This window comes from Marmota marmota, unplaced genomic scaffold (genome assembly GCF_001458135.2).
Source record: "Marmota marmota marmota unplaced genomic scaffold, marMar, whole genome shotgun sequence".
In the NCBI taxonomy this organism is placed as follows: Eukaryota; Metazoa; Chordata; class Mammalia; order Rodentia; family Sciuridae; genus Marmota; species Marmota marmota.
Window position 1 is genome coordinate 14,830,468 of NW_026000205.1, and position 54,252 is coordinate 14,884,719.

The window sequence follows — 54,252 nt, forward strand, 5'->3', positions numbered from 1 at the left end:
ACACACACACACACACACACACACACACACACACACATACATAGAGAGAGAGAGAGAGAACCAGGCAAACAGCACTTCTGTTCAGGTTGCCCTGTGCTCAGAAGGAGGTGGTGTATCCCGGGAAGCCTGCCCAGGCCTCTGTCCCTGGAAGGATTTTTTTCCCCAGATTTATACCCCTGTAGCTAGGTGGACTTCACCCATCCCCAAGCCCTGACTACAGTTCCACAACATGGTGACAGAATACATACAGGGTATAAAAAGCTCCATCTTGAGAGTAGAATTCTGAAGATAGAAGCTGAGAGATGGTTAGAGGGACAGGAGTGAAACTAACATCTCCAGAAATTTCCAAGTCACCTAATACAAAATAAAATAAAAAATAAATAAATAAAATGATTTTGCTTTTTCAAATTCATCTGCGCAGTTCTTCTGAAACTGGAAAATTGTGATAGCATTTCATTCTGTTGACTATTTAGCACAAAAAATAATACACTTTGTATTATAGGAAGCAATCATAAAAATGAAAACAGCAAACCCCAACTCCATTCTTTAATAATAAATACTTTAACTTTAAAATAATAGCTATTATCCTTTTAGCTAATGGAGAAATTACCATTTTTACTCCGCCAGATAGTTATTCTTTTGGTAATAGAAACGCTAACCTTCTTTCTCTCTGGGGATTTATTAGTAAGCACGTGTAATCTTTGGCAAAGGAAACCTGAAAATACATTTCCCTCGGGGCCCCATGCCAGTCGATGCCTTTCAGCCTTCAGCTGACCTCAGAAAACACGGAAAAGGTACTCAGGCTTCCAGGCAATTCCAGGGTGTGTTGGCCTTTGCAAAATATGCTATAGTTAGCTCCAGAAACAATCTCATTCATTTGGGTTAGGCTTTAGCTCTGTCTCTTAGCAGGAAGCTACTGAGAAAAAAAAAGCTCTTCTCTGACAGAACCCCACCTTCCCACGTGCTGTGTGGCAGTCCTGTGGCAGCCCAGGGCTGGATTTCCAGTGTCAGTGCAGAGCAGCGATCAAACACGGGTTTTTGTTTCCAGGGAGGTTGCTTATTTTTTTCTTGCACTCCATCGAGTTTCCACAAGCCACAGGGAGATGTTGTATGACTCACAGATGCCATTTTTCTATCCCCAAGGGTTTGACGTGAATCACCCCCCCCATGAGGATTTTAAGGCATCTGAACTCTGGCTTTTGGGGGTTCCTCAGAAGAAGTCGTCTATCCCAAAATGCCTTAGGATTTGAGAACACATTTTCTGCCCTGCCAAGACAATAGATGTGCCAGATTGTTGGTTTGCGGCCTGACAGTCCACGATGGCTGGGGCAATCCCAGACTGCCTAACGGTGATTCAGTCCAGTTACAACCCTGGACATCAGGGGTGGCTCGGATCAAAGTTAGCTGCTTCCAAAGGCTCCACATTTGGTGTCAGGCCCCGCCTCTGGTCCAAGAAGCCAGGTGTTTTCAAAATTAAATTCTAATGATAGAAGATCAGAGGAACTGCTTTTCTACCACCTTTGTATAATGTCATGAACTAATATATCCTTAATAAATCATTCCTGATGATAATGATGATAAGCAAGGTGACCCCTTTCTGGAGATTAACATCCACAATTAGCTAACTCAGGAATTAGGATACACGGTGTTATTTACCATCTGAACTGTGCTGTCCAGGATAGCAGACACCAGCCATGTGTGGCCATTCAAATGTAAATGAAATACAATTAAATAAAATTAAAAGGTTAGTTCTTCAGTTGTGCATGTGTCAAGTGCTAAGCAGTCACATGTGGCTAGCAGCTCCTTCCTTTGGTCAGTGCAAGGTAGAGAACATCGGATCCTGGTAAGTTTGATCAGACGGTACTGTCTATACCTTTAATTTACAAAGCCATTTCCCAAGTAAGAGCTCATGTCTCCATGATGGAAGGGTGTTTCCCAAGTCCATGGGTATTTCCGGGAATCTTTTTTTTTTTTTGCCAATACGGGCACAGGCAATATTCTCACATGCTAATATCTCTGATCAAAGCCAAGGACACACATAATTAACCTTGAGCATAAAATTATAAACAGAAGTGCAGGCATCAGTGTATGAGGTTGCTGATCATTCCCCCTGCTGTGGATATTATCTAGGCCGCAAACTCCAAAGCCCAAAGATCTGATGGATGTGGCCGTGACCTTGTTCTGCCCTTAGCTGATAATGAATCAGGCAGTCCCTGGGCTGCTTTCTTTGCCCAAGGACTTGGAGATTTGGCTCTGTGGCTGGCGAGGCTCTCAGCCCCCACACATGGTCCTGTGAGTCCCCCACATGGCATCCCTGAAGACCCCATCAGCCTTCATCCTCACCTCTCTAGCCCCAGGCAGCTGTGGGATGGCCAAACTTCCTCTTTTTTTAAAAAAAAAAAAAATTAAAATATATAAATGGGACTTTTTGAATTTGGGGGTTGTGTTTTAAAAATTATTGCATTTCAACATTTCACTACCATTTTTTTCCCCCACAGCAGGATTCCAGGGACACATTTATGACCATCGTAATTGTGAGTTAGCGATCTCCCAGGCCAAGTGAAATGAAATTACGAGAAACTGAAATCTGTTTTAATTGGAGCATTTATAGAAGAAAAAAAAAAAAAAGAAGTCAGAGTGGCTGCCTTTTCCTTTATGGGATTCTTGGATTCATATCCATACCTGTGTCCAGCAGCCGGGGCTGGGTAAACGTGGGTCAAGAGAGAACGGGGAGGATGGGAGAGGAAATAAGATAGGTGTGTCAGGAAGGAGTCATTTTCTTAGCTCTAAAAAAAAAAAAAAAAAAAAAAATAGAGGTACAGTCGCCGGAGTTCCGCCTCAGTGACCATGAAACCGAGTCGGCAAAAGCTGAAGGACCCGGCTCCTGAAAGCCTCATCAGGGCTTGTCATCGCTCTAATGAATATCATTTAAATTGCTTTGTATATTGGTGGAGTTTGGATGTCGATTTAATTTGTGCATGTGTTTGAGTTCTTCTGCTTGGCTAGGCTAACTGAGAAGCAGCCGCCTAATGAAAACTGAGTTGGTGACAGTATGATGCGCTCCAACCCAGTCAAATGGGTTTGAAGGGCTGCTGTGACAGCCCTCAGAAAGAAGTAGATGTGGCTGGGGAAAGAAAGGATTCCTTTCCGCAGTGCCTGGACTCACCCGGGCCGTGTGTGCCACTCGGCATGGCTGAGATGGCCAGAGATGGCGCACGCGGGGTCTTCTCCAGCTCAGCCAGTGCTCTGCCTGATGACTGCGCCTGTCGAACTGGGGTCTCGGCAGTGCTCCCCGTTGGGTGGTTAAATGGCACCTGGATGGAAGTGCTGAGGGTGTGAGCCAGCAGGAAGGGTGAGACCCAGAGCCCCCTCTCCAGCAGTGAATGTGGCCCAAGTTCCCAGACAATATAACAAGAGGTGCTCGTGGTTTGGACATCCCAGAAAGCTAAGGCCTTCCCCCACATCATCTTAACCCAGAGAGTCTTGTCATAGTATCCTGAGGTAGTGGCACCAGTCAGCTCTCTCAGGACATTACTCCCCCAGTTTGTTCTGGTGTCTCCGCAGCCCTCCTGGGCGGGAGGCAGACTGAGATTCCTATGGGGCCCATGAATAGATGATGTCCAGTGAGGAGTGCTGGCCCCGCCCAGGCCTCACGGTGTCCATCAGGAAGGCCAGCCGGACTTCTGTTTTCAGAAACATTGCTGAGCAGAAATCCAGATTGACTTACCCAATGCTCCAATCCTTACCTCTAAAAACACCCTGGTTCTGGAAGGGGGTTGATTTTTGGCACCTGTTTCCATGAGAGAGTAGATATCAGGTTTCATCATAGGCTTCCTGGCGCCCCAGATCCTCCTGCAGGGTGATGTGCAGTGCACCAGCAGACAGGCTCAGGCCTGGGGAGTGAGGCGGGGTTGGGGAAAGAGCACATCCAAGGAGCCTCTGCCTGCTCTCCTCCTGTACTTCCTGAGGTCTGACCATTGCACACACCGATCCCACCTGCACATCATTCTCTCCTGCTCCTCATCACAGCCTTCTCCAATATTCATGTTATCAGAGTCAGGGGGGGAAAAATGGTCACCCAATAGAAAGTGCTCTGGAGTCCTGGCTGCTTCCTCTGTGCTCTAAATTGGCCTTTGCCCCTATGTGACTCTGCTCCAAGAAAACAAAATAACTTCAGAAGAGCATAAAAGAGATGGGTCCATTCCCCTAAGAGACTTTGAGGCATCCACCGGAAAGCTCCTCTCTTTCTACCAGCCCAGAGTTGGGGTGGCAGTGAACAATGGAGTCCGTCCCGTAGGAGGAGGAGATGCTAAAGAGGAGCTGGTACCTCACACTCTGACCTGAAAAGGCTCTGGGGGCAAAGTGGAGGTAGGAGAGGTGTGGAAGGGAGGGAAGTGGCAAACTGGAAAACACAGAGTGTGCAGGGGACTTTGCTGTCATATCCATGTGGCAGCAGGGTTTGTTGTTCTGTGAGGTCTAAGGAACCTCTGTATACCCAAGACATGGGGGGAAACTGGTGGGTCCCCTTGGACCCTGGCCACCTCCTAGAATGGGGTGAACTCTTATCTGAGGGTGCTGAGAGCCCCCTGCCCTGGGCCAACACCAAGGACAAGTAAGAAAGTGTGACCTGCCCTGGCCTTGAATGACTTTGGAGTCCAGCTAGAGGGAGAAGATGTGGATTAGGAGACAATAGTGCTGGACAAATGACAGTCTGCAATTAATAATGAGGTTGGGCGGAAAACAGAGGAAATTGCAAGGTTCAAACCTTGCACCTTGAAGTGGCCTGCCAGGAGCAGTGCTTTGGGCAGGAAGGGGCCTGCGAGGGACCTTGAAGGATGGATAGGATGTGAGATTGCTGTCAGGGAGGGCATCGGAGGGCTCATGGTCCCCTTAGTAGAAACCACAGGAAAGCTGGCTCACTTGGCCTCCATTCTGGCTGCACTTGAAGGCGGTCTAGCCCATTGCATCCTGAGAAGAGCCCTCTGGATCGTCCACAAGCTATTGCTGTGGCCATTTTAGTGGTAGATGCTTTTTATTCTGTCCTATTGTTTCTGACCTGAGGAGTTTTCTAGGACTTTATACCACTGCTTCTTAACCTTTAAGAGATTGTAGCTTTTATTAAGATGTAAAATCTCTCCTCAAGTAAACATGCGGTGGGCACATGCATGTATTTGCTGATGGACAGCAGGAGCGGGTGCTAATGGGCAGGCCTTAGCCTAGATCCTAGATCCTAACGCTATTCTCTACGGCCTTCTAGAACTTGTAAATTGTAGGGCGCTGGGACCCTTCCAGGCTTGACAGGCCAGAGATGCCCAGCAAGATGCTGTCAGCAGGGCCTGGCTTAGGACCCTAAGAAAAAATAGAAATTTTGTTTCATGGTCCTGAAATCCAGGAACAGCTGGAGATGGATGCTTAGTGATGTCACCAGGAATCTGTCCCTCTGTCTTTCTCAGTGCTTTCTCTCTCTCTCACTCACTTTGTTTACCCCTGGAGGTTTGATTTTTCCCTTTCTTGTCTTGTCTTGAGGGAGAAAAGAGCTTTCATTCCCAATAGTGAGGGCCAGACCCCTGGGTGGGGCTTCCATTGAGCAAGACTAGGTCCAGTGCCTGTTCCTGCAACAACCTCCGTGACTTGTCATAAAGTTCGGGTCAGAATCCTCTGTCATGTTGGGTGCTGTATGGCCTCAGTTTACCAACGGGAGCATGAGCCCCACTGTAAATGTCTCAGATTCCTTAGGGAATGAGGGAGTGGAGCCCCTGGTTAAAAGACCTCCATTCTCTAGGGGAGAATCCTAGCCCCCAAGAACAGGTTCTCCTGAGGGTTGGGTGCTGTCCCTGCCTCCATGGGACAAAAGTATGCTGGGCAGGCAGTGCTGGAAAATGCCCAGTACTCTCTTCCTAAGGTGGAGCTGAGGGCCAGCACCCCCAGGACAGAGTGCCCTTAGGCTTCTCTTCCCTTTTACTCTCACTTCCTGGACCCTGATATGGCTGAAGACTAGAATTTACTAGAAAGAGGAAACTTCATCTGTTGGCTCAGTCTCTTTGGCACCTGAACTAAACAGAGAATATTTACCTGGCAAGGGTTGCTGAATGTGGCCTGTGGACTGAATATGACCTGCAGATTTGTTTGGTTTGAGCCACATAATTAAAAAAAACAACAAAAAAAAAAAACAGAAAAAAAAACTTTAGTTCGTTGCCAAACTTTGAAAATTGGGAGATTTCATAGCACCGTCAGATTTCTGGCATGTCTGTGTGCCACATTCCTATGTGACAGCAGGTGGCCAGCGTGGCACAGCAGCTGCCCATTTTAGACAGGGCATTGACTGGCTCTCTGGTTGGCCTCCGTCCCTTCTGCTCACTGTTTGTCTCAGGGGCGGGCTTCTCCGGAAGCAGACACTGAGTTGAGAATTTGAGTGTAGCCAGTTCATGTGACAGGTGATCCTAGGAACACAGAAGGGGAGACGGTGGCAGGAAAGGAAAGAAAGCCAGTTCCTCATGCATCGAGAAGCAACTTACCACAGTGGGCAACTGGCCCTCAGTCCTTGGCAAACCTCTGTAAGAATGTGCAGGGAAATCTCTCGGTGGCCCCAGCTGGGGGTAAGACAGATGAGGATCCACCAACTCCTGTCACTAACTGAGCGCTGCCTCTTCATGCTTGGGCGGAATATGCTCCCACACCCATAGGGGTTGAGTAAGATGCTTTTGGCACAAATGGTAATGATGCAGAGGAAAGAATCCGAGGAGGTAGGGACAGGGTCTGCCGCGCTCCAGAATGAGACCATCCATGTTCATCTCACTCCTGTGCCCCTGGAGGCATCTATTCAAGATGGGAGAAGCCCTGCTAGGAGTGACTTACCCAAGGTAGCGCTCCATGATGGTGGCAGAGCTGAGGCCAGAGAGCAGGCCTTACCCTCCTCACCAGCTGTTCTACTAACCCTGTGCTACTTATTCCAGGGAGACTGGAGCCCTGCCTGCCTCGCTCATCCGTTTTATTTTATTTAGTTATTTAATTATTTACTTATTTATGTGTTTATTACCCATCTAGTTCCAGAGATAAGTTAGGGCTTCTGTACAGCTCATTAATTGCCTCATTGCTGGCTTAAAAAAGGGGAGATTGGCTGAGAGGCATGGGGAATACAATGAGTGGGGGACCCACAGGAGCTGTGACACACAGGAACCTGGCAGCTGGCATCAGGGCCCCACTTCCGACCAACCTTCTCTTGGCCCCACAAAATGACATCATGCAGGAAGTGGCCCCATACAGGAAGTCCCTCCCACAGGAAGTTCCATGTTTGGCACAGGACACATAAGTTCCCTGGCCAGCAAGAGGAAGCCCCCCCACCCCAACCCCAGGGCAGAGTGCTCAGAGAAGGAAGCTTTCCTTCGTGTCTTTCTCCACTCCTCATGCTGGCTCCTGAGGGGGTGGTAGCTGTGGACAGCGGGGGATGAGGTTATAAAGGCCAGGAAGGGAAGGACATCTCTCTCACAGCTCCATGCAACTTTGCAGATCTTCAGACATCTTTCATGTGTGCCCACACTCCCTGCCCCCCACTGTTTCTTTGTGTGAGCACAGATATGCCCTTCCTCCGTGACATGACTTGTCATAAAGTTCGTGTCAGAATCCACATGGATTATAATAGCATCAAGATGACTACAACTGCCATGAGAATTTGGAGGTGAGTTTTAAGTCCTTGTCCTCCCCCAAGAGAGCTAATGGGGGACCCCCAAGCGTGGCTGGGGTGCAGGGGCTGCAATACTGAATTGCTCCTCTTCAGATCCTGGGAGGGAACAGCCTCACGCCACCCTCCCGGTGCCACCCGCACTGCCCAAGTCATCCATGCCAGCGCTGCAATCAATTAGTCCTGAGGAATGGACAAAGGGGGTTACAGGAAATTAATTTCATTTGGATTTTCTCTCTTGAGGCCCTGCCTGGCAGCCAGCTCTCCCTACACCCACATGTCCGCAGCCCAACTGCTCCGTCCATCAGCTCTTGTCCGAGTTAACTATTCATTTTATGTATTTTAATTTGGGCAGAACATTTATTTGGCTTAAATTTCCTTTTCGGGGGTTGGAATGTGCCTTCCACACACAGGCAGAGATGATCTGCTTGAATTTCGTCAGAAGGAGTTTAGTTTACAAAGATAGTAACTGAGCTATTAAAACCAACAACCCCTTTTAAAGCAAACAGACCATTAAAATATAGGAACAGTTTATGGCATAAATAAAATTGAGGGTATAGATTATTTAAAGATAAGATTTTCAAGAAACAGGGTTAAAAAAAAACGTTTAAATAATTTCTCCATGTTATATATTTTTTTCAAAGTGAACTTTAGAATGCAAATGCAAATTAAAAAAAAAAAAAAAGCCCGGAAAGACATTAAAAACCTATCTTACTAGTAAAGACATATGAAAAAGACTCCACTTTTCCTTCTTGATATGTACATGATTTCCACAGGGTGGAGTGGAGGGGGGGAGTGGAAACTACTTGAATTCATAAATGGCAGAATTTACCCAGCTCGTAAAGCTACGCTGTGGAAAAAGAAGCAAGACATTTGCTTCTAGATCATTCTCCCGAGCTGACTGACAGATACAATAATTTCGTCCATTAGTCCGATCCATTGTCTTCTTTCGGCACAGAAGTACTGTACCGCGGAGGTAGATTTCCACTGCTATGCATATTTTAAGGGTTATTTGGCAACACAAGTAAAGCTAAAAGTAGCCTCTTAATCTAATTAATTGACATTTCTGAATCTTGCTTTCACAACAACACATGGTTTCATGTTCTGGGTTTTAGCACTTGTCAAGCTTTTTTGGAGAATGTTTTGGTCAGAATGACAAGATAATTTGTGACTGAGGCTCCAAGCTAGAGAAGTGTTTAAGGCTATAATGATTTATTATCATCACAGAATAACAAAATTTACAAAGTGTTTCATCAGAATTTTTGAAATAAGTTTGCCACCATAGGAGAAGCATGGAGCTGGGGGTGGGCTGGTTTGGGAGACAGGGAGGGCTCAGACTTCATATACAAACTCAGCCATGACGGATTTGTTAAAATTTCTCTATTAAATTTATCTCTGCGCGTTCCTTGAGAGAGAAACCACAGAGCACTTTAGGAGGACAAGAGGTGATGGAAGGAGAACAGAGAGAAAATTCAGACCTCTCCCCGAGTTTTTTTGTAGCAGGAAATCCGACTCCCAACTCCGCTCGTAACGTATACGTGGCTGCAGTCAACGATGAATTTCTACATTTTGGCAACGGTCAGAGTGAAAGTAGTCGCACTATCTATAGAAACTTTGAGATGGAGAACACTTGGAGTATGCTACTGAAAATGCAAGAAACACATTTTTGAAAGGATGAAATAATATCACTGAGTGACAGTAAATTAACATGCTGACATTTGCAGACTTTCAGAGCATTGCCATAAAAAGAAGTAATACAACATGACTAATTTGGACTTCTTCTTTATTCCTTCCCTGGGAGAGACAGCCCTGGCCCTCCCAGGCCACCCTTCAGGCTCTGCCTCTCAGCACTTCCTCATCTTTTCCAGGAAATGTTTGAGACTTTAACATTCCCCTCGGCTCAGTCATCGCCTCTCGAAGACGGTGGGGGGAATGCAGTGTGGACTTCTGAGTTCCAAAGATGCTCCCTCAGATGTCAGAGGAATGTGCAGTGCCTGGCAGAGGGGACCCAGTTCCGGCCACAGGTATCAGCTTCCTGGTATCCACACACTTTCTGGCCTGTGGAATACCACAGCTGGGAGACCCCAAGCATGCATTGCATTGATGGGGAAACTAAGGCAGAGAGAGGATAGAAGTTCCCAGGTTGCTTCTCTTTCCTCTTGTACCAAGAGTCCAGCCTGAAAGTGACTGTCCTCTCCACGCTGTCTGCTTCCAAAATGAGCCTTCTCTTGGTAGAGCCCGCCTGGTGCTTGGCACACAGAAAATGCTGAGAAAACTTTGGCTAAACTGATGCAAAAACAAGCAGGGCAAGCCAGTTCCCCAAAACCTCTGCACTCAAGTTCACTGTCTCTCTAATAAGCGCTAACACAGAAAGCCTCTCCCTTTCTCAGACTCTGGGCTTCACTGACAAGAGGCCTTTCCCCACCTGGAACAGGAAGCTTAACTGTCCTAAGAGCTGCCCTTCACAGTGAGCACCACACCCTTCCCATCAAAATACGCAGGGCGTCTGCACCCTAGCAGCCTAGCACACTGCCTGCACGCGGGAGGTACTTTGCAAACCTGTGTTCTCTCCCTCTATGGAGTCTTCAGAGTCCTCCTGAAGAAAGGCTAACTGGAAATGAACTCAGGTTTTTAACACTGCTGGCCTTCGAAATCTGGAGAGAACCACCTGTTGGCCGAGTGCCTCCCCAAGGATGGGTGGGAGCTGAGCCGAGCTCGGATCTTCCTGGAGAGGGTGGCCATGGGGTAGACCTTCACGTAGTGTTGCCTGACCCAATCAGGCAGGGTGCCCAGAACAAGACATGACCAGCTGTGACAAGTTAGTAAGTACGACAGTGACCACAAGAGTAAGGGAGGGACACAGGCTGGCTGGGTCCAGAATTAGCCAAAAGCACATCAGCCAAAGGACCCCCGGGCCTGAGTTGTGCACAGGAGAAAACTCAGAGGCTGCAATTGGGGCTGCAGGATGCACAGGCCTCTCCTCTGGTCAACTCAGCTGGAAACTGGCACAGACAGGGCAGGGCAGGGCAGGGCAGGAGTGTGCTAAAGATTCATTCCTTAGAAGCTGTTCTAATGATTACAGGTAAGACCAGAGGAGTTCCCTTCTCCTGCCCTGTTGGGCCTATATCTGTCCCATCAGGGCTAGTTCAGCCCCACGAGACCTGAGATTCCAGGCTTGGCTTTTAGGATTCGCTCAAGATCTGAGACAGGATGCTCAGCCCCTCCCTGGAGATGTGAGAGCACAGGAGGGATTGCAGACTAGCCACCATCCCCTCCTTCTGCCTAGGTCCAATTCCTCTCCTGGTCTAGACACAGAAGATTACATCCACCTACACGTGGGACACATGCCACGTGAACCCAGCGGCTCAGGAGGCTGAGGCAGGAGGATCACAAGTTCAAAGCCAGCTTCAGTAATTCAGTGAGGCCCTAAGCAAATAAGCATGATTCTGTTTCAAAAAAAAAAAAAAAAAAGATGGCTGGGATGTGGCTCAGTAGTGAAGTGACTCTGAGTTCACTCCCCAGCACCAGAAAGAAAAAAAAAAAAAAAAAGAAAGAAAAGAAGGCTACTATCCTCATCTAGCCTCCTGAGCTGAAGAACGGAGGTTCCAGAGAACACCATCTCCTGCTTCTCTTACTTATTCTGAGCAAAATTCAAGTGAGCTCAGACACCAGGAACAGGTAAGCTGCAGGCCCCCAGGGGTATGTCCTTAGGGGGCCACCTCTCCTTCCTCTGGATCACAGGCCCCAGCCACATGTCTGGCAGGGCACATCATTTTCCAGACATGCTTTGGCTGGACCCTGCTGGGATGGTCTGAGGATTTGTGAGCCTCGGGCCGTGTCGTGGGCAGACACTGTTACGAGGTAACATAAGTTGAGAGTAACCTTTCAGCAGAACAGTTTGAGTTAAAATAAAGGGATTGAAAAAGAGTACAATGACCAAAAAAATCTATAAAAATGCAATTGCGCTAATATAATTTTATCACTTATTTAAAAATTTAGTCGACCCAAAAGACTACCAAGTGTGAAATTAAGGAACAGCTCCTCTACTTTTATGGAAATCACTCTTCCTCACTTGTCTAATAGCCTGATTTTGTCAGATCATTTATTTCCATGGTTTTAAAATGAGCTTGACAGACAGAATTTTATAACACCACTTTACTGCAAATAAGAACATCATTTTCGCTTATTAAAACTGAAGCTTAGAGAAAGCATTAAAATTAACAGTTCACTCTGTTTTAACCTTTTGAATACTGCCGTGACTCTACACCACAGACTATGTGTAAGGAAGGCTGCCGCGGCTGGGCATAGATGGAGGGGGTGGGACGAGGCATGGATCCCAGTCCCGGGGGACTCACGAGGGATGCCCACCCAGCTGGAAATGGCCGTGATGGTGCCCGAAGGAATTCCCCCACTGGGCCAATGAGCACCAGCCTTAGGGCCCAGAGGGAACCAGGAGGAGCTCCCTTTAAGCTCTGAGAAATGACCTGTATTTTTTTTCCCCTGGAGACTGAATTGATTGCGAACTGGGCTCTAAGAATCTCACGTATTGGTCTTTCCTTCCTCCATTCAACAAATGTTTATTACCTATATTGTGGGCACTTGGGGTAAAACCACAAGTAAGACCAAATCCCCCTCCTTGGGGAGCTTATTCTATCATTGGGGGAGACAGCCCATCATCCAGAAAGCCGGTAAGTACACCATCTCATGCCTGGTAGGGTGAGACAGGCTGTGGAGGAGACCAAAGCTGTCTCCGGAGAAGTGAGGTTTCTCCAGCTGGGGCACTTTGGGTGGTCTTTCCAAGGTGGCATATCCTGGACATTACCAGCACAAAAGCTTGTTGTCCTTCACTCTCCCCTGTGGGTGAGACCTGGGCCACGGGCATTATTGGAAGGAATGGTTGCAATCTGCCTCAAGCTTTGACCAAAACCTCAGAAAGCCACTCTGCCCTCATGACAGACCTGAAGTGCAGGGAGCTAACAGTCCCAGAGCAGCTCTCAACCAAGGAGCCATGGGGATTGGCCCATCTGCACCCCTTCTCCCTTATGGGTGGGATACATCTGAGATGTATGTCTCCTGGCACCCTCCCATGGGATGAGGCTCCAGTTGCCCACTTTACCCATCGCCCTTTTCATGAACCCAAGACTGAGTGTCTTTCTAAGCTAGTCCCCCACCCATCCCCCCAGGCACTTCCCAAATCAGTGACTTGCCCTTGAATGATTGGCTCACAGTTTGGGAAAACCTAACCATAAGCAAAGACCAGACTGGTGTCTGACAGCTGGGACCATTGATTTCCACTTTTCTCTAAACCCCCAGCCCTATCACCTTTCATGCACCAATGAGAACTCTCAGCACCAACTGTTACCCCAGCCCTTTCTGCAACAGCTTGCTCCACAGGGGTCCACCACTTTCATGTAGGAGCAACCAGACTCCAGCAAGTGGAGCTCATGACAAGCCCCTCCTCCCATTCTGCCCCAGGGGGGCTTTGATGCTGCAGCGTGGCCGCACAGGGGGCTTGCTCAGCACTTGCTGCAGTGTGCAGTCTCCACCTGGAGTGCATTAGCAGCTCCTGGGGCCAGCCTCACCCCCAGAGGGGGAACCTGCCTTCCCCAGGGTAGATGGTTCTCTGGTACATTTTGTGAGGTCCTCCATGAGGTCCTTCCATGGGGTGGAGCACAGTCACCCACAGCAGGACCAGTTCGATTATTCCTTGTCCAGATGGCCTCCGCTTCTTCTGCTCTCCCTCACCCCTGTCCCGAGCTAGTGTGTCCAAATAAAGTACCCACACATCAGCTTCGTCTTCAGAGGCACCCACAGTAACGGGGGGGGGGGGAGCTGCTTAATGCACCCTGGTGGGTGTGCCGGGCGCCTTCACAGCACAGAGTACCCCATAGCACCTCCCTTTTCTCTTACCATGCCAGTAGGCCATACCCCCTGTCCATCAGCCTATCTACTCACCTCTGTCTCCATGTGACCCTCTCTTGTGTCTCCTACAGGATGCTCCCTGGAGCCACTGAGCACCATCCTGGAGCACTCCCCACACCAAAGGTCCCAGACATTGTCACATTTACCGACTCCCTACAACGTGTCCCGAGTGGTGCTCCATGCTGCCGCCATACAGACTGTCCACTGGGGCTCCCCCTGTGAGACCAGCAGCTTCAGGTGCTGTGAGGGCAGGAGAGTGACCCTGGACTGGGGAAGGCTCTGTCCATGAAGTCCTCTCACTCTCTCCGAATGGAGGGCTCTTTTTGTATTGGGGGATTTCTCTGTGCCTGGCACAAAGTAGACAACCAAGAAATGATGAATGAGGAAAATGAAGGAATGTATGGGAAAAAAGAAAAAAAAGAAGAAGAATGAATGAATAGGCTGGGTGCCTGTTTGCTGTGTCTGATATAGCATCAGAGTGTCTCTGCCTCACATGCCCTGGGGATACCCCAGGCACAATCAGTCACTCCCCGAGGCCCCCTGGGCAAACATCTGTCACTACTTTGTGTTGCAATCTGCTTGCAGGTGAATCTCTACCCTAGCCTGGGAGCACCTGGATCTTTCTCTTTCTCTGGCACCTGGCAGGGACCGGCAGAGATAATGTGGCTCCGTGGCAGGCAGGTGCGTGGAAGACGTATGTTAGTTGGACTGAGATGTAAAAGGATTCCTCATCAAGCGGGGGACCCTGAAAGCAAGGCCACCCGATGGCTTTGTAGGAGCCAGGTTTTGAGTGAATCCCCCCACATACACTACCCTTCCCATCTTCTTGCAATCGCAGTGGTGGCAGCCACTTTGTGATCTTTTTTCACAGAAAGGGAAACTGAGCCTTGGGTGTGCTGGGCGTGCCTCTTCATCACACCTCACCCAGCAGACATGGGTCGTGGATCCCCTGCAGGATGATGTCACTGAAGGCCCTGGTCCTCTCTGCATATCCCTGAACACTGGGGCCAAGACCATATGCTAGTGCTGATGGGAAACAGCTACATATACCCAGGTCTAGGCATCCCTAAATCTGAAGCCACTGTACCCATGCCCCCACCACACCATGACTGTAACAGCTGCCCCTGCCCTGGGCAGTCTCATCTCCTGTTACTTGGGTGTATGTGTGGGCTTCTTCCTGAGTCTCTGAGCAGAAGAGAGACCACCTCCCTCATCCCCTCATACCAGCCCCTGGGAAACTTAGTGCGGGCTGGCGCTCCCTGAGTGGGATTACCTGTTTCTCTTAGGGGTGGTGGCCCGGCTCTCAGATGCCACGAGATGCCCCTGGATTCCTAAGGAAAAGGAGTCCCCGATCCTCTGCAGGGATACGGAATCCCCCTGTGTGTACCCATCTGATGCCATTGTGTCTGTCTGAGAGCAAGCTGACCCCTCCGACACCCAGAAGCCTTCAAGAGACTGTGACGCCAGCCCAAACCACTCACCTAGAGGGGGAGCACCATGGTGACGGGGGCCGTGGTGTGGGGTTTGGGTGGGAAGGTCGTCCATGTCCCGTTAACCCTGTAGCCCTGCCAGGGCCTGAAGGAAAGGGGGCAGCGCTGTGATAGGCAGAGAGGACCAGGGCCTTCAGGGATATCGTTCTGCCGGGGATCCATGACCCGTGTCTGCTGTGAGGGTGTGATGAAGAGAACCTGGGATTTCTGGGGCACCCAAAGCTGCCTCCCCTCCTAAGAGCATTACAGCTTTGCTAGCATCTTCCTGGGTCCCACCGTGGAGAGACACCCTGTGGAGCCAGTCTCCAGCCCAGAGGGGTGCTACTTAGAATTCACCATTGCCCACTGCTGAGGGTGGAGGGGAGCTTAGAACATTCTGGAACACTTGGTTAGCATTTCCCATTGATGGTTGATCTCCCCAGATGCCCTCCCCCAGCCACCAGTGTGACTGGAGAACATGGAACATGAAAGGAAGATTCTTTGTCTCCTTTTCAGAGGGGCTCTGTAGGTAGGGGAAGCCCAAACCTTGCCCCAGGCAGGTGGAAAGGGGGCCAATATTGGTTCATCATTTCTCATTGAAGGTGATTTTTCATTCAGCTCTGCCTGAGCCCCACCTTTCCCAGTGCGGAACCCCACAGGTCCCTGCTGACTTTTAGATCCCATAGACCTTCCTCAATGTCTAGAACCTGGGCGGGGAGTCGGGGAGGGGCTCCTGCCTTGCTGGCTCCCCGGGGCTCCTCCATCTGCACCTGGACATCCAGTGGTGAGTGAGCAGGTTCATGGGTCCCCTTGGAGAGCTCTGCTTCCCACAGTCTGGAGAGATGTCCAGTTCCTCCGACTGCGGCTTCACAGAGCAGGTCAAAAGTCCAGACAAGTATCTTAGCTCAGGTGAATCACACAGCACCCTAGGACAGAAACTAGAACTTGAACTCTGCTCCTCCAAAAATGTGGGAAAGTGGATCCCCTAGCTGGTCCAGCTGGAAAATCACCCACCTCCCTGAATGGTGTCTGTTTACAAAGGCAGGAGCTCAGAAATGCGTCCATTGTGTAAAAACAAAGCCTCAGAAATAGGAAAACCAGTGCACTGCACTCTTGGAGCAGGGCGGGGGCCGGGGGGGGGGGACCACAGAGACAGTGTGGGTTATATTTCAGCCTTGGGAATTGGTGCCCTGCGGTGCCCTCCCCTCAGGGCTCACCCGGCTTTCAGTTCCCAGCATATCACAGTTTCACTGCACCTGTGCGGCATAGCTTTGTGGTGATTCACTCCAGCCTCCTTTAAGGCCTCCCCACGCCCAGGACCCAAGAGAGGACATTTGTCTTTGGGTATAAAGCCCTGGAGCCCAGCAACCCTAAGCAGGCATGGCCTGGAACCTCTCTGTTTTGTCCAGGTGCAAGTGAATGTCCTAGGGACACTGAAACCAGGTGGGGTTTGCAATGGGGTCTACTAAGACTGACAGGTCAGCAGGTCCCTCATTCTCCCAATCAGCATCTGCCAGGACCTGCCTGACAAAGTCCTCAAACTGTTGCAGGGCAGATGGGGGACTTTCTGGTGAACCATTCTATTCTGGGGATGGGGGCTGGAGTTGCGTATAGGCAAGAGCAGGGATTCCTGCCTCAGTCACATCTGGCTATTCTCTGAGCCTTAACATCCTACAGCTGACCAGAGAAGCTGTCTGCCAATCTGGGCGTCTCCCAGCCCCTTCCACACAGGCGATGTAGAAGAATATTTGACATCCTGTGTTTGAATATGCGCAGGACAGCATGCCACACCCATGGAGGACACTTGTGCTTTTACTGAAATGGGATCATTAGCACATATTCTTGGTGACTTGCTTTTCTCAGGCCTCAGGGCTTATCTGTAGAGCACTGCAGAGGAGAGTTTGAGTGCTGCTTTGGGCGTTGAGCTATCCCCCTATCAAGGACATGTATTGCCAACTTCCCCTCTTTTATCCTTTATAAATAACTTCCTTGTTTTTTTTCCTTTCCTTCCCTCTTCTTCCTTTCGTTCTCCCCCTTCCTCTTGGTCTCTGTCACTATAAACAACTCCACAGCAACCAGCCTGGAGCATGTGTCTCTGTGCACAGTTGCCATTTGTTCTGTAGGACAGTTCCCTAACACAGACTGTCCTGGAGCAAAGGAACGTGTGTTTCAAGTGTTGATACACTGCTAAATCAGCTTCCAGAAACCTTGGCTCTTATATTCTAACTTAATGTTGCCCGTGTGACAAAGGTGATCCACCAATGGTGTTTAAAGGCTTCTCAGTGACCCCGATTATCCCTGTACCTAGGAACGCCTTCTGTGGGGGTCTGCATGGAGACACCTCACCACGAATATGCAAATAGTACCCAGAGATTGTTTTGATTAAACAAGTTAGTGCATGTACTAGGACATTATCAGGATACACATACTCTGTTTTTACATAAATAAATGCTCTATATGTGTGGAGAAACTCTAATAACTATGAATCTTCACCAGCATAATTATCATTATCATTCAAGCTTTACAAATGAGGCCCTTGGAGCAGAGTGAAGGGTGGTCCCCCAAAAGATATGTCTATGTCCTAATCCTGGAACTTGCTTTGGAAAAAGGATCTTTGCAGATGTGAGCTAAGTGTGATGACATGATGATCAACCTGAATTATGCAGGTGGCCCTAACTCCAATGACATGTGTCCTTATGACAGTCATACAGAGGAGATGGCATGGGGAGGAGAAAGCTGTGTGAAGACAGAGACTGACCTAACAGCTATGCAGCCACAAGCCCAGGACAGCTGGCAGCCACCAGAGGCTGTAAGAGGCAAGGAAAAGATTCCTGGAGCCTGAGGGGGCATCACCCTGCGGACACTTTAATTTCTGACTTTTAACTCCCAAGAATGTTAGAAAATATTTCTGTTGTTTTAAGTTTGTTATAGCAGCCTCAGGAAACTAATACAGACGCTGAGCTCAGAGAGGTCAGAAACTTCTTCAGGCTTGCCCAGCACCCTGGCACTATGCCATGTGCCTCCACGCCCTGAAATACTCAGGGAGGGGTCAGAAGTTCACTGTAAGACTCCAGTGCCAGAGAAACCACCCACGCTCCAGGCCACCTCTGGGAGCCCTGAGTGGAGCTCTACTGAGAAGCTGTGTAAATCAAAGAGATTTGCTTGGGTCAGTGTTGCAGTGAGTGGGATGGTGGGGTGGGAATTCTAGAAGGTTCTATGGCCTGAGAAACCTGCTACACCTGACCCTAACTCCGTAGTATGTCCCTTCCCCTGCCCCAGGCAGGAATAAAAGCAGAATGGCTCTTTCTCATTTGTCATGGCAACGACATCTTCTGGTGGCCTTAACTTGGGAATATGAGATGGACCGGTCCAGGTGACCACAGAGGTGTCCATGTTACAGGCAGAGGGCGCCACAGGAGGAGGCTGAATGAACAACAGATTTGGTTGCTTGCTTCCCAGGGAATCATTTCCAAGTCTCAGCTTCAGGTCCTGTAAAATGGGTGAAAGGTATGGGAGCGCTGGACGGGTCAGGCACTTGGCTGAAGGATTGCTAATACTTCCCTCTCTAACTTCCCAGCAGCCCTCTGAACTCGTTATCATGATTATTCCTGTTTTTTATACAAAGAAACTGTGACACAGAGAAATTAACTTGTTAGGGTCACAGAGCTCAAAAGAAGACCAGGCCGGACCTAAACCCAGGGCATTTGGAGATGGAGAGCATGCTCTTAATCCCTCTCCCAGAACCTCAGTGCGATATAAGGAAGAGAATGTGTCCAAAGCCACACTATGCCCAGTCCAACACGGAGCACCATCTAGACTCTAAGAACCTTTGCATGGGTCACCTCATGGATATGTCCCTTACCCTCAGCTCAACAGGTGTCTCCCTGGTGGAGCCAGAGTGCGGGGGAGCATCTACCAGCCCGGCAAGGCCAGCCCCTCCTCAGATGACAGCAGCCCTTGCCATTTAGAATGCACCTACTATGCGCCAGCCTCCATGCTAAGCCTTTACCTGCAATACCTCTACTAGATGAAGGCTGTAATTATTGTCCCCATTTCACAGATGAGGTGACAGCACCAGCTGGGCTCTGCACACAAGCTGACACTGGGGGGTGTCTCTTCCAGAGACCATGATTCAATAGCTTGTCTTCCCCAAAACGGTTTTATTATAAAAAATACTTAGCATATTCCACTTAGAATAGTAGATATTTCATATCTTTTGCTTATTACAATGCACCGTGCTAAACATCCATTATTTAACTGTGCTCTGGGTGTAATCATTCTTCAGGTACTGGGATGCCAGCAATAATTTACATCCCGTGTGAGGAGTCGGGATGTATCTTCTACCTGCTTGGAGAGAGCTGACAGTAGGACAGAATATAATTGTTCCAAAAAGCCACACTTGATAGCTAATGAATGAGCAGGTGAGGATTAGAGATGGGGCGATCCACTGGCGTTTTCGAGAGATAAACCAACAATTAGAAGGAGAATATGTTCTGTTGGCTGTCAGGGAAGATTTTTGCAATGCAAAAGGGAAAAGATGATTTAGACTCCAGGGTAATACGATGTCTGCTGCAGGTATGGGGGAAATCCACGCCCATAGATGTGTTTGGAGGTATATATTTTTTAAGAGGACTTAGAAGAATTTCCTCCATGCCTTTAAGATTTCAAAAAGATCTGGATCTGCCTGTCCACATGTTCACTCAGAAGGCCCATCTTGTGTGCTGTGCTGTGTGCCTGGTACGTGCAACCTGGCAGCTGCTGGATGTGTAAGAGCTCAGAGCAACTCTGAGATCCAGAGAATAGGGACTCCAGGGCATAGGGATATTTTTCTGGGAACTTGTCCTTTGGAAGTGAATTTTAATGATAAGCAGAGTCATGGCTATTGGTTATTGACCACAGAGTGTCTTTTAGGACACTATGCATTATCTGTTCTCATCCTGATGACACAGATGGATAGTGCTACCTTTATGTTGCCCAGGACGAAGGTGAGGCTCAGGAGACTGAGTCCAGCCCTACCCAGACAGTACAGGGCCAGGGCCAGGGATGTGGCCTGCCTGACGCTATCTATCTCTAGGCCCTGCCCTAATCCTCACTACCTATACTGTGGACAGAGAGTCTCAGTGGAGGTGTGTTGGGGTTTTGTAAACAATGAAAAATTTTCCAGCTAAAGTAAAAAACAGTTAAACTGCCTGAAGAATTTACTCTAATTTGATTCCAAGTAATCTATATATTTTTATATATTAAGGCTCCCTGTAGAGTGTGCACACGTGTAAATATAAATATGCCTATACATACATATCTGTGTACTATACATACATATACATACACATACATACATATTTGGAGAGTGTGTGTGTGTGTGTGTGTGTGTGTGTGCATGTAAAGTTAGAAATCCACCACCATGCATTCTGTGCCCAGGTTATTACTCAGCTGACCACTGCAGTCAAGGGAACCCACTGGCCTGCCCCCTGGTGCCATTGATTGTAGCGATTCAGGAGTATTTTATCTCTTGACATTTCCCAAGCTAGATCTGAGAGCTCTGGAGAAGTCAATGAATATCAGACATTGGTGGGGAGACCCCATCCCTCTAAATAAACAGATGCCCACATTTTCCTGTATCCTCAGGCTGAGAGCCTAGCATCTTTCAGATAAGCAAAATCACAAATTTTATTTGTGAAAAAGCGCTCTACGATCAAATGGGACACTGACTCACCTTCTCTGGCAGATGTGATGGAGGACCACATCATATTTCAGTGATGGACAGAGGATAAAGAGCAGGGCTCCGTCCTAGCCCACATTCATAGGATGTGTTCTGTGTGCCTGGCCCAGTGTCACCTGTTCCTTCACCATCCCACTCCAGTGTCCCGCCATTCAGGGTTAGCAGTCCTATTTTAGAAACTAAACAGAGAGGTCCTCCTCTCCAACTCTGCCTGAGCCAAAATTTGGACCTGGATTCTTCCACGTTCTGTTGATTCAGTTCTCTGCACCCTTTGCAAATCTGTTGACCCCGACTTCCTGGTTGGAATCTTTGTTGTCTGCTGTGTTTGTTTTGTCTATCTCTCTCTTTTTTCTTTGAATTTGTTATTTCTTTCAAGTTTGCAATTTCAGGCTTGTGGAAAAATACAAGAATTCCCATCTTCCCATTATCAGATTCTCTGTTGACATTTTGCCAGTTTTTATTCTCTTCTTTCTTGTTGCTTCTCTATGCACACACACACACACACACACATAGACACACACACACAAACACAAAACACAATATGTGATTACACACACATTTTCATTTGTCTGAAGCACTTGAGAATTAACTGCAGACATGATGCTCTTTGCCCCTAAAGGCATCAGTGTATGTGTCTCCTAGAAACAAAGATGTTCACTTATTTAACCACAGGAATCAGAAAATGAATGAAAATCAGGAAATTAATATTGATATGATGCTGTTACCCAATCTATGGATTTTATTCTGGTCTGGCCAATTGTTCTGACAATATCCTTTATAGTAAAAGAAATTCTCTAATCTCTAGCTGCCTTCAGTTCTCTCGTCTCCTTAGCCTCTTTTCAGGAGAGCAGGCAGGTCCTCTGGCTTCCTCTCTCTTTTATGACATTGCAAGCTTGAGGACTCTAAGATGGTTATTTTGCAGAATGTCCTTAATTGGTGTTTATCTGATGCTTTATTAGGATTCCACCAAAATAGTGCCTTATTCTCAGTTGGTCCTATCAGGAGGTGCAGGATGTGATTTGTCCCACATATTAGGGATTGTTTCATTACAGAGGTGTTGCTAGATTCCTCCATTCTTAAAGTACATTTTTAAAATTATGTAATGAATAAATACCACAGGGAGAGATCTTTTGAGACTGTGAATATCCCACTACGGCTCAAACGCTCACCCATCAGTTTTAGCACTGGTGATGATTCCTTGATTCAATTGTTATGATTGTGATGATTGCCGAGAGATCATTTTTCTAATTATATTATTCCTTCTGCACTTACTAATTGTCTTTTCTACTGCAAGAAAGAATTTCCTTTTCTCGCATTTATTTATCTTTATCTATGTAACTCGTGGATTCTTATTTCGTCCATTGGGTTATGATTGTTTCCTATCATTATTTTTGATGTCTAACTGGTCCCAGATTTGGCCAGTGTGCATCTCTTCAAACTGCTTCTTTGTCCTTTCGACATGTCCCTGTTCTTCCTTGAGCTCTTTTTGGAACAAGGCATTTCAGGGTCTTGGACTTTCATGGCTCCAGGCCTGGAACAGGCCATTTCTTTACATGGCCCTGGTTCTCAGTGGAATGTGGCACATAGAAACCAGGATATGAGTGCCAAGTGCACTCGCACTCACTGCTATTGAGGTGTCTTTGCTTCTAGATCTTTTCTGTATGTGTGTGTGTGTGTGTGTATAGGCATGCTCACACACATGCTCTTTATACACATGGTCCCTGAGTTCTTTATTTTATGATACTGTGCAAACATCTACATTCAATGGAAGCTTTTGAATTATGAATTTTGGTCTTTTCTCAGCCTAGTGATACATGCTTCTATTTTCTCTCTTATGTACCTGCACAGAGGCAGCTGTCAGCCATAGCTCCTCATCAGTCACGTGATCAGAAGGAGGAACAATTAGTGTTTTATGGTGTACTGTGTTGCTAAGGTATGATGGTCATTTGGCTAGGTGAAGAAAATGCATTTTCAACTTAACAACATCTTCTACTTACAATGTCTCCCCCGGATATAGCCCTGTCATAAGTCAAGGAGCATCTGTACCTTCAATTCCAGTCCAGCACAACTGAGGTTATTCTATCTCCCTAGTCCCTTTCCAATTTTGTAACTTGCTTCAACAATGAGAACCTGAATCTGATAGTCTATAGAATATTTATTTGTTCAATTTTCAGCTATCTATTTTTGTCAGGTATTTTAATCTTACTTTTCAACTCATTTTAATTGCATAGGTAACCCAGGGACACATTATTTTTTTTGGGGGGGGGTACATTCTTTTTGAAAATAATTTTGAATACAGGTAAGGTGAGTTTTGTCCTTGGCGCTTCCCCCTATTCTCAGATCTAACCACTATCATCAGTTTGGTGTGAATCTTTCCAGACATTTTTTTTCTCTGCCATTATACACCCACAGAAATTAAAATTGTAATGTTTTGAGTTATCTTTATATAAATGGTTTGATGGTTTACACCCTGATTAGTAACTTAACTTTTTAAAAAGAAAAAAAAAACCCTAAAAAACTCTTGGAGATTTTCCATGTTGGTACATATTGATTCATTTTACTGCATCTCAACTTGAGATGCTGAACTGTAAGGAAATGCCTGGTGTCTGAAGATTTATTTAACATGACTAGTCTATGGAACATCACACAGTACCTGAAAAGATTGCATAGCCATCTCCTAAGCACGTGCCAATAACTCCCTGGAGTCACTGCAGGGTAGTATTGTTAGGCTTCAGGACATTCACATTTTGCTGTTAAATATTTGAAAATGCATTCCAAAGTGGCTGGGATGAGTGTCATACCACCTGCAGTGACTGCCCAGTATACCCTTGGGCATCCCAAGATGGACAGTGGCAGCACCTTCATTCAAGACAGAGAATGTGCCCTAGCACAGTGGTGCACACCTGTAATCCTAGTGGCTTGGGCGGTTGGGGCAGGAGGATTGAGAGTTCAAAACCAACCTCAGCAAAAGCAAGGTGCTAAGCAACTCAGTGAGACCCTGTCTCTAAATAAAATACTAAATAGGGCTGGGGATGTGGCTCAGTGGTCAAGTGCTCCTGAGTTCAATCCCCAGTACCCCCTATACCCCAAAGAAAAGACAGAGAAAGTGAGGTCCCAGGGGTCTTGAAGCATCAGGCTTTGCATGGAGACCCCTCCAACTCTCTATAGGGCAGGTGATTGGCCTTGGGTCCCTTTCAGGTATAGAAACAATGATTCTCACGTGTAGAGAGCTCCCACCTGATGGTACAATTATCAACTCCAGCTTATGTCTCAATCACCCAGAGGGACTTCTGTTACAAGGTAGAAGAACTTTCTGTATGAGGTGGTCGTTGTTGTTTCTTTCAATTTTTGTCTATTTCAATATTGGGGTGGAGGGGATAAGGGTGATCTAAAATCCTACTAACACCAACATGACTTTTAGGAGAGTAGCACCATGTTTCTTTGTCCAATTCATACAAGCAATGGCCCATCCCCCTTTTGTCATCCCCCTCACCCAATATGGATCTTTCAAGCATGTGACTTCAATCCTTTATCCATCCAGTGACAAAGATGAAGCAAAAATTCCCACTTTTAAGATTCCTGTTACTTAAGAGCACACTGCCAGCCTTGGGACCTGGTCTCAAATCAAGACCTTCAGACCCCAATCCCAAGATGTTGTTTTGAAGTAAGATTTTTTTTTTCCCTTGTAGATTGACTTGTAAGAATTGAAAAATAGAAAACATTATGATGAAGAACATTTTTTAAATCACCCACGATCAACACTGTCATCAGATATAACCACCATGAATATTTCCCTATATACTTTATACACATATAACAAAATTATATAGAGTATTTATGTGGGTGCTTTATATTGTGAGCATTTTCCAGTGCCATTTAAATTTCCTTTATAAGATTTTAAATGACTATATAATATCCCATCATGTGGATAGATCATAATTTGGGCAATCCTCCATAGTTGGATTTAGGCTAATTTTATATGGGCCATTGTTATAAATAAAGTTTCAAATAATATCCCCGAATGCAAATATGTATTCATATCACTGATCATTTCCTTGGAATACAGGCCTAAAAATGGACTGAATTCAAGGGCTTAAAGTTATGCATGTGTTTCAGGCTCTTAATACCTAAAGCTCAATTCCACTCCTAAAAGGCCTTGACAACCCTCAGGGTTGGGCAGCCAGCTGTGTGAGCGACTGCCCCCCCCCCACCCCCCCCCCCCCGCTCCACACATTACACACAAGACATCATGATTTCTTATGGACATGTCAAGTTTCCAAATGCAGATGAGGAAGAGTCGGCAAGGTTGGGCAAGCATCCTGGGGTCACAGAGAGGGGACCCGGCTCCCATTCCCATTGCTTGATGAACACCACTCAGCTGCTCCCCCATATCATCTGAACAAGCCTGACCTTGGTAAGGGAGGCACGGAGCCCCCAAGGATGGTATCCTGTGTCGGTGGGACATGCTTCTGCCCCCAACCGCCCCTGCTTCTTGCTATCTGAGATGACTCATCCCTTATGCAGGCAGCAGGGCAGTTACCTCTGTAATACCAGCCTCCGGGGCTCACCTCCCTCTGACCTGGGAAAGTTCAGGGCATTATATGATATAGGATATGATGGTTGATATAATGGGTGGTGCAAGGCCGTGGGCCCCAGCCTACATAGGGGTGAGTGGATAGATGATATGAGTGACTAGGTCGAAAATGCCCCAGCTTGTTCTAAGTGGTGTTTGTTAATGGGTAACAGTATAATCATGGGTGAGTTAGCCGCGTGAGTTAGGAGTCTACTAGGACCAAGCATGAAATAATGCTAAGGTCAGTCTAAGGAAACTGAGGTTATGGTTCTTCTAAGTACTCTGTAGAAAAAAATAAGGATAAATACAAAGCCCTGCACTTCTCTTAATCCTTGAAAAGTAAATAGTGAATAGTTTTAGCTATGGATACATGAACATCCTTATTTTACTGAAGACTTCAAAAAGATTAGTTGAGGAGGACTCTGATTTTAGTGTTGACCTGACTAGGTTGAGGGAGACCTAGATAGCCGATAAAGCATTGTTTCAGTATGTTTCTGGAGATTTACACGTGGGTCCGTGGACTCAAGGAGGAAGATTTTTCCTCAGTATAAGCAGGAACCATCCAATCAGCTGGGGCCCCAGATAAAACAAAAAGTAGTGGAAAGACTTTTTTAATTTTTAATTTTTTTTACACTTTCCTAGAGCTGGACACCTTTTTTCTCCTATCCCTGGACATCAGAACTCCAGGTTTCCTGGCCTCAGGACTCTGGACTTTGAACCAGTGGGTCCTCAGCATTTGACTTTAGATTGAAAGCTAGACCTTGTACTTCCTTGGATCTGATGCTTTCAGACTTAGACTGAGCCATGCCACTACCATTCTTGGGTCTCCATCTTGAGGATGGCCTGTCATAGGACTTCTCAGCCTCCAGAATCATGAGATCCAGTTCCTCTCACGCATCTGTTGTCTGGCTGGCTATTTGTCCTGTTGGTCCTGTTAATGCAAGGGCTTCCTGGAAGAGATTTTAAGTAAGGATTTGAAGACTAGAATGACCATGTAGAAGAGAAAATCACTCGTCCACTAAGTCGCTAAGTAACACCTTTTTAAAAATATGGTCTAAAAATTCCTTGGGGAAATGAAATCACCCTTGTAATTATCTTTGTGAGTAAAGTCCTTTGGATAACTGTCTGCTAGGAGTGAAGTCAAGATGAGACTACAGGGCAGATTGCCTAATTGGAGTAAGGCATATGGGTCCAATGAGCCTCACAGGTTTATGGAATAGCTCCATATTTTCCAAACTCCTCTGATGATAAAAATTTACATCTTAGCAATTCTGATTGAGTGGGACAGAATAGCACCTGGGAATACATGTTTTTGCAAGGCTTTCAGGTGATTCCTAGTATTAGGAAACACTGGATAGTGAGTGTAGAAATTCCTGACCAGATCTTTTAAAATGTTAACGAATATAATATTACCTGGGGAATCTTGTGAAACTGCTGATTCTAAATCTGCATGTCTGGGATGGGGCCTGAGATTCTGCATTTCTGCAACTTTAGAAGTGGTGCTGATATTGGTCCTTCAAAGACCACATTTTGAAAAGCAAGCATGCAGACCAAGAGTCTCAAACAGGTGGCTCTTGACACAGATGGTCAGATGTGTTTTGTTTGGCTTTGTCAGTATTTAATTTTGTCAAGTTTTGTTTTCAATAGTTAAAAATTGGAAACCTTCCACTTCTGATCATGATGAAATAACTGGCACCAGAATTGTTCTCCTTCCATACACAACTATAAAACTAGACACAATATATGACAGATAACGTTGAACAACACAAAACAGCACAAATCAGTGCTTCCTAAGAGAAGGGAAGCCCATGAGATGAACCCTCTTGTCACTCAGCCCTCCACATAAGTTATTAATATAAGTAGCATAATCAGAACACCAAGCTGATGTCTGAGCAGGCATGGTAGGCATGCTGAGCTGAAGGAATAGATGTCAGAGTTTGGGCCACTTTAAGTGCCTGGAATTTGAACTGTGGAGAATCAAAGAAAGCGAGCTATGGGTGTGAGTGGCCCTATACAAGTCCATGGCTGAGGACCAGACTGCACATGCATAGAGATCACTAAAGGCTTCGCAGAGGAAACCTTTTAGGGGACTGAAAGCAAAACAAAGAGAACAGAGGTTGAGAAGCCTCTGAGCAGCAGTATTATTGTGGGGAATGGATGTTGGACCCTTGACCCTATCGTAGTGAAAAGGTCTCTTGAGCACTTTGTTAACATCCCAAGGATACTTTGAGACACCAGGAAAGTTATGTACCCTAGATTTGCCATAATAAAGTCTCAATTTGAGCTCCAGTAAGATTCCCAGGTTAGAGAGTTTGGAGATTGAGTCCTGACAAGTTAGAGGGCTTAGTAAATGAATTTGTGTTCATAGTTCTGAATTAAGAAAGCATAACTAATCACATATAAATTCTAGAAGATATACCAACAATTGGATGGCCTCATAAGTTATTAATATAAGTAGCATAATCAGAACACCAAGCTGATGTCTGAGCAGGCATGGTAGGCATGCTGAGCTGAAGGGACAGATGTTAGAGTTTGGGCCACTTTAAGTGCCTGGAATTTGAACTGTGGAGAATCAAAGATTCTCCTAAAAAATGATGGTAGAATTTAAGTTATCTACAGCATATAACCCATAATGTGCAGTATTCAATCAAACATCACTAGAAAGGTGAAAATGTAATTCATGAATAAGAAAAATGTAGTCAACAGAAAGTAAACATGAGATGGCCAAATGTTGGCATTACCAGACTTTAAAGGAGGTATTATAAACATTTTCAAAGAAGTAAAAGAAAACATGGTCTCAATGAGAAAACAGGAAAAAGAATTTGAACAGAGAAAGGTAAACTAAAAAATACTAAATAGAAATCTAAGAATTGAAAACTATAATAACTGGGTTAAAAATGTAGATGAATTTAATATTATAAGAGGACAAAGAAAACCTGGTCTTATTTATGGATCAATAGATATTTTCCAATCAAAAGTATAGAAAAAAATTTTTTTTTTAAATAGAGCCTTAGAGATCTATGTGAAAATACTAAATTATATAATAACTCACAAAATTTGAGAGTCCTCAATTTGGGAAAAAATTTAAAGCAATATTAAAGCTATTTTCATAATAATAAAATGATATCACTCGCCTTTTCTACTCCAGTTTATTTTAATATGTATACAGTGAAGCTTTTCAGACACTGCCTGCATGATATCACAACAGATTGAATGCAGAAACATATGAGAAACTAACTGTCTTCTATTAAGTCAAAGACAACAGTCAGGAAAAATCACATTTCATTCTTCATTCCAAGATAATTTTTTTTATTAAGATTATGTTATTTATGTGAAGTGGTATTGTTATTATTTTTATATGTGTCAGTAAGTGTTTTTAAAATTTCCCAGTTTTAATCTCTAATACAGTAAATATGAGTAGATATGACCACATTAACAAATGCTCTTTGGGGCTCTTGATATATAGTGTAAATGGTGTAAAGGAGTATTGAGATAAAAAAAAATAACATGGGAACTACTGGTTTCATGTACAAGTTCAGGAAGAAGAATGTAATGATAATAGGCACAACAAAATTTGAAGAAATAATTCTTGAAAACAACAAATTGGATCAAAATGGTGACTTAAAATTAAAAAAAAAAACAACAGCAACAAAAAACTAAGTTAATCCAAAGTAAGATAAATAAAGTGTAAATCATCAGAGTCAAGTTGCTGAAAATCAAAGCTAAGAGAATTCTAAAAACAGCACTATTAAAAAACACACTTTGTGTACAGAGAAAGGAATAATAAAAACAATCTACTGAATGCTGATTTCTCATGTTAAACAATGTAGGCTGAGACAATTGAATTGTATTTTTAAAATGTAAAAGAAAAATTGTTGTGTCAACATAGATTTCTATATCCAGCAAAAAAGTAGCCCCTGAAAGTTAAATGAAATAAAGTATTTTCAGACAAAAAATAAATAAAGTTTGGAACATTTATTGCTAGCATATAACACTTCAAGGTATAAAAAAATAAAATAAAATTCAGATTGAAGGGAAGGATACAAAAGTTAATTTAGATCCACAGGTAAGGAATAAAAGTCAACAGATATTGGACATGAGCATATTAATATAAAAATCTTTCTTTTTTCTCATAATTTAAATTTACTTAAGAGAAAAGTACCTAAAATATAAATAATGACATTTTAGAGTGCCATTTAACACATATGCAGAATAGAAAAAGAACAATCAGACTAAACATATGAGGTGATTATATTTTCTTGTGAAATAAAAAAGCATCAGATATGGGGTTGGGGCTGGGGCTGGGGCTGTAGCTCAATGGCAGAGTGCTCACCTACCTCCTGTGAGGCTCTAGGTTCAATCCTTAGCATCACATAAAAATGAGAAAACAAAATAAAGGCATGTGATCCATCTATAACTACAGAAAAAAACATTAAAAAAGGAAAACATCAGATTTGAACTGTGAAATGTAAAGAAGTATAATATAGACTCTTAGAGATTGATAAGGCTAAAATGCATACTATTATTCCTACATCAAGAGTCAGAAAAATTCAAAAGTACAAAAATAGAATAGTACCAATATAAAAAGTAAGTACCAAAAAATAGCAACAATAGAAAAAGTAAGATGGAGTCATGAAAATATTTGTTAAACCTAAATTAATTCAGAAAAGGAACAACTGAATTTAAAAAACAAAACACTAGACACATGGAGATCAAATGATGTTAAACTTAAACACCAACTGAGATTATATCAAATGTATATGTACTAAGCACCCTAATTAAAAGATGGAGATTACTGACTGAGAAAAAACAAATAATGCCAACTCCTTACTGTCTACAGTAGACACTTTAAAGAATAAGACAACAGGAACGTAAAAGGATGGGAAAGATATATGACGAAAGCAAGCAAAATGAGCATAACAAAGGCATGACTCTATAAAGTCAGACAAAGTAGATTTCAAGACAGAATTTTACAAGAATTTTACAGAATTTTTAATTGTTTTTTACAATTAAAAAACAATTTACTAGCAAAATAGAACAATTCGAAATATCTATACCTTTAATCACACAGCATTAGGATTCATAAAGGAAAAAGTAATAGAAATAAAGGGAGCTGGACAAATCAGTAATACTAAAGACATTTTAACATTCTTCTAGTAATTGATAGAAAAACATAAACTGATAAAGGTTCAGGAGATCTAGATAACAATATCGACCCTCCTTATGTAATTGGCATTTGTAGAACTATGTCCAATACCTGCAGAATTTATATTCTTTTCTAATGGACACAGAACAAGCACCAAAATACCTTGTATTCTCAGTCTTAAAATGATTGTCAACAGGATTGAAAATATTGCTATTTTTATAGAGGTGTTCTTTGAACATTATAGAATTAAATTAAGTTGGTGTAAATAAAATACCTTGAAAAGTCTCTATTTTGAAATAAAACAATTTTCTAAATAATTCATGAGTCAATTTAAATTACATAAGTTAAAAGTATTTTGAAAGTAACAAAAACAAAAAATCTAACATTTTGAACTTTGTGAGGGTGCTGCTTAAGAAATACTTTGAACAAAATATATAGTTTCAAATTTATAAATTTATGACTTACTGGCACATAAGTGAAAATAGTCAACTGGACAAATTGAAAGCTTCAAATCCACGGGGGTCATAGAACACCACATAGAGAATGTATTTATAGGCAGTGATTTAAAAGACCTGTCATACAGAAGAAATCTTTTGGGAGCTTGTTAAAATACAGATTCCCAGGCAATACCTTCTGAGGCGCTAATTCAGTGGACATATAGAAAATAAAAGGTTTAATATAAGCACTAATTATTAGATTCCATCTTATAGAGATAGAAAAAGAAAATAATCCTAAAGTAGGAGAGAGTAAAGATAAGGGCAAACATCAACAAACAGGAGACATACTCACAAAGAAAATTAAGAAGACCAAAAATTAGTTATTTGAAATGATTAATAAAATCGATAAATCTCTGACAAGAATGATTAATAGAAAAATAAAGAAAACAAATAACCAATATCAGAAATACAAGTGAGAATATTAACAGAAACTACAGGATGTCAACACATAGATAAAAGAATAAAATTTACTTATCCTAAAGAATAGTAATGTTATAGTACTAAATATGATGAACATGGTTATGTCAATAAATTTTACAATTTCGATAGAATGAACAGATTCCATAAAATGGAATCAAGAGGAAATAAAATATTTGAATAGTTTTATTTATATCTTAAAAAAATGCCTTTTCATGCTGCTGATCACTTGCTTTGCTCTGCAGATTTTTGGTGAATTCAATTCCACGATTATATTTCTGCATTTTTGTCTAGTATTTTGATGTTGTACCTATAAAATCATAGCCAATGCCAATGTCAAGGAGCATTTCCCTATGCTTTCTTCTGTAGGTTTTTAGTTTCAGATTTTATTTTGCAGTCTTTAATGCATTTTGAGGGTTGTGGATGTAGCTGGATGGTACAGCACTTGTCTAGCATGTGCAAAGTCCTGGGTTCAATTCTCAGCACTGCAGGAAATAAAAAAAAAAAAAAACAAAAAAACAGGTTCAATCCCCTTAAGTTAATTTTTGTATATGGTATTGAGATAAGGGTCCAATTTTTTGCATGGCAAAAGGAGAACAAATTATAAGGAAAAGGCAATTTATAGAATGGGAGAAAATTTGTGCAAACTATATATCTGGTATGCAGTTAATACACAAAATATGTGAAGAATTTGTACAACTCAACGATGACAACAAAAATCTAATTAAAAGTGGACTAAGGACCTAAATAAACATTTCACCAAGGAAGGCACACAAATGGCTTACATATATCTGCATCAAGAAAATGCAGATCAAAACCACAAGGAGATCTTCTGCTTGTAGCTATTATCAAAACAATGAAAGAGCTGGGCACCGTGGCGCAAGCCTGTAATCCTAGTAGCTCTGGAGGCTGAGGCAGGAGGATCACGAGTTCAAAGCCATCCTCAGCAAAAGTGAGGCACTGAGCAACTCAGTGAGACCCTGTCTCTAAATAAAATACAAGAAGGGCTGGGGATGTGGCTCAGTGGTCGAGTGCCCCTGAGTTCAATCTCCGGCACTCCCTCCCTCCAAAAATAGATGATAAGTGTTGGCCGAGATGTTATAGACTGTGCGTGGGAATGTAAATTGGTATAGCCATTATGGAAAACAGGAGGAAGGGTTGTCCAAAACTGAAAATAGAACCACCATATAATCCGGCAATCACATTTGGGGGGTATCTCTCCAAAAGAAATGGAATCAGCATCTTTTAAAAATGTTTATTAGTGCATTATAGTTATACAAAATAGTGGAGTTCACTTGACACAATCTTACACGCATGAAATATAATATGCTCCATTTTAGTCACCAGTACTTCCTCTTTCTGTCCTCTCCCCCTGACCCTGTTCCCCTTCCTCTACTCTACTGGACTTCTACTTATTTTTTAAATGTGGAACACACTGTGGTATATTCATATGTGTACACAGCATAACTTGGTCAATTTCATTCCATGGATCCTCTCTTTTCCTGTCCCCCACCTTCCCTCTCAATTCCCTTCCTCTTCTTCACTGATCTTGCTTCTATTTTCATGGAATACCCACTTTTCCTCCCTATTTCTATAGCTTCTGCATAAGAGAGAAAACATTTGACCTTTGACTATCTGAGTCTGGCTTATTTCACTTAACATACATTCCAGTTCCATACATCTTACCAGCAAATGCCATCATTTCATTCTTCTTTAGGCCTGAATAGAACTCCATTGTGTAGATATACCACCTTTTTTTCCCCTCCATTCATCTGTTCACAGGCACATGGGCTGGTTTCCTAACTTGGCTATTGTGAATTGTGCTGCTATAAACATTGATGTGCCTGCATTACTATGATATGGTGATTTTAGTTCTTTGGAATAAATACCATGGGAGTGGGATAGCTGGGTCATTTGGTGGTTCCATTCCTTGTCTTTTGAGGAATATCCATTCTGCTTTCCAAAGTGGTTGTATTAATTTGCAGTCCCACTCCCAATACATGAGTACACCCTTTCCCACATCCTCACAAGTATTTATTATTTTTGTGCTATCTATAATTGCCATTCTGATTGGAGATGAAATCTCAGTGTAGTTTTCATTTGCATTTCCTTGATTGTTACAGATGTTGAACATTTTTTTTTCATGTAGTTGTAGGCCATTTGTGTTTTTTTCATTGAGAAATATCTGTTTAGTTCCTTGCCAATTTATTTATTGGACTATTTAATTTTTGATGTTATTTTTTTTTAGTTTTTTACATATTCTGTGTATCAATCCTCTGTTAGAGTAGTAGCTGGCAGAGATTCTCTCAGTCCATAGACTCTCTCTTCTTGCTTTTGTTTCTTTTGCTTTGCAGAAGCTTGTAATTTGATTTTATCCTACTTATTGATTCTCCACCAGAAAACTTCTAGAGCTAATAAATTCTACAAAGTAACAGGATACAAGATCAACACATCAAAAATCAATAGCTTTTCTATGTTCTAATAATGAATCTACTAAGAAAGAAATCAAGAAAACTACCCCATTTACAGTAACCTAAATAAACAACAACAACAACAACAAAAAACCAACTTGGGAATAAATCTAACCAAGGAGGTAAAAGATCTCTACAATGAAAATTACTGGAGATGAAATCTCATGTAGTTTTGATTTTCATTAAAGAAAGACATTGAAAATGATCTTAGAAGATGGAAAGACTTCCTGTGTTCTTGGATAAGCAGAAATAATATTGTCAAAATGACCATATTACCAAAAACATTATACAGATTCAGTGCAATCCCCATCAAAATACCAATGACGGTATTAAAATTCATTTGCAAGAATAGGAGACTCAGAATAGCCAAAGCAAGACTGAGCAAGAAGAGCAATGCTAGAGGCATCGCAATACCTGATCTCAAATGATACTACAGAGCTATAGTCACAAAAACAGCATGGCATTGACCTCAAAATAGAAACAGACCAATGGAATAGAATACAAGACACAGAGACAAACCCATCCGGATATAGTCATCTGAAAATCAACAGAGATGCCAAAAACATGTTGGAGAAAAGATAAGCTTTTTAACAAATAGTGCGGGGAACACTGGGTATCCATATGTAGATCCATATATTTTACCTTGCACAAAAGTCAATTCAAAATGCATCAAAACCCCAGACATTAGACCAGAAACTTTGCACCCTCTAGAAGAAAACATAGGGTCAACATTCCAACATATTGGTGCAGGCACTGGCTTCCTTAATAAGACACCTAAAGTTCAAGAAATAAAGCAAAGAATCAATAAATGCAATCAGTATCTTGAAGAAATATATGCACCTCCACGTTCATTGCAGTGGGACTCACAATTGCCAAGATATGAAAACAACCTGTATCCATCAACGGATGATTGAATAAAGAAAGTGTGAAATCTGTCTGTCTGTCTCTCTCTTTGTGTCTGTGTGTGCACGTGCGTACATCTCTCTCTATATACATATGGACATACACATGGAAGTTCTGCCATTTGTGACAACATGAATGAACCTGGAAGTCATTATCCAAAGTGAAATAAACTAGACACAGACATACTGCATGATCTCACTTACACTTGAAACTTAAAAGTGTCAACATCATAAAAACCAAAAGGAGGATGTGGCTTACTGGACCTGAGGGCTAGGGAAATGGGAGGTGATGGTCAAAGGGTGCACAGGGTCAGTTATATGGAATGAGCCAGTCCTGGAGAGCTAACATAGAGCAAGATGAATATGCTGTACTGTATCCTCGATATTTGCTAACAGACTTGATCTTAAGTGTTTTCAACATGTTGTGGTTTGCACAGGTGTCCTTCCAAGGTCCTTGTGGCAAAGACTTGATCCCCAGGATGGTGCTATTGGAAAGTAGTGAGCCTTGAGACGGTGGGGCCTTGCGGGAGGTCCTCGGGGCCTTGGAGGTATGCCTTTAAAGGGGATTGTGTGACTCTGGTGCCTTCCTCCTTCTCTTTGGCTCCGTGGCCATGTCAACTGGCTTTGTTCCACCATGAGCTCCTACTAGGATGTGCTGCCTGGACGCAGGCCCAAAACGTACAGGTAACTGATTATGGACTAGAACCTCCCAAATGGTGAGCCAAATTACTCTTTCCTCTTTGCAAGTTGGTTTTTCTCAGGCATCTCATTATGGTGACAGAAAGCCACCATACCTCAAAGAAGGAAAAATGGTTAGGCTATGTGAGGTGAGAATATGTTAATTGGCTTGATTGTGGTAATCATTTCACACACAGAAACATGATGGCATTGACCACCTTAAACGCCTACAATTTTTATTTTTCAAGCATACCTCCGTAAAGCTGGAAAAATATAAGAGAACTGAATTTATTATAAAGAATCTTCCCATAAGAGAGATCCCATGCTGAGATGAGTTCACCAATGAATTCTATCAAACATTTATGAAAGCAATAACAACAATATTACATGAACTTTTCCCCAAAAAATACAGGAGGAGGACTGTTTCCTTACATACTTTATTAGGCTAGCATAACCCTGATATTAAAAGCTGACAACACCATTAGAAGGAGAGGAAATTACAGACCAATATCTCTTATGAACACACAAACCAAAATCCCCAGCAAAATATTAACAAATTGAATTCAGCCCTACATAATGGTTACACCCCATATTACAAAAATGTGTCAACATTGAAAAATTAATCAATGTAATTTAATGCATTGTAGAATGAAGTAGAAAAGGCACAATCATCTCAATAGATGCAGAAAAAGGAGTTTGATGAAATCCAAAACCTATTCATGATGAAAAAAAAATATCTCAGCAAATTACAAATAGAAGGGAACTTTCTCATAGTGGGAATCCATGAAAATTATAGAGCACCCATCTTTCTTAATGCTTCAATACAGAATGCTTTCCCGCAAGACTTGGAGCAAAGCAAAAATGTTCAGTCTCATTACTTCTTTTTCTATATTGTCCCAAATGTCCTGGACAGTGTAATAAAGGAAAACAATTAAGTAATATACCCAAGGACATAAATAGTGTCAAGGAATGACTCAAACTGTATTAACAGATAGCATAACATGTGTCTGGGAAATCATAAAGCATTTATAGAAACCTGTTAGATCTAAAAATGAACTTACTAGCCAGATCACAGAACACAAGGCAAACATACAAAATTAATATATTTTCACATAAATAATAATTAATTAGAAAGTAAAATTTTAAGCATAAAATATAAGGAGTGAATTTAATGAAGCTCATACAATATTTCTATGCAGAAAACCATAAAACATTGTTAAAATAAATTAAAGATCTAAATTAATTGAAAGATGTAGCTTGTTAGTGGGTTGAAAGACTAGGTAGTGTTAAGGCATCCCTTGTCCCCAGACTGAACACTAGATTCAACAGCCTTCCAATAAAAATCTCAGTAGATTTTTTTTCTTTGTAGGAATTAACCAAAAGATCCTAATATCTATCGGAAAGTACAAAGGACCTAGAATAGCTAAAACATCTTTTTTTTTTTTTAATTGGAAGATTCACTCTCTCTGAACTAGGAATGGGCTTCAATCTTTACTCCACTTTGTTCTCAAAAAGTAACATAAAACGAGCCAAAGATTTAAGCCTAAAACCCAAAACTATAAAACTTCTAAAAGAGAGCGTAGGAGAAAAACTTGGCAATTTAGAGTCAGATAAATATTTCTAAGGACACAAAAAACATTAACTAAAGAAGAAAAAGGACAAATTGCATTTAGTCAAAATTAAAACCATTTGCCCTTAAAAGGACTTTGACAAGAAAAGGAAATATCAGGGCAGGGGTGGTGGCTCAGTGGTACAGCGCTTGCCTAGACCATGTGTAAGGCACTGGGTTCCATCCTCAGCACCACATTAAAAAAAAAAAAGTAAAAAAAAAAATAATGTTAAAAAAAAACCGCAAGGAAATATCAAGCCACAGAGTAGGAGATGCTATCTGCAAAGCATATACCTGACAAAGACTTGTGTCCAGAGTGTACAAAGTTCTCCTAAAATTCAATAGCAGAAGGTTTACAGAAAGCAAACGACTAATACAGAAGGGGCAGGAGATTCGAACACACCACTCACCAAAGAAATACCAAAATGGCTAAAGGGAATGGGAAAAAAATAATAATAAATATAATTCACTAGGGAAGAATTTAAAATAAGAAGGAGACTTCCTTTCACAAGAAGAAGAGTTTCTAAACCTGGAAACCACAGTTTTCCATACAAAATGAAATCTTGCTCTATAGGAACAAAGAGGGTTCAGAGAGAGAACAGAGACAGCTCCTGCCCAGGTCCCACTCCAGTCCGCTATGCAAATAAGAGATGCAAACGCGTGGGAGGTGCTGCGTCCGGATTGGCTTGTTGCAGGTCTCTGCTCAATAGTCAGGTCCAAGCATCAAAAGAGGACTTTGTGGAGGGTGTTTATCTTGGCATTGGAGACAGGAACATGCAGAGTTCAGTGTGTAGTTCTTCTGGGAACATAGAGTATGTGTGTGACTCCCTTCATCACCCCCACCTCTGCCCCAAAGCCAGCAAATGGCTACCAGACTCCTTTTTAAATTTAGGCTTAGTTAGTCACTTGGGGGGACCTTTGTGGAGGTTCAACTTTTCTTAAAGTTCACAAAACCCATAAAATGATGCTGAACACCATTAATTATTAGGAAAATACAAATCAGGATGAGATACTACCTCATCTCTAAATGACTAAAATGATGGTTTTTTTTTTTTTTTTTTTTTTTTTTTTTTAGTTCTGCAATACATTGATGAGGAGTTTGAGCAGCTGGAACTCTCATCTAGGACTGGGGGATGGGGGTGTAAAGTGGCGCAATCACTTTGAAAACTGTTTGGCAGCTTTGTGTAAAGTTAAGCATACACTTACCAAATGACTCAGCAATTCCATTTCTGTACTATGCCCAAGAGAAAGGAAAACATATGACTATAAAAAGACTTGTCCAGGAATGTTCCTAGCAGCTTTATTCATAATAGTTCAAATCTGGAACCAACTCAAATGTCTACTCACGGAGGACACATTTATTCCATGGAATACTACTCGGTCATAAAAAAGAAAATAGGAACACACACAACAACACAGATAATTCTCCACAGACAATATGTTGAGTGAAAGAAATTGGACGGGAAAAGCACGACTTCTGTGTGATTTTATTTATATTAAACTCCAGAACAAGGAAAACTTACTTGTAGGAATAGAGACAAGATTGGCTGTTAACTGACAGTGGGGTGGGAGGGAGGAAAATGAATTCAAGGAGAAAGAGGGAACTTCCTATGGAGACGTGATGATGTTTGCATGGGTGTCTACTTTGGTCAAATGCCATTTTTCTGTGCATTTAAAATGTGCATAGTGTGCTATTATTAGTTAAGCTTATATAAGATTGATTTTTAAGGAATTTAACATTAAAATTGAAACTTTAGGATTACCTTGAAAAGAGATGGATGCATATTCTGGGTAGGCAAGCTCAAAGCAACCATGGACTGAAACCTCTGAAATCGTGGGCCCAAATCAACCTTTTCTCTCTATAAGTTGTTTATCTCAGGTATTTTGTCACAGGAACACAAAGCTAACACACTCCGCCACCATCTCTATTCGTTTGTGCTGCCAAGTGACTGCTTGTTGGCCTCTGCCCTTAAAAGAAAAGAAAATGTTCATTTATTCCTTGATTTTTTTTCAGCCAGCAATTATCAAATATGTCCTCAAGTTGGACACGGTAGTGCACGCCTGTAATCCCAGTGGCTTGAGAGGCTGAGGCAGGAGCGTCGTGAGTTCAGAGTCAGCCTCAGCAACTTAGAGAGGCCCTGAGCAACTTAGCAAGACCCTGTTTCAAAATCAAAAATAAAAACAGCCTGGGGATGTGGATCAGTGGTAAAGCACCCCTGGGTTCAATCTCCAGTACTTTAAAAAAAAAAATCCTCAATTCTCTGGACTAGCCATTTTCTTCTACCCAAATTCAAACTCCTGTTTATTTAAGCAACAAAGACAGAGGGGAGCAAGTCTATGGCATCTTCCAGTCCCTCCCCCGAGCTTAGCTGCCTATGGCTCAGGAGGATGGAGTAACACGCTTTGGTTCTCTTGGAATAAGGGAGCAAGGCCAAGAAGGAGGAGGTACTGCTCTTGATTTTGATCATCCCTGACTCCTGGGCTTTTCCCCTGTGATCAGTCCTGGGATGGACGAACCTGTGATGGAGATGGCATTACAGAAAACCCAATCAGGGCATATAAATCAGGGTCTGGAGTTAGAGAAAAGTGGGATTTTATAAAACGGATCATTATTGTATGGCTTCAGCTGTGTAAATCAGTCAGTTGTTGCTAAAGTGTGAAGTGAATGCTCTTAAATCAAAACATTTTCTTTAGGAATTCCTGGGCACGACCTGTAAAGCTGCTGTAGGATCTGTAAGCCCCGCGTGGAGTTATGTAAATGCTTTGCCTCCCCGATAAAGCAGTTGAATGTTTTAACTAAATCTAATTCTTAAAATAATGATTTCTGAATCAAAACTTTGCTGGGAAGATTTACAGGCAAGTTTTATAAATCAGAGGCAAGATATATAACTCAGATAGTGAGAAGTGCAGATTTATAAATCCAACTTGTAAATCAGGAGAAAAAACATCATGTTTTACACTAAATAATATTTTTACAAATGGCACCTCATACATCATGCAATTGCCACAAATCTTTCACACCGGAGTCAGGCTACATAATACGAGGCTGAATCACAAAGAAAATTGAGGCCTGGGTGGTGAAGTCGGGGTAGGGGTGTGTGGCTTTGGAAAGATGCTCCTGCACCTCCCTCATCCATGAGATAGACCCAGGAATCAGACTCTTTTGGGTTTGGAATTCCCTCTGGACTCCAGAGAGCTGGGACTCTGGATCACCATCCAGGTCTCAGTTTGTACCTCTACAAATTGCAGGTAATAATTCCTTTGTCAAAGCATTGTTGTGAGGATTAAATGAGATGATACCCATGAAACAATGATCTCTGCTTTGCAAATGTCAGGTGTCTCTCTATATATGATTTTATATTCATTACTACGAACATCATCATCCTTATTTTCAATCTACATTCCTTTCCCATCCCACGACTCAGAAAAGACACAGAAATGGGAGGCAGAGTAGTGATAGGGACTTCAGAGTGGTAGATTCTGGAAAGTAGCTGGTCCTCTCGGATCTCAATTGGGTTAGGTTGGATCATTTATCCCACTCTGCCTCTGCCTGCAAGAATTTCTCCGTAAAAAGGCTTCTAGAGAGCAAGATTTTGAGACCCGACTTCTGTGCAGAATTTAAATAAAAGTTAATGTTTTTAAGAAGCTTGTTACAAAAATAATACATTTTTATTGCAGAATATTTGAGAAATAATGAAAATCACCAATACCCTTGCTACCCAGAGATAATCACTGATAACTTTTTGGTTATCCTCTTAAAGTCTTTTTCTATGCATATATTTACATACATACATTTTAAAAGACAAAAAAATGAGACCACATTGTACGGAATTTTTTTTTACAACTTTTTTTTTTTCACTTAAACTATATATTGTGGAGCCTTTTCCAGAGTCACTAAATAGTTTGCAGTATGATTTTTTTATGACCGTGGATTATAATGCACCATAATTTATTTAAGCAGTTCCATATTGTCAGACATTTATTTTGTTTTTAATTTTTTGCTCTTATAAACAACCTTCCAGGGAACATCGTTTAAATAAATTTCTGCAGTTATTTATGATTATTTTCTAAGGATAAATTCCTAGAAGAAGAATCGCTGTGTAAGTGGGCTATGCAGGTTTTAAACAATTTTGCCAAGCTACCCTCTGGAAAGGTTGCATCTATTTAAGCTCATGCCAGCCGGCCACCGGTGCCCCATTTTTTCACCCTCGAGACCATCTTTTTTTCTTTTTTTAAACTGTCAATGTAACAGCTGAAAAAAAATCGTGTTTCACTATTGTTTCAGTTTGCACATCTTTGACAGCTTGCAAAGTTAAACACTTTTCATATTTTTTGCCTTTAGTACTTCTTTTATGAATTTCCTAATCATCTCTTTTGTCCACGCTGACATTTCAGAACATTAAAAATATAAACCCTTTGGTTACATATCTTGCCTTTTTTTTTTCTTTTCTGTTTGTCATTTGCCCTTAGATGTTGCTGTGGCAGAAGATTTGAGTTTCCCTATGGCCCGTTTTATAACATTTTAGTTTTCTGTAATTAAAGATTTCCCTGCATCAAATCAGATAGCCATGCACCTACATTTCCTTCTAATTCTTTTGTATTGGAATTTTAAAACTTTTAATCAACCTGAAATTTATTTTAGGATGTGATATGAAGCAGTAAGGAATAATCTCACTATTAAACTATTAATAGTGCATGATTGGCCTCTTGTCATTTCCCCTAGAGATCTGAAAAACCCTCCAACTACAACTAAATTCCTCTATCTTCTTCCTACCTAGTGCAGTACCACTCTATTTTAATCATTGTAGTTTTAGAGTCTGTTTTGATGTCTGTTTGTGAAAAATGTTTCTAATCTTTTTGTTTGTTCAAGCTTTACTTATTTTATTAATGCTTTACACAACATATTCATTTTTGTTTATTTCAAAGAAAATGTTGAATTGTAATTCCAGTAGATTTGTGGGTCGAGGTGAATCCATTCCCTTGCAATTTTTAATCTCCTCTTCCCAGAACATGTCATGGGTCCCCTCTGAATTTACCCTTCTTGAATCTACTTCAGTAATACTGTTCTTTCCTCCCCTTTCCAAAAACCACTGGATACAGACAGCTTCCCAATCAAGTAGGACTAATGTCACTTGACCCAATTTTGATGCCAAATGTGGAATCCCACGGTCTTTTTGTGTTAAGAGGAGATGGAGAGCGGTTAGGATCTGAAATTAGAGTGGTAAGGCTGTTTGTGCCTGTTTCTGGAGAGCACTTGCTTCTAGGAAGGTTCCTCAGGATACGCCAATCACTAAAGCCTACAGATGACCCGGCAGTCACTGTTCTATGCAAGATGCCTCTGTGCAGGCCCTTCTCAGTGTATCAATAAGATCAGTAAACATCTTCATTTACATGAGCACCACTCTCTGCATTCTGCCTATAGAAAGAGCTAGTAATCTCCATGGTTCAAATAACTAAATGAAGAAAGTTTGGCCCTCGGCTTCTAATCAAAACAAAATAAAGCAAATAATAACAGGACTAAAACTCATCTGTTCCGGGAAGCCATACTGTCTCTAATAGAGTTCATTGGTGAATTCAGGATTCAGGAGAGCTTCAAGAATGCTTGCTTATTTTCTAGGCATTGTTGGACTCCCTCTATTCTCCTTCCAGCTCTCCAGGAGAAGTATGGTCATGTGCCCATGAGTGTATTTGAAATTTAAAAAGGCGGCTCTAGATGTTGCATGGAAAATGTTGTAGGGTGTGAGAGTGGTGGCAGGGAACCAGTTAGGGGTGTGTCAAATTGTCCCTGGGAGAGACCATGCTTTGACAGACTTGCTGAAGGGAGAGGTGGTCACTGAATCTGGATAAATATTAGTGATAGAATGAGTAAAATTTAGTGATGGATTAGAGAAAGGGAGATACCACGGATGATTCCCAGTGTGACAAGAAGAAACTGGAGGATGGCTGAGATTTGAAGGCTGTAGTAGAAGTAGATTTGGGGACAACTGGGATAGGACTCCTCAGAGTTGAATGTAAGACATGGCTGTGTGGATCCAGGTTCTCTAGTCATTAAGGGACAGAAACCCTACCTCCAGTTCTCCCAAGTACAAAGGCAGAACTTTGGTGTATGTAACGGAAAGTCCAGAGGTAGGACTGGCTTCCAGACCCAGGTACTCAGCTTAGCATCAGACACCTCTCCCTTCTTTCCCTCATCCCTTCCCCATCTTTCCACTCTAAACTCTGTTTTCTCCCTGTTGCCTTCACGTTCTGGTTAGCTCTCCATAAGTACCACGGCAAAGTTGGTCCAGCCACTCAACTTATATTGTGCCAGCTTAGCATTTCCAGTGGGAAAATGTTTTTTTTTTTTCTTCCCCAAATAGCATCAGCAAAATTGTTTGGTATGAATGTTCTTGACCCACTTTGACTCAATGCCCCTTTTTATATGGAATCCGACCCTGGGTAGGTCATCATATGACCAAACCACATTGAAAATGTATTTGTAAGGGCTAGTTTGACACAACAAGAGCAGAGAAAAGGAAGGAAAGAAAGGAAGGAAGGAGGAGAGGTCAAGTAGAATGAAAATGAGGGAGGGAGGGAAAGGAGAAAGAGAGGAAGATATTAGACAAACCATGGTTGGCTACTGTTGGTCCATAGATATTTGACTTTAAAATTCATTGGATAAGAGGACTTTGAGAATGAAATAGGTTCTGTGACTACTTGTGCCAGGACAATAAATGTGAATTGAGACTGCCCTGAGTAAGTGGTGCCACATGGTCATCTCACTTCCAGGGATCTGAGCAGAGATGTCGACTCGTGTTTGGCACTCACATGAGGAGGCTGAGGTAGGACAGAAGGTTTAGAGGCGTCGGTAGGAGCAATTCTGTTGTAGTGATAAAAGAAGTGGGTTTATATTAGTTAGCTTTGCATTCCTGTAAGAAATAGACACAAGCTCCTTATGAAGTAAAGAGAAATTTATTTAGATCACAGTTTTAGAGGTCAGGGACCAAGACTGACTGACCCCCATGGATTTGCTCTCTGATGAGGGTGGCTGATGGTGGCACCTTACGGCTGTCATGAGTTTAAGAGGAAATGGTCACATCTCCAGCCAGAACAAAGAGAAATGGAATTCCCACAATCCCATCTGAGAGTGTGTCCCCAGTGACCTGAGTACCTCCCCGCTAGGCCCCACCTCTTAAAGGTCCACAGCACCTCCCAACACTGCCACTCTGTGGACCAAGGCTCTAACACATGACTATTCCAACTCAGCATTGAAGCCAAGGCTGGGCCAAAGGTTAAAGGAGGTGAAGAATTGGGGACAGCATGTGGACCTTTCTAAAGCCAAATTGAGGAAGACTGTAAGGAGATAGGAGCAAAATAGATTAAAGAATGGGACAGTGGTGGAAATCTTAATAAAGAGAATTAGTCACTGAGATGAGAGAAGCCTTTGGAAGTCTTCTCTGATGAGAATGACTAAGGAAGGGTCATATCTCTGGCACAGGTGGGGGAAACACATTCAGCTCACCCCCACAGGGTTGGTCACAGATTGCTCCCTTCCTACTCCAAAACCCCTAAGAGGTGGATGCATTTACCATCCCCATGTCTGAGGGTGACTCTGGGGCAGGGTGACTATGGATGTGATTCAGGACACTCCAATGGTTGCCCTCCAGGGTTATCTGAGCGAAGGTGGTCTCCCTCCTAAAGAATGACACCATTTGCCTGAGAGAGGAATATTTTTTTCAAGCCCTCTTTACACTTTTAAGAAGTGGACGAAGACAGGGTGAGGTGGAGTTTGCTGTAACTCACGGGCCCAGCCTCTTCTTCTCTCCAGCCTCCAGCCAGCACATTGCAGAGGTCAAAAGCTGATCCTGGGGTGCTCCGTAACAGCATGGCACCTTTTCATGGAAACTGAAACTTCTGTGTCTTCATCACAGCTCGTAGTTAGCTGTTTAAGAAATTCTGGACTTCATCACTTCCAGCCCTCGGGCACAATGACTTTTCTTGATTGACAGTTGATGAATTAAGTACAAATTTCCAGTGACAAAGCTATAAAAGACCACTGAGGTGGATTCACCTTGTTATTTTGCTTTTAACTTTTTCCAGCACTAAAATAACCAGATCTCTCTTCTGTACATGAAAGTGTTCACTGGTGCTGCTAAATAGCAACCACCTGCATCAATACCTGGAGAGTTCATCAGCCCTAAGGCCAGGGAAATAGCATCAGAGGTGGCACTGACCCACCATATCTGGCTCCTGGGAAGACCCATCCTGTTCACAGGGACTTGCTTGACCAAAGCTGAAGGGATCACGACTTGGAAGACATGGATGGAGACCCCCTTGGAATGGTTGTCTCTACAACAAACGTCACTTGAAATTCCCTCTTACCCCCTTCAGAATGCCAACGTGATTATGCATCGAGCTGTTGCTATTTACAGATCTCTTAGCACAGAGAGCATTACACAGCCAATGACACAGAATTACAACCATCTAGACATATGGTTTGGATAAACAAAGCACAAAGCGCAAATTAACCATGGTTGACTATAACTCCTGCTCTCTACTCCCCAGGGAGAGCCTTTAGTGAAAATCCCAGTCAGAGAAAGCAATACATATCAGAAAGTATAGCACATACAGCATGGTTTAGACAAATGCTAAGCCTTATTTAATGCTTTTCATGGTGCCGGAACACAATGGCACCAACCTGTCTAGGAAAAGTTATAACGCTGTGCCAGTTTCCTGTAAATAGTAACTGTACTCCTACCGGATTCCATGCCTGCGTGCTCCAAGGCCAAAGAATGCCTTTCATTTGTCATCACCTTGCTTCCACTTCCCATGTCCCCAAAGGCCCGTTGCCTCATGCATCTGGATGTCAGAACTGTATGGAGTTGGACACAAGCAGGCTCCTCTAAGTAAATACCCTTCAACTTCCACTGTGGTCCTTCCCCCCGGAGGAGGCCTCCACGCTTGCTTACAGAGCAGAGGTCCCCCCCGCCTTCACAAACCAGGACAGTCAAGCCCTGAGCTCATCCAACCCCATGGGTGCCATCAGGAGGGAGCCGATTCCATTTTCTGGCAGTGAGGGCTCTCCTCATTTCCCATATTTTATATTTCATGAGAAATTCTTCCAGGACAGGAAACTTTCTGTGTGAGGTCCTTGGCCTCATCATTGACACATGAACCTTATAAACTTTGTTTGACAATAAAGAGTATAATATTTGCTTTTCATAATACATGTGCATCGCTTTCCAAAGGAGAGAGCAAAATAAATAAATAACCAGAGTGAAAGGCTCCTACTTGGCTTGAACACTTGTACTGGAGTTTTTCAAAAAGAAGAAGAAGAAGAAGAAGAAAAAAAAAACACTCCACAGAACAGTCAGCTAAATATATACCTACTTTTTTTTTTTCTCGTCTTGGTGGCTTTTCAAATGTACACCATGTATTTAATTTTCTTTTTCTTTCTTACAGACACACACACACACATACACACACACACACACACCCCTTATAAAAAGTCAAATTAGAGTTCATCATCCAGGGACCTACCTGGGAGGAGATATGCACCTGAGAGCCATTCCGTGTCAAATAAACCTTCAAGGCTTAATATTTTATGAGTTGACAAACCTTCCGGGATTATTATTTTATCGGTTGACCCTAATTTTTAAATATATACCAATGACAAATTCAGCTTGGTGAGATGGACAGAGGACCAATCTGCAGGCTCAGATGTCCCAGGGGAGTGGACCTTCCCGGAAGGTGACGGGGACATTGAATTTCTAATGCCCTCTCCATGGAAATCCCAGAAGCCAGCCTTCAGAGCATCATGGTCACCTTGAGTCAGGTGCTTCTTGTAAGATCTACGGAAGTGGCCTTGACGGCTTTGCTCTTGGAAAGTTGGGCAGGCAGCAGGAGATTCTCCCACCGTGACCTCACATGAGTATTATTGACATGTCTCCTTGCTGTCATTTTCACATCTCATTTCCAGCCCTCTGAAGTGAGTAAGGGAGACTACCGAATCACTCTCTGTCACATTAATCTGGCCAAATAGAAATGGAGTAGGACAGGAGCCGAGATTCCCAGGGCAAAGCTAATGGACTTACCAAAGCCACTTACCTGGATTCAATAATTCAAATCAACTACATTCAGTTCAGCTAATATTTCCTGAGTACCTCCTCTGAAAGAAATCCCTAGGCTGATCTCCGCAGAAGTTTTAGAAAAGGATCAATCTTCCCCCCACCCCTGCCATAGCACCAGTCAACAGGAGAAAGCGTTTAGTGTTAAAAATACCCTGATAGTCAGGTTGCTATTAGAGGGACAGGAGGATCCTGAGGGGTAGAAAGGTGAGAACCTGGATATTACTCCAGAGGTTCTGAAGGTTTCCTTCAACCTAGGAAGGTTAGGTCCCAGGTCTCACTCCTGCTTGTCTCTTTGTGTCTCAAGAGCCAAGATGAAAATATCTCCAACTCTTGAAAATAACATCTGGACAGATGCTTTTGACTAAGTCCATTCCCACTGTGACTCCAGTATACACTGGATGTGTTTCATTTTGCTTTCATGTAAAACAGATTATACAAGCCCATAAAGAGGGATTTTGCGTTTGGTCTTATGTGACGTTCATTAGTAACATGTTCCATATGTGCTTACAGATGTGCATTCTATAAATTGGAATTCCTAAAGCCTAGCTAGAGATGAAGAAAATTTGTGGGAAATCTCCCAGAGGCTCAAATAATTGATGGGGAAGGTGAAGACCCTGACTAAAACTACATTAGAATCGAGGTACCTCCCGGGTCCAGTCAACTCAACCGCGTCCACTGTCAGGGAGCAGGAGCTCCAACCACTTCTGACTTCACATCCTTGTCTCCCAGTTGTGAAGTCGTGGAGGAGAGAGAGGCTGACTGCCCTGACTTGTATCCAGAGCTCCATTCTTGGTCCTTGAGCTTTGAGTCTTACCAAGAGCTGGGGAAATAGGGAGAGGAGAATCCTTCACAAGGAAATCAGGATGCCATTATTGGAAATAAAATGAAAGAACTCTGTGTGTGAGAGGGTCAAGACACAAAGAAGAAAAACACCATGTCAGTGCCAAGGTAGTAAAGCCACAGACACTGAAGCCAAAGGACAGACACCCGGTTTTGTGTTAAGGAGTAGATGTGTGAATAACTCACTACAAACAAGGAAGAAGGAAAGGACAATAAGAAAAGGAAAGCTGGGTGCGGTGGTACAGGCCTGTAATCCCAGTGGCTCAGGAGGCTGAGGCAGGAGGATCTCAAGTTCGAAGGCAGCCTCAGCAAAAGTGAGGTGCTAAGCAACTTAGCGAGACCCTGTCTCTAAGAAAATACAAAATAGGGCTGAGGATGTGGCTCAGTGGTCAAGGGCCCTTGAGTTCAATCCCTGGTTACCCCCCACCCCAAAAGAAAAGAAAGTTGGAGAAATAGTTCCAAGGGATATCAGAGGAGGTACCTGGGTTTCTATTCAGTGCATTCAGCTAATCTCAGGATGAAATCATGGCGATTCTGTGGAGGGAACGTGAGATGTATCTAATATCTGATGAATTCACACACGGATGAGCCCTTCGGGGGATTCAGGTCAGCAACCAATATAACAGAAGGAGAACTGTACATTCATGTTGGAGTTATGACATCTGTTCCTTGTTAATTTTGGTTTGAAGGCATTTATCACCCATTCCTTGACATTCCTGTGTCTCAAAAATGTGCTACTCAGGGTATGTGTTTATTGTGTGCCTGCGCAAGCGCACGTGCGTGTGCGCACACACACACACACACACTCACATGTTAGAAACCTGTTCCTAAATCCATCCTTTACTCACTGCTGGAAGAATTCAGTGTCCTCTTCCTGTGTTTCCTTTGTATCTTATGTTTCCTTATCTCTAAAGACTATACCTGGCACATTAAATTAAAATCATCTATGGAGAAGGGTGCCTGGCATCATAACTGATACTGGGTAGGCATGTGATAGATGTTGAATGACTATCCATGACTGTGCACACACATCGCTCTAATCTTAACCTTATTACTACTAGAAATAATAAACTTTTGCAATTAGGCACTCAAACTAATTTAGCTTCTGTGCTGTTCTTCTGTAACTTATTTTGGTGGACTTCCTGCTGTTTTCTATAGTTGCCTTCACTGAACTTTCACTCCTAGAATCATAGACACAGCCACAGGGTCACCCATAGCCTATCCCTCATCCTTCTGGGCACACAGCTAGATTACATATCCCAGCCTCCTTTGCAAGTAGGTGTGATCATGTGATTCAGTTTTAGCCAATGGAAAGTAAAAGGAAATGAAATGAGGCTCCTTATGATTGGTCCCTTCAACACCTTCCCCATGAACATTCTGTTTCCTAATTTGCCAGTTGAAAAGAGAGGATGCTAAGGTTCTAGCCACTAGTCACATGTGGCTATTTAAATCCAACTTAATTTAAATTAAATGAACATGAGAGATAAGAAAATGTCATAGTCCCATGTACTTACGATTCCTTTCCTTCCCCCAAAACAATAAAATGAAAATAAAACATGAAATTGAACTTGGAGAGGACATTATACATACATACATACACACACACACACACACACACACACACACATATATATATATATATATATATATATATATATATATATACTTCATTTATCATCTATTCATCCTTCCTTTAGTTAGGGTTCTGTACCATCTTGGGGCAACTTTTGGATTTCAGATAACTGTGTTTGAACCTCACCTTCAGTATGTCCTTTCTATGTGATAATGGTCTTTTTATTTAATATTTCTGGGCCTCAATTCCTGCCTTCTGAAGTTGTAGCTGATGCTTTTAAAACGTCAGTGATCCATTTTACAAAAATAGCATATAAACCCAACATTTCCACTGTCTCTCTAAAATCTCTTTCTCCATTTTTATTTCATTCAGGTGTCCAGTTGTTCTAGTACCATTTGTTGAAAAGACTGTCTCCTCCACTATCTGTGTATCTTGGCATGGGCACCCTTTTCAATGATCAACTGAGGGTCTTTCTATTTTTATTGTGTTCCATTGATCCCTTAGCTATTCATTTGCTAATATCACTGTCTTAATTACTTCAAGTGTATTTAAATACTATAAAGTAAATCTTGAAACAAAATAATAAAGGACCCCCATTTCTTTTCTTCTTTAAAAAAAAGTAAACCAAAAATTCAGTTCTACAGTCACATGAGTCACATTTCCAGTGCTCCATACTCGTGCGTCCTTAGTGGCTACCATATGGGACAGAGAGGTATAGAACATTTCCATCAATGCAGAAATTTCATTGGCCTGTATTTCTCTAAAAGAGGGTAAAGTTCCAATGGGGAGAGAGGCTACGTTCCTGAGCAATACAAGATGTAGCTCCCCCACAGCTAACCTTACAACTCCGATTAAACTAATTAAGAAAACTAAACTTCTGTTGTGTTGAGCTCTTTAGATTGAGGACTTTATTACTATGATATAGCGATCACATGTCAAGACACTACTCTTTTAGTTCCCTTCTCTTCCCAGTAAATATGGAAGTGTCTTATCCACGAGCAGAGAACTAATACATTTCTGATGTCCAATATGTAAATGATTCTGTAATTATTACAGAAGGGACAAAGTCCTTACTGTCAGCTTTGAAGAACTTTACTTACATCTTTGGAGCCTGAAAATTGGCTCCTCTTGCTCTCTGCTGCATCCCTACTGACATGCTGGCATAAACATGCTTCTGCAGAAGTAAGGAGTTTCTGACATCCTCAGTGTGGTGATGACTACAATTAAGAGAAAAATTAGCAAATCTGCAGGATTGTAGCGCCCAAATCTCGAGCACTGGGGACTGAAATTCCCAATGGACCATGAAACTTTATAAACAATATCATAATATATGCCAAAGGTAAATTAGAAACATACAGTATGTATTCCCTCTCAGAGGGGCTTTTTTTCACTTAGTAATATGCATGTAAGTGTTTTTTTCCATGCCTTTTTCTTATTTGGTAGCTCATTTGTTTTTAGCCCTGAGTAATATTCCATTGTCTGGATATACCATAGTCCATCAATTCATCTACTGAAGGACACCTTGATTACTTCCAAGTTTTGGCAATTGTGAATAAAGCTACTATAAACATCTGTGTGCAGCTTTTTATGTGAACATAAGTTTTCGACTCCTTAGGGTAAATGCCAAGGAGTCTGACTGCTAGATGGTATGGTATGGATATGTTCAGTTTTGTAAGACACCACCAAACTGTCTTCCAAAGTGGCTGGATCGTGTTGCATTTCCACTAGCCGTGAGCTCCTGTTGTTCCACATCCTCACCTAAGCTTTGTGTTGTTAGTTTTTGAGATACTGGCCATTCACACAGGGGTTAGTGGTAAGTTATTACCATTTTAATTTGCATTTCTCTGATGACATTGAATGTGGAACATCTTTTCAGAAGATGTATTATTTACCATCTGTATGTCTTTGTGGTGAGATGTCTATTAAGGTCTTTGGCCCATTTTTTTTTTTTTTTTAGTCGAATTGTTTTTTCTCTTGTTGAGTTTTTTTGAGTTCTTCATGTATTTTGGATGATAGTCTTTTATTAGATATATAAGTGCAAATATTTTCTCCCAGTCTGTGACTTATCTTTTCATCCTCTTGACAGTGCCTTTTGCAGAGCAGAAAAGTTTAAATGTTAATGATGTTCCACTTATCAATTCTTTCTCTTATGGATCATATCTTTGGTGTTGGATCTAAAAAGTTATCTCCAAACCTGGATCATCTGGATTTCCTCCTGTTACACCTTAGGAGTTCACAGTTGTACACTTTACATACTGTATGATTCCAACTATAGGACATTCTGGAAAAGGTAAAACTGTGGAGATGGTAAGAAGATCAGTGTTTGCCAGGGTTAGGGGAAAAGGAGAGACAAATAGGCAAAACCTGAAATATTTTGAGACCAGTGACATTTCTAGGTAGAATACCAACGGTGCATTTGTGTCATTACGCATTTTACCAAACCTATAGAATGACATCACCAAGAGTGAATCCGCATGCAGACTGCGGACTTTGGGTGATACTGATGTGTCGATTTTTGTAACAAGTGCACCACTGTGCTTGGGGCTGCTGATAACCTTAAGGGGTGCATGTATGGAAGCCAGATCATATCTAGGAAATTTCTGTACCTTCTGCTCTGTTTTTCTTTGAATCTAAAACTGTTCTAAAAAATGAAGTTTTGTTTTTAAAAAAGGAAGTTAGATCATGACATCCTTGTTCTTACAATCTCTTCATGATATTGGTGTTGCAACTGAAGTGCATGATAGTTCTGTGGATGCCCTGCAATCCTCTCAACGCTCATGACTTAGTAATCTCTTCCTTGCTTCACTGCTCGCCACACGGCGGCCTTACTGGATTCCTTCCTGTTCCTTAAAGATAGTTCACTAGTTCCACCTTTGGCCCTTGCCCTCGCTGTTCCTCTGCCTAGAGAACTCTGCATTTTCCTTCTCTGCCCTTAACTCCAGCTGCACACACAGAGGTGGTCCGGTGCTGGATGCTTCCCTAAACTTCTTAAATTTCTTGAATATTCTGGCAGAGTGAGGAATCTAATTTTTTTTTTTTTTTTTTGAGATAGGGAATCTCACGATGTTGCCCAGGTTGGCCTTAAACTGCTGGGCTCAAGTGATCTTCCTGCCTCCGTCTCCCAAGTAGCTATTACTATAGGCAAGAGCCTCAGTGTCTGGCTCCTGATAATTTAAAATGTTTAAGGATGATTTGATGATTAGATGTATATGCTCATATATAATGTGAAGGATAACAAATTGCATTTAAAATTTGTCTTTGAGAATGTCATGATTTTTCTTTGAAATTTTTCTTTGTAATTTCTTTTTAAGAAATCAAAATAACCACCTTGACTCTAGATTCTGTAAATAAAAGATATTCATGACAATTTAGTTTGAGTTCTTTTGTGGGGGGAATACATATGTCTATGTGTGTGGTAGTTTCTCTGAGATAATCTGAAGACTGCTGATTGATGGATCTCAGGTTCAAGAATTTAGCACCTTTTGAGTGTCACAATATGTGCTTAAACTCTCAAATATAATTAATTAGTTAATCACAAAATATTAACTCAACCTAATGATATAATTACTTGTAGTAATGAGGATGTTTAGGTGATTCAGAAAAGTCAGAGGCTGATATTTGAGTTAAATTTCAATTACTGATTCCAGGTGACAACATTCTAGATATGCAAATGTATAAACGTATAAAGCATGGTATATATAAAGTATGTTTGATTCTAAGCTGCCTTTAGGATCATCCATTGAGCTGAGCCCATCATGAATATTCTGCTTACATAGTTTTTTTTTTACACAAAACATTGATATAGTTTATTTTAGAATACACATAGAAAGGAAAGATATTAAAGCCTTATCCATAAAGATTTCTACTTATGTAAAAAATATCCTTTCATTTTGTGATTAACCCACAATCTTCAGAGTTTTAAATTTTAAAGCTCCCATTTAATTCTATTTTTGATATTTCTTGCATATACTTATACCATTGATGTTGGATAAAATTTATTTTAGGGGCTGTATGGACAGATACTTCTAAAAATTTAACAGCTATGTTTTCATTGAATTCTTTTTATGGTGCACCATTTGTGGTGGATGATTCTGATCTCCTATTTAATGATAGCAATGTTCCTTTGTGAGTAAATTTAACTAAAATTCTGACCCCTATTATTGATAAAAATATGAGTAAATATTAATAGTGATATGGATACAACCAAAATTCTAAATGTGATATACAAATGACTATTATTTAGGAAATACTTCCAACAACCATGTTGGAAATCCTAGACAACCAAATGAATTTTTAAATTTCTGTACCCATGTTTGGGTATGTGCCATCTTTTAAAAAAATTGTCATTTCCCCATGCTCTGTGCAATTTCTGCAACGCAGGATGGCTTCTGCACCTGTGATGCCTGACTTGTGTGCAGGAAATAAAGACGAGACTTTGTAACACACATATCCTTACCGCTGGGATGTTAGAGTGAAAAGAATCACGCAACTGAAGGGAAATGGCTCATCCATGTGTGAACCCAAGGTTGCCTTCCTTTTCTTAGCTCTGTTCCATGGAACACTCTGTTTCGTCTTTCTTCATCTGCCCTCACACTCCACTTAGCTCACATCTTGAGAAAAAAAAAAAAAAAAAAAAAAACAAAAAAAAA

At 42.4% G+C, this 54,252-nt stretch overlaps 1 long non-coding RNA gene across 1 annotated transcript; it reads left to right on the forward strand.

Annotated features, from left to right (window-relative positions):
• The first annotated feature begins 13,302 nt into the window (after positions 1–13,302).
• LOC125612622 lies at positions 13,303–23,694 on the forward strand. Its single transcript, XR_007343102.1, has 3 exons — positions 13,303–13,837; positions 14,186–14,281; positions 17,773–23,694. It is a non-coding gene; the product is annotated as an uncharacterized LOC125612622 (long non-coding RNA).
• The last annotated feature ends 30,558 nt before the right edge of the window (positions 23,695–54,252 follow it).